Here is a 72,089-nt window from a genome sequence, read left to right on the forward strand (position 1 = left end):
CTACACTTGCTCCCCATTTTAAGCTAAGTACTACTATGTCGCCAGAAGATGAAGCTGAACAAGAGTATATGTCAAAGGTACCATACGCAAATGTTGTTGGTAGCTTGTTGTATGCAATGGTCTGTACGAGACCTGACATTTCACAAGCTGTTAGAGTTATTAGTAGATATATGCATAATCCAGGAAAGGAGCATTGGCAAGCTGTGAAGTGGATTCTATGGTGTATTCATAACACTGTAGATGTTGGGTTAGTTTTTGAGCAGGAAGGCAATCAGTCTGTAGTTGGATATTGTGACTCAGATTTTGCAGGTGATCTGGACAAACGAAGATCAACTACTGGTTATGTGTTTACTTTTGCAAAGGCACCAGTTAGTTGGAAGTCTACTTTGCAGTCAATAGTTGCTTTGTCTACAGCAGAGGCAGGGTACGTGGCTATTATAGAGGCTGTAAAGGAGGTAATTTGGCTTCAGGGGTTGCTAAAGGATCTTGGTATTGGATAAAAAAGTATCACATTTTTTGTGATAGTAAAATGCTATTCAATTAGAGAAGAACCAAGTTTATCATGCAAGGACAAAGCACATTGATGTTCGGTATCATTTTGTATGAGAAATCATAGAAGAAGGTGGAGTCACGGTGAAGAAAACTCATACTACAGAGAATCCTACTGATATGCTGACAAAAGTGGTGACTGCGGTCAAGTTTCAACATTGTTTGGATTTGATCAACATTGTTCAATACTGAAGATTGAAGATGAAGACACAACCAAAATTTGTGACCGAGAGAAAATTGAAGATGTGGAATTTTGCCAAGGTGGAGATTTGTTGAGTGCCAAAATTATCCCACATCGGTTGAGGAGTGAATTGGGTGGTAATTTCACTCTATAAAAGGAGGCCTAATGTTTAGGATTTAAACACACCTCTCATTTGCCTTCTTATCTTCTTAAGGCATTGTATCGTCTCTCTTTAGTATTATTTCACTTGTATTTTTAAAGTGGAATAAAATATTGGTTGTGTCCGAGGAAGTAGGCAAAATTGGCCGAACCTCGTTAATTCTGGTGTTCCTTTTATTGTTGTATTATTGTCTTATTTATTATTTAGTAGCTGTCATAATTTTTGGTATTAGTAGTTGTGACTCATTCACACTATATATATTTGGCTTCCGCAACACTACCACCATCGGATTGAAAATATGCAATAGATGACTTGAAAATGTTGAGACCATTTTATAGAATTCTTTGAATTTATCAAACGCCTCTGACTTGTTCCACATTAAATAAATCTAAGAGTACTTTGTGTAGTCATCAAGAAATAAAATATAATAACGAAAACCGAATTTGAACTAAATGGAGTTTGCCACACATGTGAATGAATTAAAACAAAAGGAGAGTGTGTTTATTATGAGAGGAATTAAATGGCAACTTAGATTGTTTGCCCAGGTGACAAATATTACAACCAGAAGTTTCAAAAGACGAATTACATGCAATAAAACCCCTACGAACTAAAGCTGCAAGAGAACGTTGCCCCGGATGGCCTAAATGTTGGTGCCAAAGAAAGGAAGGCGAGACAATACTTGAAAGAGAAACATGAGATGAGCAACTGGAGACTATGTGAACGGGATAGAGAGAGCCATCATTCTCACTACGGAGTAACACTTGCTTGGTCTTCTTGTCCTTAACAAAAAAACTAGAGTCAGTGAACTCAATGAGACAATTTTTGTTATCCGCACATAAACGTTGAACTGACATTAGATTTTTTTTGTAGAGAGGTAACATATAAAACATTCTTTAATTGAAGAGGCTTCGAAGACGTAATAATAGATGAAGAACCAGTAGATAAAATGGGAAGAAGCTTACAATTTCCAACCATCACCTGTGACGAACTAGCATAAGTAGAGGGAGATGATAACAAAGATTGATTGTTCGTCATATGCGCAGAAGCACTAGAATCAGGATACCATACAGAAGGTTGGACTTCCTCCAAATTCATAGCAGCAAATGATTTTGGAAGTGAATTGGGAACTTAAGAATGATTAAAACGGTTCCTACACTCGAGAGCAGTGTGATTAAAGTGAAAATAGATTTGACATTGTTTAGTCGACGTGAAAGGAGGTCGACCAAGAACTCCATCACCTGGAGAGGAAGGACGAAAATTTTGTTGAAAACCAGCCCATTGATTTGAGAAATTAGAGTGAGTAGAGTATTGACCTCGACCCCTGCCTTTGTTAGATCTACCACGACCACGTCCATTGTATGATACTTTTGAATATGTATTAGTATGAGATAAAGTAGAAGAATGGGGTTGAGAAACTGGTTGTGTTGGAGTGGAAGCAACTAAGGCAGTGTGAGAAGTGGGATCATCATTGTTTGTTGCACTAATATGTGCTTCTTCAGTGAGAAGTAATGGACGCAATGCTAGAAAAGTTGGAAGAGTTCCTGTAGCTTTTAATCCAGAGACAAAAGTTCGATAGGAAGATGGAAGTCCTTGCAATGCTTGGGTTACTAAATCATCATCAGAAACTGGTTTTCCAACTGCTCTAAGTGAACAAGCAAGAGAGTGGAGTTGTTGAAGATAATCCTTCATGGAAAGTGAGCCTTTCTTAAAATTCTGAAATTTTGATTTCAGATGAATTGACGAAGATGAAACCTGATCAAGGTAGAGAGAAGCAAGAACATCCCACGCCTCTTTGGAGGTTTCACAAGCATAGTTAAGAAGAGAATCAAGAATTGGAAGTGAAAGAGTGGAATTAATCCAATTGAGTGTTATAGTATCACATTGAATCCACAATTGATATTCACCATGGGTTGATGCTGGACATGGAATAGAGCCATCAACCAAAGAAAGAAGGTTGTGACTTTTTAGAACAGTAAGAAAAACCTTTTTCCATGTAAGATAATTAAGATATGTCAACTCAATAGGTACAAAACCTTTAATATTAGAAATAATTGGAGGAGGATTTGGAAGACCCAAATAGGATTGAGTGGAGATCGTCTGATTTGGAGAAGAAGTTTGAGTGGAAGAAGAAGTTTGGGAAGCCATGGTGCTCTGATACCAAGTTGAATTTTAAAATACAGAATAGTTTACAAAAGGCCTGCTTGAGTTTAAGAGGCCAGAAGTACTCTCATTTATATTAAGATACAAGAAACTGTCAATGAAATTAATTACAACATATGCGTACATCACTAATTACAATAATATCCTTGTCAAAATGGACTTGCTCTATTAGCAACCCAAACCGACTCTTTTCAGGTACTTGATGCTTATACCATATTCCAGCATACAAATTATTTGTGAAACTACCGGGAGAAAAAAATCCCATTTCAAAGCTTTCATCAGATGAAGTGATAGTCTTACCATCTGTTAGAAAGTCACTTGCAGTGATAGAGTGTCTTTTGAACTAGAAATTGAGCATAGAAAACCAAATAATAAAATCTGCAAGAACTGAAAGTACTCAAGCAGAAAATGTTCATTGGCACTATACTGCTTCTCTTTGGAGACTGAAGTAGTTTACAAGGAAAGTCAGGTTTTGTTCAACATATATAGTAACTAGTGATATCTCCCGAATCAAGATCCATGTATGACATTAAGACATTCTGTATCACACGCTACCTTATCCAAGAGTTATCATAGGCTAATAAACCAAGAATCTACCAAGTAATGGTCTCACTAGTACGAGTACTAGAATTGTATTGCGGAAGCCAAACCAAATAATAAATAAGACAACAATAAAAGAACACCAAAATTTACGAGGTTCGGCCAATTTTGCCTACTTCCTCGGACACAACCAATATTTTATTCCACTCCAAAAATACAAGTGAAATAATACTAAAGAGAGAAGATACAAATGTCTTAAGAAGATAAGCTGGCAAATGAGAGGTGTGTTTAAATCCTAAATATTAGGCCTCATTTTATAGGGTGAAATTATCACCTAATTCATTCCCCAACCGATGTGGGATGTTTTGACATATTCAACAAATTGAATAAAGATGGTTCTTTTCTTTGCACCAAAAGACTTATGCAGGTTTAGGTATTTGGAGGTAAATTGACCTTTTTCAATAGATATCCATCTAGTGCTCAAGCCTTAAAAACACATCAAACTTTTTACTATTACCACGTCTCTGTTGTAGGTACTCCAGTTTGAGAATACAAGTAAGTAAATAAAATGTACTTTCACATACTTTAACATGGTTTTAAAACACACAAAGATTCGCAGTTCTAATCACACTGCCGTCATTATCAAAAAGAATTTCCAATGTGCTTGGACCATGAAAAGAAATCAGACCGCACATGAGGGGTTGTGTTGAGAATATAATTAAGTAAATACAAGTGTGCTTTAACAATTTAAACATTTAAATGAGATGGTTATCTATTTAGATACTACGTAGAGCAAAATGCTGCAATGTATTAACCTCTGGTTCATATTATTTGTCTTTTTAACTTTTTGTACACCCTTAAGAAAGACATAATAATCTTAATTATAATAATATTTGTCTAAATTATCCTTTATCTCTCTAAAATATTTTCCTTGATCAACTTTACGCTTATTGTAGTGTAGCATGGGAGAATTTGGAAGAAAAATAATAATATTCCTTTCATCCCAATTTATTTGATATACATAATTCGAATTTCAAAAGTCAAACAAGTTTTTCTTTGACCAAGATTTTTTCACATGATCTTTAAACTTTTTGAAGTGTTAGTTATTGTGACTTATAGTAATTTTGTGTAGTTTCCAAACATATAAATTTTATTTAAGAAAAAACTAAAAATTTTATGTCCGAATTCGCGGTCAATATTGAAAAAGTTGACTCTCAAAATTTGAATTGTATCGAATAAATTGGGATGGAGGATTAATTTTTAATTTCTTAAATGTCTCAAAATAAATTTAGGTTACAAAAATGATAAAAATAATGTGGACAGGAGGTAGTATTAATCTTCTTCACACGAAGGCAGATATTTCTACGTTTGGAACATGGCATTGTCCATTATCGACTATTGTGTTTTCCTTGACATAAGAAGTGTATTGATTGTTTCAAGCTACTTCAGTTTGTTCGTCACCTTTCCAAATCTGCATTTTATTTTAGGCCACTGTTTGTTGACTTCATTTTTAAAGTGGAGGTTTCGAATTATGTTGAAAAGTTGGCTGATGATTATTTCTTTTTCCCACCGAATATGGCCTTGACATCTTTTTCATTGCTTGCTCTTGTGGTAAAATACCTGCTGCAAGTTTGCATGCAAAGAAATTAGATGTAGGTTTAATTGACGAATTCTTGAAAATAGAGTTTGTCAAAATCCTTGGCCTTGACGAATTCGTTACCATGGACAGGTGCGTTTTGTGTGCTAGACATGTTTCAGCCTGAAAATCAACAAATCTTGACAAGAAAAAGTGTAAAGATAACATGTGTAACGAAAATCAGCAAAGAAACAATCACTATTATCTTTAGCCCCACGGTGGACGCCAAACTGTTTACCTCAAAAATACGAGTAACAATTAAATACGATTTGTGATTTTAAAGATATGTGATTTATTCCAATACTAGTGAATATACAAGTAATATTAGGTTTAAGTAAGAAGAATTGATGAACCAAACCAGCATCGTTAGAGCAATAAGGACCTCGAGCTCGATTATCTCGGGGGCCTCGAGGTGAGTTAAGAGCAATAAAATATGAACAATAAAGTAAAAATAATAAAGTTGAAGAACAATTGTGGAGCACAGTAAACGAGAAAAGCATAGTAGAATATTCTATTGCAGTGAATGAGATGATCCCATTTATTGGGGTCCCATTTATTGTAGAAATGTAAAGAAACCAACGTTGAGAATTTTCTTTTTATATTGAATGAATGATCTGTTGTACAGAGATGATGTATAAATACAAGGAAGAAAGGAATCTAGGGTAAAAACAGAAAGGCCAAGTGGCATTCTATTACTCACTACTCTATAACTAATTTTTATTCTCTATAACTGAATAGAAGAAAAATGATTGGGGTCCCATTTATTGTAGAACTGTAAAGAAACCAACGTTGAGAATTTTTCTTTTGTATTGAATGAATGATCTGTTGTACAGAGATGATGTATAAATACAAGGAAGAAAGGAATCTAGGGTAAAAACAGAAAGGCCAAGTGGCATTCTATTACTGACTACTCTATAACTAATTTTTAGTCTCCCTAACTGAATAGAAGATAAATGCAAAAGATAAATAATTACAAGTATAAAGTGTAATTTATTCTGATCTTCTAGAAGAGTTGGCCTTCCAGCTGCTTCCGATGGTCCAGTAATAAGCCCAATAGAAATGGCCCAGTAGAAAATAAGGCCCAAGTCCAAGTCTTCTTTACAGATCAAAGCATAAGACATATTAACACATTTCGGATAAAACAAAGCTAACCTTAGAAACATCAAACTACTTCTTCATCTTCTCTAACTTTCTCAGAAATTAGGGTAACACCAACACCCCCCCCCCCAAGTTGGAGGGGGAGGAACGAACACCCAACTTTCCCAATAGATTCCGATGAAGAGGACCGGTGAGAGGTTTAGTGAAGGGATCTGCAAGCTGAGAATCAGATCTAACAAAAGAAAGAGAGATAAGCTGAGTAAGAAATTGCTGTCGCACGGAGTGACAGTCGATTTCGACATGCTTGGTGCGTTCATGGAACACGGGATTTTTTGAGATATGAAGTGCGGCTTGTCTATCAGAATGAAGAGGAACAGGTAAAGAAATGAGGATAGACAAATATTCAAAGAGGTGAACCAACCAAGTGAGCTCAGCTACTACCCGTCTTATGGAACGGTATTTTGCCTCAGCAGAACTAAGAGAGATGGAAGTTTATTTCTTGGACTTTCAAGAAATAGGAGAAGAGCCCAGGGAGATGTAAAAACCACTGACTGGCCGGCGGGATTCAAGACAAGTGCCCCAATCAGAGTCACAAAAAGCGAGGAGCTGAAATGAAGGTGAGGCAGACATAAAAAAACCAAGGCCTGGATCTTTTAAAAGATAACTAAGTACTCGATAAGCAGTATCAAGATGTGGTTGGCGTGGGTTTTGCATGTATTGACTGAGGTGTTGGACAGTGAAAGACAGGTCAGGCCTAGTGTGGGTAAGATAATTAAGCTTACCCAGAAGATGACGATATAAGGTCGGATCCTTCACAGGATCCCCTGTTTTGGCAAGCAATTTGATAGAAGAATCAAGAGGTGAAGAGGCAGCAGACAAATGCAAAGATGTAAATTCGTGCAAAAGATCCAGAGTAAACTTTCTCTAAGATAGAATCAATCCTTGATGTTCTCTAATGACCTCCATGTCAAGAAAAAATGTAAGAAACTAAGTTCCATAATTTTGAATTCCTGATTGAAAAACTCTTTTAAAGCATGTAGTTCAGCATCATCATTACCTATTAATAGAATGTCATCTACACATACCGCAACAATAGAGATAGAGGAACCTATCTTTTTGAAGAATAATGAATAATCATTCAAAGGGTGAGTGAAACCTTTAAAACTCAGGGCTGCAGTAAGCTTAGCATACCACTGACGAGAAGCTTGTCGGAGTCCATATAGAGATTTCTTTAATTTGCATACATGATTAGGAGAAGATGGTGTGATACCTGCTGAAAATTTCATGTAGACTTCTTCAATTAAATCCCCATGTAAAAATGCATTATTCACGTCTAATTGATAGTCCCCATCCCTTTTTAACAACTGTAGCAAGTATGTACCTTATTGTGGTCATCTTGACCACAGGGGAATACATTTCATTAAAATCAATGCCTTCTCTCTGAATGTCTCCCCTTACAACCAACCCAGCCTTCAATCTTTCCACAGAACCATCAGAATGTTGTTTAATTTTGTAAACCCACTTACATGTCAAAGTTTTCTTCCCTGGTGGTAACTCTATCATATCCCAGGTCTTATTGAGCTCAAGAGCCTCAATCTCCTTTGCCATAGCATCCTGCCACCATGGATGGTGTGGTTCCTGTGTAAAACTAATAGGTTCATGAAGATTAGAAAGAGAGTTGAGCATATGTTGGTTGGTAGAAGAGAGACCACTAAAAGAAACAAAATGAGGTGTCACAGGAGTGAGGAAACAGGAAGTGCTCACATTAGTGAGATGTAGGGAATTGAAAATGTAATCATTGAGATAGGCAAGAGGGATGTGTGGCCTGGAAGACTTTCTGATGAGATTTTCTAAGTGAGGTTCAATTTCAAAGGAAGGAAACATAGGAGTAGGACTACGTGATGGAGATTGAAGTTTCTGAGGTACAGTTAGAGGTATGATGTGTTGAAGGAAGAGGAGATGAGATAGGTGAGGCAATAAGAAGAGTAGAGACTAGTGAGGCGAGTGGTGTGTTAGAGGCATGAGAAGAGGGAGTAACTGGTGTAAGTTCTAAAATAGGCACATAAGTAGGATAGAAGTTAGCAGTAGGCAAAGTAGGATTAGAGGAAAGACTGGAATTAATTGTAGCAAAAGGAAAAAATTCCTCATGAAACACAACATCCCTTGAGATGAAAGTTCTCATAGTTTTGAAATTAAGCAATTTATAACTTTTCTTACCATGTGGATACCCTAATAAGACACAAGCAACAACCCTAGGTGCAAACTTGGTTTTGTGATATGGAGGAGTAGAAAAAAAAACATAAACAACCAACACACCTTAACATTGAGTAGTTTGGCTTGGTTTAGAAAAGTATCTCATAAAGTGTTTTAGATTGTAAAATTCTTGAAGAAAATCTGTTGATTAAAAAGGTAGCAGTGAGTAGACAATCCCCCCAATATGATATGGGTAAGTGTGACTGGTATGACAAAGCCTTAGAAGTTTCTAACAAATGCTTATGCTTTCTCTCCACAACTCAATTTTGTTGTGGAGTATGTACACAAGTGGTTTGGTTTATAATTCCTTGGGATTGAAACAATTTTGATTGTATTTTGCCATTGTCTAACTCAAAAGCATTGTCTGTTCTAACAATTTGTACCTTTGTGTGAAATTGCCTTTCTACCATAACTAAGTAGGACTTGAGAGCTGTAAAAGCATTAGATTTGGTACTTAATAAGTAAGTCCAAGTACCTCTAGTAAAATCATCCACAATGGTGAGGAAGTAGTTAAAACCATTAGAAGTAGGGGTGCTATAAGGTCCCTACGTATCCACATGTATCATTTCAAAAGTATTCTTGATTGATATAGAACTTGTGGGGAAAGGAAGCTTAGATTGTCTTGCCATAGGGCAAATAGCACAAGGACTAGAAAAACTAGAACAAGAATGAACATAATCTGATGAGATTTTCTTCATATTTCTCAAAGGTAAATGGCCTAATCTATAGTGCCATAACTTTTCTTTTACATTAGGATTAGAAAAAATAAAACAGGAATTAAAAACAACATTGGAATGTGCATTCCTTTTGGAAACAGAAAAACTACTAGAATTAGATAGATTCTTAGAGGCAGCTGCTGAATGACTAGTTCTGAGAATGTAAAGCCCTCCTTCTTCTTTACCAATCTCCATAGGGCTCTTCAGTGAAGGCCCTGCAATAGAATACAAGAATAAGGGGTGAATAAGACATACTTCTTGAGTTGTTTCCATAATTTATGTACAGATAAGAGGTTATATCTAAAAGATTGTATATACAAAACATCATGTAAAACCATATCAGGAAACAAAGAAACTGAACCTGAGTGTGTCACCTTAACTCTATAGAAATTTGGAAGCTTAACCATAGGGGGTTTAGGTAAGGCTTTATAGTGAATAAAGAATTTTTTGTTAAAATATATATGTTCTGTTGCTCCACTATCTAATATCCATGAATTGTTGTTAATTTGAATGAAACATGCATAAGAATCAAAGAATTTTGTCATACCAGCACATCTCACATTGGCTGAAGGTTCAGAGGTGCTTGTACTCTGTTGTCACAACTTCACCTGTTGAAGAAGCTGCATCAATTCTGCCATATTTTCTTGGGTGAGAGACTGAACATTTTTTGCAGTATTACTTGTTTGCACACTTTCTTCATTTGAGCTGAAAACATTACTTGCTTGCACCTGCCCTTTTCCTTGAAACTTTCTCTAATTTGTAAACTTAAAATCAGTTGGGAAATCATGAATTATGTAGCATTGATCAATGGTATGACCTGATTTTTTACAGTAGGTACAAATACCAGTAGCCTTCTTAGAGTTGAGGAAACCATTTTGACCTCTATTATTCTTGAACCTTTTGAAGTTTGCTGCCTGATTGTTATTTGCTGTCTGATTGTTAGAAATAAAAGAAGTTGATTCCCCAGGATAAGCTGGTGTAGCATGGATTTCTCTTTGTTTTTCATCTTGAATGACCAGAGAATAAGCTTGTCCTATAGAGGGTAAAAGGGAAGATAGGAGTATGTTTCTCCTTACCCCAATGAAAGTGTCATTTAGACCTATTAGGAATTGTAAAAGTCTTTCATCTTGATGTGCTTTGTGTGACTTAGCCTTAGCCCTACACTCACAATCACACACACAAGCAAAGAATGTATTAAGTGCATCAAGTTCATCCCAAAGGCTTTTTATCTTAGTGAAGAAAGTAGACACACTTGTGTTCCCTTGGACCACACCACTAAGTTCCTTTTGCAATTGAAACAGCTTTGCTCCATTTGTCTGACCAAATCTGTCCTCCAGGACACTCCACAAGTCTTTTGCACTCTGAGAGTAGAGCACACTTTCAGCTATTTCTTTTGACAATGAGTTCAACAACCAAGAGAGGACCATATCATTGCTACGAGCCCAAGCCTTTTGCAGTCCAGAATCTGCCTCAGGGACAACTAGGGATCCATCAATGAACCCTAGTTTGTTCTTGGCAGAGAAAGCAATCACAACAATTCTCATCCAACCTTCATAGTCTTTGCCATCAAAGACTTAAGAAACTAAGTTCATACCTGGATAATCTGAGGGATGAAGGTAATAAGGGTGAGCTAAGTCAACAATTCCTGTTGTGAGAGAAGCTGCAGGTGCAGTAACTTGCGTAGTGGAAGAAGTATTGTCAGGGGTTTCAGTAGAACCCATTACTGAGTGAATGAGGAAGGAAAATGATGAAGATTATGTGATAGATTTTGAAATGTTCAAGAGTATATTTAACTCTGATACCATGTAGAAATGTAAAGAAACCAACGTTGAGAATTTTCCTTTTGTATTGAATGAATGATTTGCTGTACAGAGATGATGTATAAATACAAGGAAGAAAGGAATCTAGGGTAAAAACAGAAAGGCGAAGTGGCATTCTATTACTGATTACTCTATAACTAATTTTTATTCTCTATAACTGAATAGAAGATAAATACAAAAGATAAATAATTACAAGTATAAAGTGTAATGTATTCTGATCTTCTAGAAGAGTTGGCCTTCCAGCTGCTTCCAATGATGGTCCAGTAATAAGCCCAATAGAAATGGCCCAGTAGAAAATAAGGCCCAAGTCCAAGTCTTCTTTACAGATCAAAGCATAAGACATATTAACACATTTCGGACAAAACAAAGCTAACCTTAGAAACATCAAAATACTTCTTCGTTTTCTCTAACTTTCTCAGAAATTAGGGTAACACCAATATTTATATAGTAGGGGAAAATCCTAATATGGTACATTTTTAATTATGGTAAAGAATTCTATTGGTACGACTGTTTAACAACCTAGTACGGACTCATACTATTTCGTACAAATCTTATCCCATAATTTATGCCTTGATCCATATGTCCTTGAGAAATTCCTGCTCTTTCTTGAGTGTCATCGAAATGGAATTCCCTCGAGGGAGGTCGTACCAGGCCTTCGATTTGCTCTCGAGGTATGCATTTTCCAGTCAGATCTGGTCTTTACTTTGTGTTGTCGAACTTGAGCCCGAGGTACTGTTAAGTCCTCGAAATCGAGTTCTCCGATTTGGACCGTATACAATGTGTTAGCTTTTAAGAGGAGGAAACTTGTCCCTCATTGAAAACATAAAGAAAGGAATGGGTTTGAATATTCCGAAAGATGTTTTGGAGGGAAATTAGAATTTCACTTGGGCACTAGAGCCGATTAAATAGTCGGAAGTTAACATTTTTAGTCATCTATTAATTTTGTTACTTGACAAATAACATTTTTAAATTATCAAAATGTTTTAACAGTTATTGGTTTTGAAAAGATGACTATTGATTTTGTCGGTAGACAAAGGTTGAGTCTGTTATTTTTTAAAGACACCTAAAATATTTATAAATACCCTATTTCTCTCTAAAACCAAATACATTATAAAAAGCATCTTCTTCTCTTTATGCTATCTACAATTCACAAAGTTTGTTCTAGTGATAAAACTAATACTCAAATTTTATAGGCTTTGTAGTATCGGAAAAGAATTCTGCCATAATCCTTGCAATGAAAGTAAAAGACTTAAATTCATTAAGGACAATAAATACACTATCAAAGGCCTAATTATTTCTGACACTACTTTAGGGAGGCAAACAGACATGGTCAACACATAAACTAGCTTCGTTGAGTCTCAGACATCGATCGTTAACACATCTTCTTCACAAGCTTGGAAGGTTTGCCGAGACAGATTGGAGAACTCATGCAACTGGACAAGTGGGAGATGGCTACTTCCAGTTCCAGAAATAAACACCTAAAGGCTGCGGAGATTCAATTCGACCCACCTTGAAGATGCATGGCCTGTTTTGTTTATTTCAGTAATTTTCTTTTGTTTTCACGTCTGAATTTTTTCACTTGATCAGTAGAGATTGGAATGCTAATCTGTCAAATTTCACAAAAAAAAAAAAAAGAAGTCATCACCACCTAACGTTTTCAATAATCTAAACCTCCATTTGAAAATGAAGTCATCAATAGTAAGCCTAAAATAAATGCAAACTTTGTGAATATCGAAAGCTCCAGTTTTTGAAAAGGTCAGCTAGCCAACAACAATCAATCCAAACTTCCAAACTTACACTGAATAATATCCACATTCATATGAAGAAGATCAATAGTACATTCCAGCACTTACTTTGCCCCATGTAGCACCTACAACATAGCAGCTAGCAGGTACAATTGTTTTATGCTTCTTAGTTAAGGCCTTGACCACTATATATATGTTTATTGAATCCAAATTCCAAAAGGGTCGATCGGTCAACTTCTTTCTTTTTTTCTTTTGTTTGTATTTATGAGACCAGTACTTGGTAGATAGCTTGGTTTAGTAGTTGCTGATAAACTTTGGATAAGGTTGCATGTGATAAAGCGCGCAGTTCTTTAATGTCTTAACACGGATATTTGATTTTGGCTGATACTATCACTTGTTTCTATGATCATTAATTGTCTTCACTTCTCTCCAAACGATATGATTCTGTACCTGAATAGGCTGAAGAGATGGCTTAAAAAAGAATAGGGTAATTAATATTGACAAAACTGGTCTCGACTTTCACTGGAAGGCAAGGACTAATTTTTCAGCAAGGCTGCAAATGGAAAGTTTTCTGCTTATGCTTCAGTTCTTATTGCAGATATTATTATGTGCCTTCCTATGCTCTATATCTAGTGCAAAAGATACTATCACGTCATCTGACTTTCTAACAGATGGTAAAACCATCACTTCATCTGATGGAAGCTTTGAAATGGGATTTTTTTCCCCTGGTAGTTTCACGAATAATTTGTATGTTGGAATATGGTATAAGCATGATTTACCTGACAAGTCTGTGGTATGGGTTGCCAATAGAGCAATTCCACTCAACAATACAACAGGTGTTATGTTGAAAATCATCGATCCAGGGCGACTTGCTCTTCTCGCTGCTTCAAATACAATCATGTGGTGTACTAATACGTCGAGACCTTTGGCTGTGAAGAATCCAGTTGCACAGTTGTTGAATTCGGGGAATCTTATTGTAAGAGATGCAAATGATAGTGAACCTGAGAACTTCATGTGGCAGAGTTTTGATTATCCTACAGATACACTCTTACCGGGCATGAAGCTTGGTAAGAACTTTGTGACTGGTCAAGAATTTTACCTCTCCTCGTGGAAGAATGAATATGATCCAGCTCCAGGAGAATATACATTTCATTGTGATCCTACTGGATATCCACAAGATGTCATGAGGAAAGGTAAAGTTAAGGTGTTCAGTGGCGGACCATGGAATGGTCTTCGCTGGAGTGGTGTACCAGGACTAACAAAAAATCCCATTTATACATTTAGGTTGGATTTCGATGAAAAGAAAGCATTTTACAGCTTCATGCTACAGGATAGTTATGTTATATCCAAATTAACCTTGAATAATCATGGTATGCTTAAGCGTTGGACGTGGGATGAGAAGAGACAGGAATGGCACGTTTACTTGGCATCACCAGCAGATACCTGTGACAATTACGGAACATGTGGTGCATATGGTAGTTGCAACATCATACTTTCTCCTGTATGTAGTTGCTTAGACAAGTTTGTGCCTAAACATCCAAGAAATTGGGCAAAGACAAACTGGTCCGGCGGGTGTGTTAGAAGGACACCCCTTAATTGCCAGAATGGAGATGGATTTCTCAAGTACTCTGGTATAAAACTTCCAGATACACAGTATTCTTGGTTTGATGTGAGTATGACACTCCAAGAGTGTAAACGAGCTTGCTTAAAGAACTGCTCTTGTGTGGCTTACTCAAATCTTGATATACGCAATGGTGGAAGTGGCTGTTTGCTTTGGTATGGTGATTTAATTGACATTCGAGAATTACCTGGAGGACAGGACATTTACATAAGGATGGCTACATCAGAGTTAGGTAAACTTTGTGTGACAAATTTTATGCTATTTTGATCAATAAGGAGTATTAGCTGAATCAACTAAACTTCCTAATAGTCAGCTTTAGTTGTTTTTTCGGTTAGCTATTTGTTAGAAATTCACATAGTATGTCCAGTAGGGAGCTTTGGTTACAATTGAGGAACCTTATTTTTCCATGTACATTTAGTTTATTTACCCTCCATGTTCTTTTTCCTTTTTCAGGCTCGAGGAAGAAAACGAAACTACTTGTGTTGAGTCTGTCGTTATTTATTGGAGTGGCTGTGGTTGGCTTGACTATAGGTTTGTATACTTGGACAAAGAAGAACAAGAGGAAGCTGAATTTGAAAGATGATGACCTAGACCTTCCACTGTTTGCCCTATCAACTATAACTAAAGCAACCTCTAATTTCTCAGCTGAGAACAAGCTTGGAGAAGGTGGATTTGGATCTGTTTACAAGGTAACATTGTAAGCTTATGAATCATTCTTTAAGCAAATAATATGTACTATAATTGAGAGTAAACAGATGACAGTTTTGAATTATTTAGCCATCTATATGTTATGGCATCATAGGGGATCCTGGAGGGAGGACAAGAAATAGCTATAAAGAGGCTCTCAAAGTCTTCCTCGCAAGGAGTTAATGAGTTCAAGAATGAAGTTATTTGCATTGCCAAACTTCAGCATCGAAATCTTGTGAAGCTTATAGGTTGCTGCGTTGGAGGAGAAGAAAAAATGCTGGTCTATGAATTCATGCCCAACAGAAGTCTAGATTTCTTCATATTTGGTCTGGTTACTTTCTCTTAACTCAAAGAACCTATATATTTTTTTCATTCAAAGAACCTATATTAGTACACATAACAAAGTTAATAGTTTGATCAAGTTTTAGCTGCACTTTCTTACAATATTATTCTCAGTTTTCTAACAGATGACCCTTTAACAGATGAAAAGAAGAGCACGATACTCAACTGGCCTAAGCGCTTCAACATCATCAATGGAATTGCTAGAGGACTTCTGTATCTCCATCAAGATTCTCGGCTAAGAATTATCCACAGAGATCTTAAAGCTAGTAACATTCTGCTAGATACTGACATGAATCCCAAGATATCAGATTTTGGCATAGCTAGAACTGTGATAGGGAATGAGACTAGTGCTAATACACACCATGTGGTTGGGACACAGTAAGAAATTTAATGCCACCACTTTTTAGCATTTATCTTATTTATTATATTCTCTGTCTAACACTATTACTGTTTAATATGTGATGCAGTGGCTACATGTCCCCAGAGTATGTGGTCGATGGTGTTTTCTCAATTAAATCAGATGTATTTAGCTTTGGTGTGTTAGTGCTAGAGATAATCAGTGGCAGGAGGAACAGAGGATTTTCCCATGGAAGTCGCAATATCAACCTTCTCGGACATGTAAGACCTGTATGTTAATTAAAGATGATTTAAGTTTTGTGCATTGAAAGGTGTAAACAAATACTTATATATGCAGACCATTTGTAAGTAATTGCAAGTGATAATGTAACTAATATGTTATCACAAGGTTAAGCTACACTGATAGTGCAAAAAATCTTAATTGTCAGTATATATAACTTGAATCCATTAAAGACGCATCAACTAGTTCCTTGATTCTGTACTGCTTGTGTTATTTAACAGGCGTGGAGACTTTACAAAGAAGGTAGAACATTGGAGCTAATTGATGTGCATCTAACAGATTCGTGTTATTTTTCTGAATTGCTACGGTTAATTCATGTCGCTCTGTTATGTGTACAACAACGTCCAGAAGACAGACCAGACATGTCTGCAGTTGTTATGATATTGGCTAATGACGCCGTTTTGCCTCAAGCTAAGGAACCTGGTTTTTTCACAGGAAGCAAATTTACTGATTCTGATTATTCTTCAACCAAATATACAACAAATGAAGTTACCATCACACAGTTAGATCCCCGGTAAATTAAGTTACAGATTTATACAGATTTTTACAGAAGGGTTTCCATATGTATCTTACTATTAAGATTGTACATTTTATGAGTTGTATCTAATTAGGAACGAACTTCGTGTATACATCAGGTTTGTTAGATTAAGTCTAGGATGAGCATTAGTTCCAAAATTAGGTGAGATGGACCCTTCTTCTTCTATTTCCTTGATTGTGAATCCTTGCTATGAATTTTAAAGTTCACTGATATTAAATGCTTGTTCATATATTGGGCCAGGACTAAATCAAAGCCCATCATTATACATTTACTATCATTTAAGTTGTACTCAAATACTATGGAATTGATTTCTCCGTCAGAAAATTTTGTGAATTTGCAATGATACCACAAAGTACCAACTTTTAACCCTAATGTTCTTGTTCCTCATCGTCATCCTCGAAGAAGCCGCCAAGCTAGAGCGAGGTAATGTCATTGAGTTTCTTTGTTTTTCTTATTCTTTATTTTCCTCTTTCCTATGGCTGAATTTTGGGCAGTTGAGGTTAGGGGCCTTAATTATGCTTACTATTAGCTATTTATTGCAGTAGGATCATGCAGATACTCAAGAGTTCCTTTGCTAGTAGCAACAGGTAACGCAATTTTCGGTTTACTTGTAATTGCTGCGCAATTTCATTTAGTTCCATGCTTGGAGCTGAGTATTTTCATGGCCTAGGGAAGTGGGAGTATTTTCATAGTTATTCCCGCTTAATTTGTTTTTTCCTCTAATTTTTTCCCCCATAGAAATACATAATGATATTAGATTTAGACGTTCTATAACAGAAACAAATAGACAATATACTAAAATTGCATAATTTTCTAAGTGGTGAGGAGTATTATAGGAAAAAAAAAAAAGATTGCCAACAAAGAAAATGTCGAATTGGTCGTATCGTGCACTTTGGGTTCAGCTCTTTCTTTTAAAAGGAGAAACAATAGTGGGTTACAAGTTACAACTTACAAGTTGTTCAATTTTGTTTCGTGTCCAAAGGTTCTGTCCTGTTTTACTTTGTAAATCCTAAGTAGAATAGATGATAAAATTGCATAACAGACAATATATTAAGTTGTTCCGCATTGAACCCGCATTGACGCGTATTAAACCCGCAACCCGTTCCGCCCCGCTTTAAAAAATTTAAAAATTATTTTAACTTGTCCTGCCTCGCCCCGTCCCGCACCCGCATAAGAGTAAACCCGCCCCGCCCCTGCCCCGCCCCATTGTTATCCCTAAGTGGGAGCTGATAATCAAGCAAAAAGAATGTAGTCTTTTGTTTCTCTTTTTATTTTTTCACGTGTTTGCTGACTAGGGCTTTTTTTGTTGCAAACTTCTAATATAGATTTGTGTTAACAACAACTACAATTCAAAGTTCGGGTCGGCGTTACGAATTCATTTATTTTATTCAGCACAACTCATCAAAATCAAAATAAAATAAAAGTACAAGTGAATATATATATATATATATATATATATATATATATATATATATATATAAAATAGAAATTTTCTATCAAGTCTAAAACTAAATGGATTTCCTCTTCCATTGAGTCCATTCTTTAGCTAAGTCGGTATTAGTTCCAAGGATTTGTAGTTATTTCAACACAACCTCCTTCCATGTGATTTTAGGTCTAGCCCGTCCCTCTTTTTACAACTGCCCCTACTATAGTTTCACACGTACAGACCGGTGCATCTACATATTGATGCAGAACATAAAACTTGTTATAGCTAGTAGTTTTGGAAAACATAAAGGTCCCTGGGGAGGTCCTTTGGAGATGCCTTTCCGATAGTGTATATTAGGGTGATTAAGGACATGTATGAGGGAGTTAAGACTCGGATTAGGACCGTGGGGGGGGGGGGGAGGCGATTCAGAGCATTTTTCGATTGTTATGGGGTTATACCAAGGATCTGTGCTCAGCCCGTTCTTATTAGCTCTAGCGATGGACGCACTGGCTCACCATATTCAAGGGGATGTGTCATGGTGTATGTTGTTCGCTGATGATATAGTTCTGATTGATGAAACGTGAAGTGGTGTTAACGAGAGGTTGGAGGTCTGGAGACGGACCCTCGAGACTAAAGGTTTCAAGTTGAGCAGGACTAAGACAGAGTACATGGAGTGCAAGTTTAGCGGCAGGTCAGGAGAAGCGGACATGGATATGAGGCTTGCCTTTCAAGTCATCCCAAGAAAGGGAGCTTACAGTACTGGAGGTTGGTTATCCAAGGAGATGGGGAGATTGACAAGGATGTCATACACCGTATAGGGGTGGGGTGTATGAAATGGAGATTTGGGTTTGGCATCTTGTGTGACAAGAAGGTGCCTCTGAAACTTAAAGGCAAATTTTATAGAGCGGTGGTTAGGCCAGCCATGTTGTATGGTGCAGAGTGTTGGCCAGTCAAGAATTCCCATATCCAGAAGATGAAAGTTGCATAAATGAGGATGTTGAGATGGATGTGCGGGTACTAGGCTGGATAAGATTAGGAATGAAGATATCCGGGTGAAGGTGGGTGTGGCTTCCATGGAAGATAAGATGTGGGAAGCTAGGCTTAGATGGTTCGGGCACGTGCGGAGGAGAAGCCTGGATGCCCCGGTAAGGAGGTGTAAACGGCTGGCCTTGACGGGTATAAGAAAAAATAGAGGGCAACCTAAGAAGTATTGGGGAGAGGTGATCAGGCAGGACATGGCTCTTGATAGGAAGTTGTGGAGGTCGAGCATTAGGATTGTAGGTTAGGTGATAGGAGGCTAGTTAGGAGATAGTGACTCTAGTTGTGTCCTTAGTACTTCATTAGAATTGTAGGTTAGGTTGTAGGAAGCTAGTCTGGTAGTGATTTCTCTTGGGATGTTAGTGGCGCTTGTTGTGTCCATATTACTTTTCTGTAGTACAGTGCCATTATTACTGCTTAGTGTTTTTGCTTTCCTGTCTATTTCTTGGTTATTGTGTTGCTGGTGTTATCTTTTCTGGTTTCTTTTGTTGTTATTGCTGCATAGCCTCGTTCTATCTTCTTATGCCGAGGGTCTATCGGAAACAGTCTCTCTACTTCTCCGGAGTAAAGGTAAGGTCTACGAATATACTACCTACCCTAGACCCCACTTGTAGGATTTCACTGAGTTGTTGTAGAAGTTTTGTTTTATAAGAAACATATATTAAGTTTGATCAAATTTACATCTTCAGAAGTTTTGTGTTATAAGAAACAAATTCAGTTTGATATTTGTAACAAAGAACAATAGAAATAGAATAATATTTCATCCATAAGTAGATAACATCTTCAAGGAAATACTCAGCTTGATCTTTTGTTTTAGATGCTACAGTATTTCTCAAGAATCAAAGCTCTAAGTTATTTCAGAAAATTACTATTCATGTGCACACAAGTCAAAATAGTTATCTTGTTCATACTCTATCGAAGATCTAATGATGTGTTTGTGACTTCATTATTTGAATTTCCTGCCTGCGGTCCTCAGTTTTCTGGACTAGGTACCTTTCTTTCTATGAAAAATACTGGTTCTTTAGCTTCTGACAGTACAATCTCATTACGCAACATCATAATTACAGAAGACATGTTTGGTCTATCTTCTCGACATAGTTGCACGCATAATAGACCCACTTGGATTGACCTTAAAACTTGAGATATATGGCAAGAATCAGCTAGCTGCTCATCAATTAATTCCAAGGACCTATCTTCTTTGTAAAGCTTCCACGCCCATTTGAATTTAGATCATGGATCATGATAAATTCCATATATGTATAATAGAGACTATGTATAGAGTGCCTACATGACCGAGAAGGTTAAGGTTGTGATCTTGATGGAGAAATTTCTCTTGCAGCTCACAATCTCTAACACCAAGATGCCAAAGCTAAATACATCTGATTTTAATTAGAAGATTCCATCTACTGCATATTCTGGGGGTATGTAGCCCCCCCCCCCCCCAAAAAAAAAAAAACACAATGTATACTAAAGAAGTGTGATGTCATATGAGAGTACTTTGTATGAAATTAGAGATTCTTACTGTGTCCCAACCACATGGCTTGTGTTTGCTCCCATCTCATTCCCTGCAACACTTCTAGCCATACCAAAGTCTGATATCTTTGGGTTCATTTCTGTATCTAGCAAAACATTGCTTGCTTTAAGGTCTATGTGGATAATCCGTAGTCGAGAATCTTGATGGAGATACACTAAGCCACGAGCAATTCCATTTATTATGCCAAAACGCTTTGGCCAATAAAGTAATTTGCTCTTTATTTGATCTAGAAAAAAGCTTTCTGATTAGTTGTTTTTGCGAACATGCTTCTGCCTCTGTCTTAATGTACATGTGATGACTAATAGAATAAAGCATTGTTATTAAATTAAGCTTTTGTAGTAGGTGATAAATCCAAACCAAATATGTAATAATTTGATGTACTTTCAAGGTTTTGCACCTCTCAAGTACAAAGAAGAGAGAAAAAAAGCATTCCACTAAAGTTTTTCACAAAACTAGCGAAAACGTTCTTCAAATTCACGTGAGAAGAATGTAATATGGAAAGAATGTATTTGGAAATCCTGAATGTCCTTAAGTGTAGGTTTATTAGGAGTCCAGTTTTGGGTAATAATGGAGGGAAATTCAGGGTGAGTGGTCCAAATGGTTTCAAAGCGAAATATTTTATCTTGAGGAGCTTTATACTTTTTTAAACTTAATAGTAAGGGACTATGGTCTGAGTGTGTTCTGGGCAAATGCTGCACTGAAGCCTCAAGATATAGTTTTAGCCATTCGTAATTAGCTAAGCATCTATCTAAACGTTCTAGAATTTTATTGACTAATTGACGATTATTAGACCAAGTGTAACGACTACCCATATACCCTAAGTCTACAAGGTTGCAATAATTTATGCATTTTATAAATTGGTCACTACGATTATTATTAATACTAAGGCCATTATATTTTTCATTAGATCTAGTAATTTCATTAAAATCACCTCCTATTAACCAAGGTAACCTAATTTGATCATGTATAGTACGTAAATTGTCCCACAGTATAGTGCGTGCATGTGTATCATTTTTTGTGTAAACAATGGATAGTAACCAAGCGTTAGGGTTAGGGTATACCTAAACAATGGAATGGACCTCCTGGTTTGTGGCTGCCACTTTATCAAGTTTGATGTCCTCCTCCTTCCATAATAGGGCGATTCCTCCAGAAATTCCTTCAGCAAGCGATTGTGCTAAATGTGAGAAGCCAAACTCAGGTTTAAGATATTCATGATCTTGCATGTGCATTTCCAGAAGAACCACAAGAGATGGTTTGTGGTAGTTAAACATCGAGCGACAATTTCTTTTAAACTCCGGTGATTGAGCTCTTCGGCAGTTCCATATGACAAACTACATGAATTGATCATTGAGTGGATTGAATGGAGTCTCCCTCTCCATTGTTGAAGATGTGTTCATCAGTGCTGGAATCAACATTATTGCAAACTTCCCCACCTCGGGGGTTTCTTGTTGGACGTATATTTAGTGATACACTTTGTAGCTCTGGTGGATAGGTTATGATCACTTTTCTTTTGTACTATTCTTTGAGGATGTATGTCTTATTTCCATTTAGGTAGCTCAGTATAGGAAATGTTTCTCTAATTTCTGTCATAGTTGTTGCTACTTCCGAGTAAGATATGGCGTCGAGTTCATTGTGAGATGGACTGGGAAGGGGAAGTGGGCTGGTTGGAGGTGTCAGGGGGGTGGTATGGGGATGTTTGTGCATGGAGTGGTATTATAGGTGATATTGCTGTGCGAGGTTGTATCCATGGAACAAATGTATGAGGTGGCTATTGGGGTGGGTAAAAGGGAAGATCTATGTTGTTCATTGGTGGATATGGTGGCACGAACATTGGCAGAGGAGTGGGGATTTGTGGTGTCATTGTTGGTTGTGGGTGAAGGACTGGGGGGGTGCATTACCCATAGGAATTGGTTGTAGAGAGTCACTCCCATGCGCATCCCCTTCGGTGACTATTTGAGCTATATTCGTCGGATTTTGGATCATCACTATTACATCTTGGTTGTCTATCTCCATGGTGAAGGTCAGTGCATGGTCTTGCATGCTCATTTCCAACCATGACTAGGGGTAAGCTTGAGTTGGTGGATATTGTATGATATAGATGGGTGTGGGTTGTGGTGGGTGTTCCTGTGATGGTTGCATTGTGATAGTGTTTAGAAAGATTGGGTGTTGGTAAAGGAAAGTATTCTCATGTGTTGAAATTGTAAGGTGAACGATTCATTTGGTGGTGATGTATCTTGTAAGGGAGGAGTATGTGTAGAAGTATTAGTTTGAGAGGGAAATGATGAGGTTTCAGTATTAGATTAATTTTTATTGGGTAAGTTGGCCGGTTGATTTGATATGGGTAATGTGTGTGTAGGCTCGTGTGAAATGTTTGAGCCGGTTGCTTGTGTTGGATATTGGACTTTGTCAGAAATTGTGTTAGGTAATTGGGTAGTGAGTGAGGGTGTTGGGCCGTGATTGTTATTTTCGGAGAGTTGGGTTGCCGTAATGTAGGCTTGCAATTGAGTGCCTATTGTTTGGGATGAGTTGTGGTTGCATGTGTCTTGATTTGCAGCTGGTGTATGCTCGTGTGCCACGTGGCTATTTCTTGTGCTTTGTGTGTTGGTAATTGCTGAATCAGCAGTTTGAGTAGCTGAGTGTAACGGGTGGTGAGGTTTTGATTGTGGGTTTAGTTTGTTAGGGCTAGTGGCTTGGGCTTCAAGACCTGGCCCATGAGAATTGGCTGTTTGGTCCATTGGTTCAGGGGTATTAAGTATTTTTAAATTAGTTTCATTAAAAAACTTCGGTTGAATTAAGGGATTAGTGTTAATTAGGATTCTTGAGGTGTAGGTGTTTACCAACATGGGAAATATTAGAATTAGAGTTAAAAAACATACTTGTGGGTCCCGCGCCGCCAATGTTGGAATTGTATGATTAGACATTAGTTGAGGTTGGTGATTTTGTTCGTGAACGATTTTTGGTGGGAAAAGTGACTATTTTCCAGTCGTGTTTTGGATTGTGGATGGATAGCTTGGGAAGTGTTAGGGTTGGAGCTGTGTGAGGTTGAAGGCATATTTATTAGTGGTGTGTGCATGGTAGTGGTGGTGGATTGTATCGGATTGAAGAGTGATGAACAAAGGTTCTTTGTGTGTCCAAGTTTACCACCAAGAGTACATAGCATATTGAACCCCTCATATACTAATTGTTGTTTATGGGATCCAATATAGACATGGGTTTTAAGAGGCATTTCTAAAGGGACTTCAATACATATTCTTGCATATCGACCCTGTGTAGTTGCTGACGTGCAGGTATCGACTTTGAGTAGTAGTCCAATCTTTTCCCCAACACGTTGAAGTATTTCTAGATCATAGAACTCTGTGGGTAATTCAGGTTGTCTTAACCAAATGGCTGTGTATGTTAGTTGTGTGTTGGAAGTTATGAATTTGGGTTCCTATTTGCTGACGGAAACAAAGTGATTAAGTACAAACCAAGGGCCATTATATAGAGAAGTGAACACATTTTCTTCCTTCTGGAATTTCACTAGGTAGAAATCACACCCTAGATCAATTAGGGGTAGTTCCTTTGTTGGTTTCCATAGAGCTGTGAGTTTTGTGCGTAGTGTTTGTTGGCCTACTTTCCTGTCATATACCTTAACGATAACTGAATATTTCCAAGGTAAATACGTGATTTATCGACGGAGGTAAGTGGTATGAATGTGTCATTGTGTAGATCATCTATTGTGGATTCATCCGTCAAATCTAGTTGGGAGTGTGTTTGTTGGCAAGTGTTGAAACGTTTCAAAATAAGTAGACAACTCTTTCATATCCTTCAAATATGCATTTTTTACATGTTAGATAAAATCATAATTACAGACAATTTATTAAATTTTAGATGTTTGTCTAAAAATAAGCACAAGCATGTAAGATACAACGTTTGAGAGAGAGAAAGTAGGAGTGACGAATTAGATTTGTAATTAATACCTAAAACCCTGATGATTGTAATTTATTAAAAAAATTCTCTATGATACATAATCATAGGGTAGTTATGGTCTTGTATTTGTTTTCAACGGAAGGAAAATAGGCGACAAAATCTGTTCGAGTTCTAATTGATGTCTAACTTCAAGGTCAATACCTTCGTATAGAAATTTTGTACTAATGTTCTAAATAATTGATTTTTTAATGATTTATATTAGGTAAAAATTTAATTGATTTTATATATAGACCTAAATATTACGATTTTCTATCTAATTTAAATAAGGAATAATTTAAGATTTAAATATGTTAGTGGATTTTAATCGCCAAAATATTAGGAAAATTATTATATAAAAGACGATTTTTTCCAATATGAAATGTATTTTAAAAGGGTTGTAATGACCCGACTGGTCGTTTTGCTTTCTAGAATCTCATTTCCCTAAATAAGACTTCCCGTACTTACTTTAACTGATTTATGACTTGCGAAAATGGTTGGTTCGGGATTTGGAAGAGTTTGGGTTGAAATCGAAACACTTGGTTCCTTAAGGTTGGCTTAAAATGCCAAGTTTGACTTCGGTCAACATTTTTAGTGAATGGATCCGGACTCGTATTTTGATGATCTCGGAGGATCCGTAGTAAAATAAGGGACTTGGGAGTATGCCTGGAATCGAATTTCGAGGTCCCTAGCTCGAGTAATGAATTTTTGTTAAAAATTATTAAACTGAAAATCTAAGGATTTAAAGAAATTGAATAATGTTTGATCATGTTGGTATCGGGCCCATATGTTAGTTTCCGAGCCCGGTACAGGTCCAATATAACATTTAAGTCATGTCTGTGAAATTTGATGAGAAACGAGACTGATTTGACGTGATTCGGACGTCCGGTTATAAAAATAGGAATTCCAAATGTTCTTAAAAATTTCATGTGTTTTGGTGTTAAATCCGTAGTTTTAGATGTTATTTCGGCGATTTGATCGCACGAGCAAGTTTGTATGATGTTGTTAGACTTGTGTGAGTATTCGGTGTGGAGCCCCGAGGGCTCGGGTGAGTTTCAGACGTGTGTTGGGAGTAAAACACTCCAGTTTTTCTGGTATTTCTTGGCAGTGTTGCAGGTCTCGCAAATGCGAGGAATTGTTTGCATTTGCGTTGACCGCATTTGCGAGGAAGGCTTCGCAATTATGAAGAAGCCTGAGTTGTGCAGTCATCGCAATTGCAACATTTTGTTCGCATTTGCGACCCTTTTGTCGCATTTGCTACCCTTGCAGTGGGAGCCCAGGTTCGTATTTGCGATGATTTTGTCGCAATTGCGACCTTCGCATTTGCGAACCTGATATCGCAAATGCGACATCAGAGGCCTGGACACAGCTTTTAAAAATGGGACTTAGGCCATTTATTTTATTTCACTTCTACACTTGGGCGATTTGGGAGCTTCCAAAGAGGGGATTTCAACCTAGCATTGTGAGGTAAGTTATTTCTACTTAATGTGAGTTTAATACTTGGGTTTTGGGTAGATTAACACATAAAGATTAGTAAAAATTATGGGATTAGAGTAAGATCTAACCACGAAATTTGTTATGGAATGGAGTAAAAATCATATATTCTTGATCCTTAGGTTATGGGTAACAACTTTCTACAAAAATTTCCTGAATTCGGACACGCGGGCCCGGGGTGAATTTTTGAAACTTTGCATTTAGGGTTGGAAAATTACTCTAATAGCTAGAATATGAATTTGTAAGCTTATAATAATGAACTTTTACACTATTTGAATAGTTTCGGATTGTGCAGCTCTGGTTTGAGAGTTTGGACGCATTCTTGAGTTGGAAGTAGGCTCGAAACGAGGTAAGTCTCTTTTCTAACCTTGTAGGGGGAAATGTCCCCATAGGTGAACTAATCAATATATGATTAAATGTGAGGGCTACGTATGCACAAAGTGACAAGAACGCGAGGCTTTGACCGCGTTCACGAAGAAGGATTTGAATGCCTGGCAGAATGTTTTAAAAGCTCATTTCCGCGATTTTGAGCACAAGTTCCTCCATTTTTGGGCGATTTTGAAGCTTTTTGAAGGGGATTTAAGAGGGAATCAAGGATAACACTTGGAGGTAAGATTTATGGACTTAATACTCAATCATAATGTGTTTTCTACCTAATTAATCATGGAATTTAAGCATAATATTGAAGAACTAGGGCTTGTAATTGGAGACCTAGAATTAGGGATTTGAGGGATCATTTGTGGTTGGATTTTGGTAATTTATATATGAATGAAATCGGGAAGTGATAAGGAGTCTATTGATATAATTTTTATCGAAATTTGAGATGTGGGCCCGGGAGTCGGGTTTGGCCAATTTCAGGATTTGTGTTGTAATTTGATTTCTTTCGAGTGGGATTTGTTCCCGTAGCATATTTTGATGGTTTTGCACTGATTTTGGTTATATTTGGAGCATTTGGAGGCCAATTCGAGAAGCAAAGGCATTGCGGGCTAGAGTTTGGACCGGATAGAGGTGAGTAATGATTGTAAATGTTGTCCTAAGGGTACGAAACCCCGGATTTCACACAGTTGTGCTATATTGAGATGACGCACACGCTAGATGACTAGTGTGGGGTCGTGCACCATTGGGAATTGTGACTTAGTCCATCCCAAATGACTATTTTACCGCGTATTTGATTGAAAACTGTTTGCTATCATCATGTTTTGGGCTGAATGCCATATTTGAGCCCCGTGCAAATTATTTGGACCTTTAGGGGATTTTTACTGCTATTTCCTTACTGTTTTGATTTTATATCTGTATGTAGTCATGCTATATTATATTATTTTCATAACTCAGCCATGTTTACTATATTTTAACACTTTAAATGATATTTTGGACTGAGCATCATATTTTACTGTGCTGAGTGGCTTTTTGAGATTTCCGACTGAGTAGGGCCGAGGGCCTGTGTTGTGAGGATTATTATGGGATCGGGCTGCACGCCGCAGTAGTGTTGTATTGATACAATTATGAGGCCGAGTTGTTGAGTTGTACGCCACGAGGTGGCTTGATATGAGGCCGAGAGCCTATTGATTATGCCACGAGGTGGCTTGATATTGCGTTTGGGCCGTAAGGGGCCCCTCCCAGAGTCTGTACACTCCCAGTGAGCACGGATACCCATTGTGATATGAGATATAGCCCGAGGGGCTGGTGTTGTTCCATGTTATTGCCCGAGTGGCTGATTTTGTTGACATTGTGCCCGAGGGGCGGATTTTATTTGTTTATCTTTTCTAGCTGCTTTTCATTTACTTGTTTAACTGTTGAAAAGGGTGTTTTAAAGAAGCTTATTCTAATCCAAGGTATTTTATAAGATTTCACTATTTTATTGCGTTTTTTGGTTTTACACTACTTCTTTATAGCATGATGTTATGTTTTTACGTGATTTCTTATCGCTCAGTCTTCATTTATTATTATTACTCACTGAGTTGAAGTACTCACTTTATCCCTGCACCCTGTGTGCAGATTCAGGAGCTTCAGGTCCTGCTAGCAAGGGTTGATAGCTTCCAGCTTATTTTTGGAGCCCACTAGGTAGCTGTTCGGCGTTCGCAACCCAGTGTTTCTCCATCTTATCATTATTTCTTTCCCTTGTACTGGATTTTGTAATAGACTCTATAGTCCCTTTTTCCATATTCCTAGACTTGTATTAGATGCTCATGACTGGTGATACCCCGATGTTGGGCTGTGTTGGTTTTTCTGCAAATTGTAATGTTTCACTGTTTATTTGAGATTTAATCATGTTAAAGACTTAAATTATGTTATTTTAATTTCTTAAAATGAATTGGGAGTTTGTGTCGGCTGGCCTTGTCTTCACGAGAGGCGCCATCACGACCGGGTCTTGGTTTAGGGTCTTGACAAGTTGGTATCAGGGCCTAGGTTACATAGGTCTCACGAGTCATGAGAAGGTTTAGTAGATCTCGTATATCGGTACGGAGACGTATGTATTTATCCTCGAGAGGCTGCAGAACCTTTAGGAAAAACTTCATATTCTTGAAATTCTTGTCGTGCTAATCTGCTGATCCGAGTACTAAACTTCTGATATTTTATTCTCTCACAGATGGTGAGGACACGTGCTACTGGTCAGGATGGACGACCACCAGTACCACCAGCTGTGGCCAGTAGAGGCCGAGGACGCGATCGTGGTAGTTGCAGGGGTGTGGCCCGCACAGCAGCTAGGGCAGCGCTTGCAGATCCACCAGCCGCCCCAGTGCAGGATCAAGTCCCAGTTGTGGACACCCCAGCAGCACCAGCTATGCCCATTGTGATTACGGGTCTTTAGGAAGCCTTGGCTTAGATTCTATTAGTATGCACTGGCCTAGCTCAGGAGGTTTCAGTTACTATAGCCGCAACTACTTCTCAGGCCGGGGGAGGCGCTCAAACTCCCACCGCTCGCACATCTGAGCAGGTCGTGCAGGGACTTCAGATACCGGGGGCACATCTATCCCAGTCGGTTGCAACTGCTCAAGACTATGTAGCTCCTGCCATGCCAGAGGACGAGCATCGCAGGTTGGATAGGTTTGGTAGACTTCAGCCTCCGACTTTCAGTGGTGCAGAGGGCGAGGATGCCTAGGTTTTCTTGGATAAGTGTTAGAGAATTCTTCATACAACGGGTGTTCTGGAGACCAGCGGGGCCGCTTTCACTACTTTTCAGTTTTTTGGAGCTGCCTTCACTTGATGGGAGGCTTATAAGAGGCGTAGGCATATTGGTGCAGCACCCCTTACTTGGCAGCAGTTCTCCTTTCTCTTTTTGGAGAAGTATGTTCCGTAGTCTCGTACAGAGAAGCTGCGCAGGCAGTTTGAGTGGTTGCGTCAGGGAGAGATGACTGTGTATCAGTATAAGATGAGGTTCTCAGAGTTATCTCATCATACTATTTGGTTGGTTCTGACAGATAGAGAGAGGATTAGGAGGTTTGTTGACGGCCTCACATATCATCTTCGTATTCTCATGACCAGGGAGAGGGTGTATGGTACTACTTTTGAGGAGGTTGTAGACATTGCTCGGGAGATTGAGTCAGTTCGTTGTCAAGAGCGAGATAAGAGGGAGATCAAGAGGCCTCGAGGACCTGGTAGTTACGGTGGTGCTCCTTCGAGAGGTCAGTTTCAGCACGGCAAAGGCCATCCATTCAGGCATGCTTAGCCAGCTCGCCCAGGTTATTGTGGGGCATCATCGGTTCATGGTTCTCACAGTTCTCATCAGGGTCAGTCATCACTCAGTGCCCTTCCAGCTCAAAGTTCATCCCGTGCTCCATCAGTTCAGGGCTCTTCTATGTCGGGTGCATCTGCTAGTCATTCTGGTGCTAGGGGTTCCCTTCAGTCCCTATCTCCAACACCCAGGAGTTGCTATGAGTGTGGAGAGATGGGTCATATGTGGAGGCAGTATCCTCATCGACTTGCGGGTTCATCTCAGCAGAGGAGTGAGCCATCGGCTTCAGCACCGGTTACTTCACCACCACCCACCCACCCAGCTAGGGGTGGAGGTCAGTCAGCTAGGGGTCACCCTAGAGGGGGAGGTCGATCAGGTGGCAGTCAGGCCCATTTTTATGCACTTCCAGCTAGATCCGATTCTATTGCTTCCAATGTTGTTATTACAGGTATTGTCTCAGTCTGCCACAGAGATACTTTTGTATTATTTGATCCTGGTTCCACTTATTCTTATGTGTCATCATACATATGCTCATTATTTGGATACGCCCCGTGAGTCTCTTGTTTTACCTGTTCATGTATCTACTCTGGTGGGCGATATTATTGTTGTTGACTGTATGTACCGGTCGTGTGTGGTGACTATTGGGGGTCTAGAGACCCGAGTGGATCTTTTGTTGTTATGTATGGTGGATTTCGATGTTATTTTGGGCATGGATTGGCTATCTCTGTGTCGTACTATTTTGGATTATCATGCTAAGACAGTGACATTGGCTATCCCGGGTGTGCCACGAATTAAGTGGCGAGGTTCGATTGATTATGTTCCCAGTAGGGTAATTTCGTTCTTGAAGGCCCAACATATGGTTGGGAAGGATTGTCTTTCGTATTTAGCCTTTGTGAGGGATGTTAGTGTAGAGACTTCCAGTATTGATTCTGTTTCAGTTGTGAGGGATTTTCCTGATGTGTTTCCTGCAGACTTGTCGGGCATGCCACCGGATAGGGATATTGATTTTGGTATTGACCTGGTGTCGGGCACTCAGCCCATTTCTATTCTATCATATCGTATGGCACCAACGGAGTTGAAGGAGCAACTTCAGGAACTTCTTGATAAGGGGTTCATTCGGCTAAGTGTTTCGCCTTGGGGTGTGCCAGTTCTATTTGTGAAGAAGAAGGATGGCACTATGAGGATGTGCATTGATTATAGGCAGTTGAACAAAGTAACAATTAAGAACAAGTATCCTCTGTCTCGCATTAATGAATGGTTTGACCAGCTTCAAGGAGCGAGAGTGTTCTCCCAGATTGATCTCCATTCAGGTTATCACCAGTTGAAGATCAGGGACTTGGATATTCTTAAGACAGCTTTCAGGACCGATATGGTCATTATGAGTTCTTGGTGATGTCTTTTGGGCTGACAAATGCCCCAACAACGTTCATGCATTTGATGAACAGCGTGTTTCAGCCGTATCTCGACTCATTTGTCATAGTTTTCATTGATGATATTCTGGTGTACTTGCGTAGTTAGGAGGAGCATTCAAAACATTTGAGAGTCGTGTTGCAGAGATTGATGGAGGAGAAGCTTTATGCAAAGTTCTCTAAGTGTGAGTTTTGGCTCAGTTTAGTGGCTTTCTTGGGGCATGTGGTGTCCACCGAGGGTACTCAGGTTGATCTGAAGAAGATAGAGGCGGTTCAGAGTTGGCCCAGACCGTCTTCATCCATAGATATTCACAGCTTTCTTGGTTTGGCGGGTTATTACCGCCGGTTTGTTCAGGGATTCTCATCGATCGCATCGCCCTTGACCAAGTTGACTCAAAAGGGTGCTCTATTCAGGTGGTCGGATGAGGGTGAGGAGAGCTTTCAGAAGCTTAAGACTGCCTTGACCACAGCTCTAGTGTTAGTTTTGCCATCAGCTTTAGGTTCATATACCGTGTATTGTGATGATTTGAGAGTTGGTATTGGGTGTGTGTTGATGCAGAATGGCAGAGTTATTATTTATGCTTCTCGTCAGTTGAAGCCCCATGAGAAGAACTACCCTGTTCATGATTTGGAGTTGGCTTCCATTGTTCACGCGTTGAAGATTTTGAGGCATTACTTGTATGGTGTGTCTTGTGAGGTGTTTACTAATCATCGTAGCCTCCAGCACTTGTTCAATCAGAACGATCTCAATTTGAGGCAGCGGAGATGGCTGGAGTTGCTAAAGGATTATGATATTACTATATTGTACCATCCGGGGAAGGCCAATGTGGTGGCCGATGCCTTGAGTAGGAAGGCGGTGAGTATGGGGAGTTTGGCATATATTCCAGTTGGGGAGAGACATTTTGTGGTTGATGTTCAGGCCTTGGCCAATCGGTTCGTGAGGTTAGATATTTTGGAGCCCAGTCAGGTATTGACTTGTGTGATTTCTTGGTCTTCCTTGTATGATCGCATTAGAGAGCGCCAATATGATGATCCCCATTTGCTTGTCCTTAAGGACAGAGTTCAACACGATGATGCCAGAGATTTGACCATTGGTGATGATGGGGTGTTGAGGATGCAGGGCCGAATATGTGTGCGCAATGTAGATGGGCTTTGGGAGTTGATTCTGGAGGAGGGTATTCCATTCATCCGGGTGCCGCGAAGATGTATCAGGATCTGAGACAGCATTACTGGTGAAGGAGAATGAAGAAGGACATTGTGGAATTTGTAGCTCGGTGTCTCAATTGTCAGCAGGTGAAATATGAGCATCAGAGACCAGGTGGCTAACTTCAGCGGATGGATATCCCAGATTGGAAGTGGGAGCGGATCACCATGGATTTTGTAGTTGGACTCCCACGGACTTTGAAGAAGTTTGATGCTATTTGGGTGATTGTGGATCGGCTGACCAAGTCCACACACTTCATTCCTGTGTGTACTACCTATTCTTTAGAGCGGTTAGCAGAGATCTATATTCGGGAGATTGTTCGTTTGCATGGTGTCCCAGTTTCCATCATTTCAGATAGGGGCACTCAGTTTACTTCACAGTTTTGGAGGTCTGTGCAGTGAGAGTTGGGTACTCAGGTTGATTTGAGCACAACGTTTCACCCTCAGACGGACGGGCAATCCGAGTGCACTATTCAGATATTGGAGGACATCTTGTATGCTTGTGTCATTGATTTCGGAGGTTCATGGGATCGGTTTCTACCGCTCTTAGAGTTTGCCTATAACAACAACTACTAGTTGAGTATTCATATGGCTCCATATGAGACTTTGTATGGGAGGCAGTGTAGATCTCTAGTTGGTTAGTTCGAGCCGGGTGAGGCTAGGCTATTGGGGATAGACTTGGTGCAGGATGCTTTAGAAAAGGTGAAGGTACTTCAGGAGAAGCTTCGTACAACACAGTTGAACAAAAGAGTTATGCTGACAGAAAGGTTCGGGATGTGTCCTACATGGTTGGTGAGAAGGTTATGTTGAAGGTTTCACCCATGAAGGGTATTATGAGATTTGGGAAGAAAGGTAAATTGAGTCCTCGGTTCATTGGGCCTTTTAAGGTGCTTCAGAGGATTGAGGAGGTGGCTTATGAGCTTGCTTTGCCACCCAGCTTATCGTGTGTGCATCCGGTATTTCATGTTTCTATGCTCCGAAAGTATATTGGGGATCCGTCTCATGTTCTGGATTTCAGCACAGTGCATTTAGATGGTGATTTGACTTATGATGTGGAGCCAACAACTATTTTAGAGCGTCAGGTTTGAAAGTTGAGGTCAAAGGATATAGCTTCAATGAAAGTGTAGTGGGGAGCTCGGCCCGTGGATGAGGCTACCTAGGAGACCGAGCGGGAGATGCGAAGCAGATATCCTCACCTATTTGAGGCTGCAGATATGTTTCTTGACTCGTTCAAGGGCGAACGTTTATTTAAGAGGGGGAGGATGTAACGACCCGACCGGTCATTTCATGAGTTACCACTCCATTTTCCCATTTCTACTTCTTAGTGCTTTGTTCAGTTGTATTTTTGTGTTACCGGGTTGGTTGGCTCGGGTTCGGAGAGACTTTGGTAAGGTTTGAGACACTTAGTCTCTTTTGAGGAAGCTTAAGTTGGAAATGTCAACTGGATGTTGACTTATGTGTTAAAGGGCTTGGATGTGAGTTCCGATGGTTCAGATAGCTTCGGGAGGTGATTTGGGACTTATGAGCGTGATCGGAATGTGTTTTGGAGGTCCAGAGTAGATTTAGGCTTGAATTGGCGAAATTGGAATTTTGGCATTTTCTGGTTGATAGGTGAGATTTTGATATAGGGGTCGGAATAGAATTACGGAAGTTTCAGTAGGTCCGATGTGTCATTTGGGATGTGTGTGCAAAATTGTAGGTCATTCGGACGTGGTTTGATAGACTTTTTGATATAAAGCGGAATTTAGAAGATTTTGGAATTTTTAGGCTTGAATTTGATGCGAATTTGGTGTTTTGATGTTGTTTTGAGCGTTCCAAAGGTTGGAACAAGTTTGGATGATGTTATGGGATATGTTAGCATGTTTGGTTGAGGTCCCGAGGGCCTCGGGTGAGTTTCGGGTGGTCAAATAGACTATTTCATGTTGTGGAAAGTTGCAAAAACTGTTGTGTGTGTTGACAATTGGCCTTCACGTTCTCGAGTAAGGGGCCCCTCCCGGAGTCTGCACACCCAGTGAGCGCGGGTACCCATTGTGATATGAGATATAGCCCGAGGGGCTGGTGTTGTTTCATGTTATTGCCCGAGGGGCTGATTCTGTTGACATTATGCCCGAGGGGTGGATTTTATGCGTTTATCTTTTCTAGCTGCTTTTCATTTACTTGTTTAACTGTTGAAAAGGGTGTTTTAAAGAAGCTTATTCTGAACCAAGGTGTTTTATAAGATTTCACTATTTTATTGCGTTTATGTGGTTTTACTCTGCTTCTTTATAACATATTGTTGTGTTTTTACGTGATTTCTTATCGCTCAGTCTTCATTTCTTTTATTACTCACTGAGTTGGAGTACTCACTTTACTCCCTGCACCCTGTGTGTAGATTCAGGAGCTTCATGTCTTGCTAGCGAGGATTGATAGCTTCTAGCATATTTTCAGAGTCCACTAGGTAGCTGCTCGACATTCGCAACCCAGTGTTTCTCCCTCTTATTTGTACTGGATTTTGTAATAGACTGTGTAGTCCCTTTTTCCATATTCCTAGACTTGTGTTAGACCCTCATGACTAATGACACCCTGATGTCAGGCTGTGTTGATTTTTCTGCAAATTGTACTGTTTCACTGTTTATTTGAGATTTAATCATGTTAAAGACTTAAATTGTGTTATTTTAATTGCTTAAAATGAATTGGGGGTTTGTGTCGGCTGGCCTTGTCTTCACGAGATGCGCCATCACGATCGGGTCTGGGTTTAGGATCGTGACAGAAAGTGCTTAGTTTTATTAATTAGATGAAAGGATTTTCAACAATTATTCTTGTCTGAGCTTGTTGTTATCTACAAACACTGTGATTTAAATATGTTGGACTCCATATTATTATATTTGCAGGCCTAGTAAGTGTCGAAGTCGACCCCTCGTCACTACTTCTACGAGGTTAGGCGAGATACTTACTGGGTACATATTTTTATGTACTCATGCTACGCTTTTGTACTTGATTGTACATGCTTTGAGGCAGATGCATCTGGCCATCAGTCCGGCGCATAGAGTGGGCATCTCACCTCGAGAATTTCCAGTGAGCTGCCCTTCCCGGCCGATTTGCAACAGCTGGAGTCTCTCTTTTGTCTCTATGTTCCTGTCTATTTATTTTTTTCAAATAGTAGGATAGTATGATTTTGTATATTCTACTAGATTGCCCATACACTTGTGACACCAGGTCTTGGCACACACATTAGTAAAATTTTGATGTTTTGGATTGTCTTCATAATTGAGATTCACATTGTCACGACCCCAAACCGGCCCGGTCATGATGGCGCCTCTCGTGAAGACAAGGCCAGCCGACGCAACACTCACCTTAACGCTTTAAGCATTAAGAGTCATTTTTAAGTCTTTAAATTAAACAATGTTTCATAATAAAATCCTGGAATAACAGTGCGGAATAAAATACCAGCCCGACATCGGGTTGTCACTAGTCATGAGCAACTATCAAGGTCTAAATACAACAAAAGTCTAAAAATGTACTAAATACAGTAACAACAATGAGGGGAAGGAAGCGGTGCTGCGAACGTCATGCAGCCACCTTGCTAACTCATATGACTCTGCGGCTGAGCTATCAACACCCGCTACCTGGTTCTGATATACCTGAATCTGCACACGAGGTGCAGGGAGTAATTTGAGTACTCCAACCCAGTAAGTAATAAGAGTAAATAAAGGCTGAGAAGTAGGAAACAACGAATCCACATTCACGTTAGGCTCAATAAACACAACAGGCCTTCAAATCATAATACGAGTCAAACTTCCCTTTTAAAATCCATCTTTTAGTAAAAATCATTTTGAAATACCTTCCAGTAGTTTCGGTAGGGGTTCAATACCATTTAAGATAATAATAGAGATTAAAGCCATAATCGGCCCCTCGGGAAAAACATAGTTTGTAAAACAGCCCCTCGGGCAAAACAATAATCATAAACACTTCATAACTTAAAAATCTCAGTGGAAATAACCAATGCCAAATCAGTGATTAATTTCTGAACATCTCATAAGCCCCAGTTTATATAAAAGTTGTTTTAAAACATTTGTTCAACTTTCCGACAGAGGCTCAATATAAAGATGAGTGAAAATAGTCGATAAATCAACATATTCGATAGAAATTCACTTTAAAGAGGAGTGAAATCAATAAGCCCATAAACAGGCCTCTCAGGCAAAAACATCACTCATATGCATGTATATATCTATCGCCCCTCGGGCTAGCCTCTCTGTCACTCGTGACTCAACTCTTACCAATTAGTACTCGCACTCAGCATTCACGCTCAATTGGTACCATATAGTAACCGCTGCGGCATGCAGCCCGATCCGTATATCTCTCACAATAACTGAAATCAAAGTAACCGCTGCGGCGCGCAACACGATCCATGCATCGCTGTGGCACACAGCCCGATCCGTATAAATAGTCGACTGCATCACTGGGAATGTGTAGACTCCAGAGGGGCTCCTACAGCCCAAGCGCTATATTGCTGCGGCGCGTAGCCCGATCCATATAAGTATCGCTGCGGCATGCAACCCGATCCATATACATATATATATACATTGTTGCGGCATGCAGCCCGATCTATAGATATATAATCCTCACAACTAGGTCCTCGACCTCTCTCAGTCATTAACCTCACCATCAGACTCTCAGTCTATCTCAGTCATCAATCTCACAATCAGACCCTCGGTCTATCTCAGTAACACAGGGAACTCAGCACAAAACAATTTCCACATTTTAAGAACATAGTGATAGAGCCAGATTTGAGCAGTAAACAGGTAAAACATGACTGAGAATATGCTTTCAAATAAATAGAGTGAGGAAAGATAGTAAAAATACCCCTAAGGGTCTCAACAAGTCGGCACAAGGCCCCAACATGGCATACAACCCAAAAATATAATAATGTCAAACAATTAACTATCAAATACGCATTAAAATATTCGTTCGGGATGGACTAGGTCACAATCCCCAGCGGTGCTCTACTCCACGCTCGTCATCCAGCGTGTAAGTCACCTCAGAGTAACACAACGACGTACAATCCGGGGTTTCAAACCCTCAGGACAGTATTTAGAATCATTACTTACTATGATCCGGTCCAAACTCTAGCCCGCGATGCCTCGCCCGTACGAATCGACCTCCAGATGCTCTAAATCTATCCACAATCAGTACATAATCATTAAAATATGCTAAGGGAGCGAAGCCCACCCGAAAATATCCAATTTAACATCAAAATCCCGAAATTGCTCAAACCTGGCCCACGCTTTGGAATTTGACGAAACTCACAAAATTTGACAACCCATTCAACCACGAGTCCAACCATACCAAAATTACTAAATTTCGATAACAATTCGGCCTTCAAATCTAGAATTTTCGTTTTTTAAAAGTTTAAAAATTTTCTCCAATTTCTTCCATTTGATTCACTAATTATTGATGAAAATAACCATGGAATCATTAAATATAATCACTTTTGGATATAGAACACTTACCCCAATCCATATGGTGAAAATCGCTTCGAAAATTGCCTCAATCCGAGCTCCATAGCTCCAAAAATGAGAAAACTCTCGGACTGCCCGAATCATACACTGTCCAGAAATTTTTGCGGTTACTGTTCACGCATTTTACTGTTCATGGGTACTGTTCATATGCGGTACAGTACACGGATACTGTTCATGTTTACTTTACACGGATACTGTACACGCAGGTGCGGTTACTGTTCACACGTGCGAAAAATGCAGAAATTGCCCAGAAAATTGCAGCAGCTTTTCTTTTCACTAAAAAGGCTCTAACTCCATCATACAAACTCGGAATTCGATGATTCTTGTTCGTATGAGTCACAAATAATAATATGAACATATCCCTTCAGTCGAAACTCAATTCGGAGCTCATGTGCTCAGTTCAATACCCATTTCGCTCGTTAAACAATTAACTCATGTTTCGTGTCAAAAACCCAATCGCGACTTGATGAAATTAGACCAAACTTTTCAGATCAGCCCTATAATTCATTATCAAAATTCTGGAAGTCTCAAAATCAAATTTCGTTCTCTAGAATTAAAAATGGACCTTTGGATCATTACATGCTTATGCTCAAAACGGCAAAAATCTTCCAAAAACTCTTCCAAAACTTATCCTAGCCTCATGGGACCCCGACCAAACATGCCAACATAATTCACAACATCATTCAAACCTGTTCCAATCATCAAAACATCTCAAACAACATCAAATTACCCAAAACTCATCGAATTCAAGCCTAAGTTTCCAAAAACTTCCGAAATACACTTTCGATCAAAAACCCGACCAAACGATGTCCAAATAACCTGAAATTTTGTACACACATTACAAATGACATAATGAAGCTACATCAACTATCGAAATTCCATTACGACCCTCGCATCAAAATCTCACCTATCAACCGGAATTCGCCAAAATACTAACTTTTCCAATTCAAGCCAAATCTTTCCATGGACTTCCAAAATGCATTCCGATCGCGCTTCTAAGTCATAAATCATCCAACGAAACTATCCAAATCATAAAATTTCCAATCCGAGCTCATATACAAATAAGTAAACTCTTAGTCAACCTTTCAAATTCAAAGCGTTCAACTAAAATTGTTTCTTCAAATTCATTCCGATTTTTCCTGAAAACCAAAACCAACGATCTACATCAGTCATAATACGTTACACGAGGCAAGTCATTCCCGAGAACTGGCGATCAAAGTACAAAAGCTCAAAACGACCGGTCGGGTCGTTACACACATTTATTCCTTTCACGTAAATATGCTTAAGTTTTTTTATTTTTAAAAAAAACTATAAATTTCTTAAATCTATAACGGAAGTTATCACGTACTAATTACATAAATGAGAATTTACTCTATGATCAGTGTTGTCTTGCCTAACAAGGGTGTTGGGCGCCATCACGGCCTAATATGGAATTTGGGTCGTGACAAGGATAAAAAAAAAGGCGAACGACATTTTGCTAAGGAGCTTCATGCTTTTAATATAATAGAGATTTTTAAAATATTTGTACTAATTATAACATTTATAAAATATTTATACTAATTAATATGGAATATACGTGCAACACACGTATCCAAAAACTAGTTCTAAGAATACGAAAATACTAGCATAACAATACTACTATCGGAATGAAAGGGAAGACGCTCAACTACCTGCTAATCTTTTACTTTAATTCTCGCTCCCTCCACCTTCCTATCTGTCTTTGCTAAAGGATTTGTCAAATTCTAGGCTTGGATCTTAACGGAGAGTTTTGCATAAAACTTAAACTTCCTAGATCTGTCAAAAAAGAATTACACTCTTAGTCGAGGAGTCAGTCATTTTTTCTTTAATTATATGAAAATCTGAGGTCTAATAGTACTCCACTTTTAAAATTTCCGAATATATAAATTATATTCAAAAATAGTAAAAATAATATTCGAATTTTCATCCTAATTAAATGAATAGTTTCCTCACATTTCGAATTTCATGAATAACTTTTGGGATGAACAAATAGAGTAGTATATAAATATTAATAAAGTAATTCAATTTTCTTTTTTGGTTTTTAATTTATATATCCGAATACGAACAGAAAGATTGTATTCTTCGTCCAAATTCCAAATTCCAAAACCAAACCAAATTATTTGATTCGTTTGACTTTCTCAATTTAAAACAAATAATGCACAGGCTTAGTTGGAAGAAGGTGAAACTTGACCTAGCTAGTGTGTTCGTTACTAATTCGATCGAATCCAATAACTTCTGCTTAAAGAAATTATTAATTTAGAATTTAATAACTTAAAAGGACTAGAATTATATACCCATAAGCTTCAACAGTTCTAGTCTTGATTATCAAACTCGGGAAAAACAACTATATACAACTAAAGATTCTAAGCTTGTTTATGTTTCTTAGAGTACTCTAAAGATGCAAAATCTTTTCAATTTCAAAAACAAAATTACATATTAGGAAAATTTTAGTAGCTTTGTTGGTTGACTACAATTTTTACTTTGTTGGTGAGGGTTCATTCCCCACATTGTATTCCCCTCCTTTATTTCCCCTTCCCGTACCCCCTATGTAATAAAAAAAATTGTTTTAAAAAAACCAACATATTATAGTGCGAATCGATTGGCATTTATTTTATTTTATTTATTAAAAAAATCGTAATATTCCTTTACCTTTTTAGAGATCTCTAAACAACATAAGCAGGATATTAAAGATCTTTCGTTAGCTGTTTTTCCTTGGTTTTATGTCACGACCTGATTTTCCACCATCGGGAGTCGTGATGGCGCCTACTATTGGAGCTAGGCCAGCCAAGGATTAAAACACTGCTGATAACATTCACAACAATATAAATAAAACGAGACAATTAAATAAAAGCGGAAGTCTTTAAACTTAGATAACGGAAATCAAATGTGGAAGTCTAAATACATCACTACCCAGAGTCTGGTGTCACTAACTCACAAACTACTAGAGAGTACTACAAACAAGGTTTTAATAAAAGATACAATGCTTTGTTCCGATACAAAAATGGAAACAATCTAAGTAAAATAGGGAGGGACTCCGGCCTGCGGACGTCAGCTAGGCTACCTCGAAAGTCCCTGGACTGAAGTCAGCTCCCGATCAAATCCTACTGCTGAGGTCCAAAAGCTGCTCCTAGATCTGTGCAAAAAGATGCACAAAGTGTAGCATCAGCACAACCGACCCCATGTGCTGGTAAGTGCCCGGCCTAACCCCGGCGAAGTAGTGACGAGGCTAGACAGAGCCTACCAAAAACAACCTGTGCAGATATATGCAATAAAAGGGAATACACAGAATTTAAACAGCTAAGAGGGAGGGGAAGCATGCTATGGGGGTGTAGCAGTTCAGATATAAAGTCAACAGATAGAGAAGTAAAACTGTACAATAGCAACAGTGAAGGAGAACAGGTTAATCGACAGTTGCACGGCATCAACCTTCGTGTTTTTACTCTCGTTCTCACCAAAACAATCATATAAGGTACATGGCATTAACCTTCGTGCTCTTCCTCACATAAACTCTCATATCAAGGCACGGAATGACCCTTCGTGCATAAATGTTCAAAACATGGCACGGAATGACCCTTCGTGCATAATTATTCAAAACATGGCACGGAATGACCCTTCGTGCTTTTACACTCTTCATGGCACAGAATGACCCTTCATGCATAATTATTCAAAACATGGCACGGAATGACCCTTCGTGTTTTATACTCTTTCCTCACAATAACAAACAATGCACGACATCACCCTTCGTGGTTTATCGCTCTTCCTCACCCAACACAATCACAAACAAAGGGGGCAAGGGAGTGAACAAATAATGATAGGAAATCCCGGTAAGGGAATACAATTAAATAGCTAAATCCCAGCAAGGGAGCACAATTAAACAATTAAAGCCCGGCAAGGGAACAATATCAATAATCTTAGCGTCCCGGCAAGGGAGATAATCAACAAAACGGCAAACATCCCGGCAAAGGAACAATTAGATAATTCTTTCTCTTTCTTTCACTTTTGCATCTTATCTCACTTTACCACCTGAGCCAACGCTCCAAAGGGGTTCAATCATTTCATATACTTTCACGCTTTATAATATACTCGAGCCAATGCTCCAAGAATGTACAAATCATAATTCTTCCTCAAACTCTTCACATTATATGAAATTTATCAATTTAACAAGGAAGAGATATCACAAAATCCGAAGAAACACAAATAAGACTCACGGTCATGCTAGACTCCGGTGTATAGATACTCGTCACCATGCCTATACACCGTAGTCAACAATTAGCAAATAGCAAACAACACTCTAATCCTATTCCCTCAAGCCAAAGTTAGAACAAACACTTACCTCGGTCCAAAGTATAGCAATCAACCCTCAAATACCGCCTTTCCATTATAATGCGACTCCGGAACAACGATATCTAGGCATAATTAATTCAATAATATCACTGAAGATTCGATAACAAAATCCCATAGCTTAGATATGAAGTTCCTAGCATTCTTCCAAAAATACCAAAATTCGACCCTGGGCCCAGACGGTCCAAACACGAGGCTCGGACCAAAACCCGATTGCCCATAACCCCACGAGTTCAAATATATAATTTATTTCAAGATCCGACCCCAAATTGAGGTTGAATCACTCAAAATTCCCAATAACCTAACTCCACCCAAAACCCCTAATTTCTACTCTAAATTACATGATTTAAGCTTAGGAACTCAATAGTTAATGATGGAAAATGAATAAAATAAGTGGGAATTTACTAACCCAAGTGGTCTTGAAGAATGGGGGCTTCAATGGACTCCTAAGTGCTTGGGGAAGAAGAAAGCTCGTGAGTCTTTGAATGAGTCTCGTAGCTACTGTTTCTGAAGTTTTAAAATTTAACTGGGCGAAATTTGCTCTATGCGATCGCGAAAGTGGGAATGCGATAGCATAGAGTAAATGGGGCTGGGATATGCGATCACAGGCAAGGTAATGCGATCGCATAGAGTAAAATAGTGAGGGCTGGGCTAACACACTATGCGATCGCAGGAGACACTATGCGATCGCATAGAACAAACTGAACCCCTGAAAATTTACACTATGCGATCGCGGATATAGCTATGCGATCGCATAGAACAAAGAACTGGGCAACAGTAGACAACATATTCTGCAACATCTCTAAGGCTAAAACCACTCCGAAACACTCTCGAGCCCTCGGGGCTCCTAACCAAACACACACACTAACTCAACAATATCCTCCAAACTTAACCATGCGATTAAATCGCCAAAATAACATCATAAACGAGGAATCAAACTTCAAAATCATCACTTTTCTTCAAACTTCATAAACTTTCAAATTTAGAGTTTTAAGTCCGAAACACGTCAAACGACGTCCGATTTCAACCAAATTTCACAGAAAGTGCTTAAACCACATATAAGACCTGTACCAGGCGCCGGAACCAAAATTCAGGCCCGATACCAATGCTTTCTAATCCATTTTCATTTCAAATTTCCAAATAAATTTCAGAAAGACAATTTCTTTTAAAAATTCATTTCTCGGGCTCGGGACCTCGGATTCCGATTCCGGGCATACGCCCGAGTCCCATATTTTTCTACGGACCATCCGAGACCGTCAAATCACGGGTCCGGGTCCGTTTACCTAAAATGTTGACCAAAGTCAACTTTAACCATTTTAAAGCCACAATTTACCAAATTTCACATAATTTAACACATAACGAGGCAACTAAAGGTGAGGTTTTCAAGGCCTCGGAAGCACGGAAAAAGGGAGAAAACCGGTGATGACCCTTTGGGTCGTCACACTCTCCACCTCTAAAACAACCGTTCTTCCTCGAACGGACATAAGAAGGAAGTACCTGAGTCGGGGAATAGATGAGGATAACGGCTCCGCATATCGAACTCGGACTCCCAGGTCGATGCCTCAGGAGGCTGACCTCTCCACTGAACACGAACCGAAGGAAAACTCTTCGACCTCAACTGGCGAACCTGCCGGTCTAGAATAGCCACCGGCTCCTCCTCATAAGATAAGTCCTTGTCCAACTGGACAGTGCTGAAATCTAACACGTGGGATGGATCGCCGTGATACTTCCGAAGCATGGACACATGAAACACTGGATGCACGACTGATAAGCTCGGTGGCAATGCAAGTCTATAAGCCACCTGTCCTACTCGATCGAGAATCTCAAATGGGCTAATGAACCTAGGGCTAAGCTTGCCCTCCTTCCCAAATCTCATCACGCCCTTCATAGGCGAACTCGAAGCAATACCCGCTTACCAATCATGAAAGCCACATCTCGAACCTTTCGATCTGCATAGCTCTTTTGCTTGGACTGAGCTGTACGAAGTCTATCCTGAATGATCCTGACCTTGTCCAAAGCCTCCTGGACCAAATCTGTACCCAACAACCGAGCCTCTCCCGGCTCAAACCATCCAACCGTAGATCGACATCGCCTACCATACAAAGCCTCATAAGGAGCCATCTGGATACTCGACTGGGAGCTGTTGTTGTAGGCAAACTCTGCTAAAGGAATAAACTGGTCCCACGAGCCTCCAAAATCAATAACACAGGCTCGGAGCATATCCTCTAGAATCTAAATAGTCCTCTCGGATTGACCGTCCGTCTGGGGTTGAAATGTTGTACTCAACTCAACCTGGGTGCCTAACTCTCGCTGGACTGCTTTCCAAAAATAAGAGGTAAACTGCGTACCGCGGTCCGAGATGATAGATACCAGCACACCATGAAGGCGAACAATCTCCCAGATATAGATCTCAGCTAACCTCTCGGATGAATAGGATACTACCATAGGAATGAAATACGCCGACTTGGTCAGCCTATCAACAATGACCCAAACTGCGTCGAACTTCCTCCGAGTCTGTGGGAGCCCAACAACGAAGTCCATGGTGATCCGCTCCCACTTCCACTCGGGAAGCTCAATCCTCTAAAATAAACCACCAGGCCTCTGATGCTCATACTTAAACTGCTGTCAATTCAAACACCGAGCCACGTAGGCAACGATATCCTTCTTCATTCTACGCCACCAATAATGTTGTCGCAAGTCCTGATACATCTTCGCGGCACCTGGGTGAATAGAATACTGGGAACTATGGGCCTCCGCTAAGATCAACTCTCGAACCCATCAACATTGGGCACACAAACTCGCCCCTGCAATCTCAAAACACCATCATCATCTAAGGTCACCTTCTTGGCACCTCCACGTTGTACCGTGTCCCTAAGGACACACAAATGGGGATCATCAAACTACCGAACACGAATATGCTCCCATAACGAAGAACGAGCGACCGTGCTAGCTAATACTCTACTAGGCTCAGAAATATCCAACCTCACCAACTGATTAGCCAAAGCTTGAACGTCCAAAGCAAGCGGCCTCTCACCGACCGGAATATAAGCAAGACTGCCCATACTGGCTGACTTCCTATTCAAGGCATCGACCACCACATTGGCCTTTACCAGGTGATATAGGATAGTGATGTCATAATCTTTCAACAACTCCAACCACCTCCTCTGCCTCAAATTCAACTCCTTTTGCTTGAACAAATACTGAAGACTCTTGTGATCCGTGAACACCTCACACGCCACGCCATACAGATAGTGCCTCCAAATCTTCAATGCGTGAACAATGGCTGCCAACTCCAAATCATGCACTGGATAGTTCTTCTCATGAACCTTCAACTGCCTCAAAGCATAGGCAATGACCTTGCCATCCTACATCAACACTGCACCAAGTCCAATACGAGATGCATCATAATAGACTGTATAAGGCCCTGAACCTGTGGGCAAAACCAATACCGGTGTCGTAGTCAGAGCTGTCTTGAGCTTCTGAAAGCTCACCTCACACTCGTCCGACCATCTGAACTGGGCTCCCTTCTGGGTCAACCTGGTCATCGGGATTGCAATAGATGAGAACCCCTCCATGAACTGACGATAGTAACCTGCTAACCCCAAGAAACTCCGAATCTCTGTAACTGAAGCTGGTCGAGGCCAGTTCTTGACTGCCTCTATCTTTTTCGGATCAACCTGAATACCCTCTGCTGATACAACATAACCCAGAAATGCAACCGAGCTCAACCAGAACTCACACTTCGAGAACTTAGCATATAACTGACTATCCTTCAGAGTTTGAAGAACCACTCTGAGGTGCTGCTCGTGTTCCTCCTGGCTGCGGGAGTATATCAGAATATCATCAATAAAGACTATCACGAACGAGTCCAAATAAGTCCTGAACACTTGGTTCATCAAATCCATAAAGGTTGTTGGGGCGTTGGTCAACCCAAATGACATAAGCAAGAACTCATAATGCCCGTACCGAGTGCGGAATGTTGTCTTGGGGACATCGGATTCCCTAATCCTCAACTGATGGTAGCCAGATCTCAAGTCAATCTTTGAAAATACCTTGGCACCATGAAGCTGATCGAACAAATCATCAATCCTCGGCAGTGGATACTTATTCTTAATTGTAACCTTGTTCAATTGCCGGTAATCAATGCACATTCTCATCGAGCCATCCTTTTTCTTTACAAACAGAACCGGCGCACCCCAAGGCGATACGCTGGGTGTAATGAAACCCTTCTCAAGCAAGTCTTGCAACTGCTCTTTCAACTCTTTCAACTTTGGCGGGGCCATGCGATATGGCGGAATAGAAATGGGCTGAGTGCTCGGAGCCAAATCGATGCAAAAATCAATATCCCTATCGGGTGGCATCCCTGGAAAGTCTGATGGGAAAACCTCAAGAAACTCACGAACCACGGGCACCGAATGAATAGAGGGAATCTCAGCACTGGAATCACGAACATAAGCCAAGTAGGCCAAACACCCCTTCTCAACCATATGCCGAGCCTTCACATACGAAATAACACTGCGGGTAGAACGACCAGGAGTCCCTCTCCACTCTAAAAGGGGCAAATCCGGTAAGGCTAAAGTCATAGTCTTAGCATGACAATCCAAGATCGCATGACACAGGGACAACCAATCCATCCCTAATATAACGTCGAAATCCATCATATCTAAGAGCAACAGATCAACACGGGTCTCAAGTCCCCTAAACACCATAACACAGGAATGATGAACCCGATCAACCACTATAGAATCACCCACTGGTGTAGATACATACACAGGAATACTCAAGGCCTCACTAGGCGTAACCAGGTAGGGTGCAAAATAGGACGACACATATGAATACGTAGATCCAGGGTCAAATAGCACTAAAGCATCTCTATCACAGACCAGAATAGTGCCTGTAATAACAGCATCAGATGACTCAGTCTCTGGCCTAGCTGACAAAGCATAACATCGGGGCTGGGCCCCACCTCCGTGAATCACATCCCTAGGATGATTGGCTGCTGGCTGACCCCTACCTCTGGAAGTCTGAGCTCCACCTCTATGACCTCTACCTCCACCTCTACGTCCTCTACCCCTGCCTTTAGCTGGCTGGGCAGGCTGTAGAGCAACTGGTGCCTGAATCATAGGACGAGGACCTTGCTGCTGAGAACTACCCGAAGCTTGAGGGCAAAATCTAACAATGTGACTCGGGTCACCACAACTGTAACAAGCCCTCGGCTGCGGAGACTACTGAACCTGTCGACCTGAATGTCCTCCCCTGAAGCTCTGAAGTGGTGGTGCACCGATGGACTGCTGCTCAGAATAATATGGCTGAGAACCACTACCACTTGGAGTACCATGAGAGACCTGGAGAGCTGACTGAAATGGCCTAGGAGGATGGCCTATACCGTACGAATCTCTACCTCCAGACGAGGTAGTACTGAATCTGCCTGAATGACGAGGCCTCTTATCCGACCCATGACCACCTCCCTGTGATTGGACCATCTCAACTCTGCGGGCCACATTGGTCGCCTCCTGAAATGTGATCTCGCTCCCAGTCTCCCTAGCCATCTAAAGACAAATCGGCTGAATCATACCATCAATAAACCTCCTCACCCTCTCCCTTTCGGTAGGAAGTATGACAAGAGCATGGCGAGCTAAGTCGATGAACCTGGTCTCATACTGGGTAACAGTCATGGAACCCTGCTGGAGGCACTCAAACTGCCTCCGATAGGCCTCTCTCTAAGTAACGGGGAGAAACTTCTCTAGAAACAACACTGTAAACTGCTCCCAAGTCAAAGATGGCGATCCGGCTGGTCTCGCTAAGTAATAATCCCTCCACCAAGTCTTGGCGGATCTAGACAGGTGAAATGTAGCAAAATCAACTCCATTGGTCTCAACAATACCCATGTTTCTGAGAACCTCGTGGCAGCTGTATAAGAAATCTTGGGGATCCTCTGAAGAAGCACCGCTGAATGTGGTAGTGAATAGTTTGGTGAATCGATCCAATCTCCACAGAGCATTGGCGGACATAGCCACACCATCGCCGGTCTGAGCCGTTGTACCCGGCTGAACAACCACTGTTGGCTGAACCACCGGAACCTAAACCTGGGGAGCTACCTGCTCTAGAGTACGTGTAGCAGGAGTCTGAACTCCTCCCCCAGCTTGAGAAGTGGCTGGTACTACTGGAAGCAAACCCGCTCGAGAGATGCTCTTTATGAGGCCTATCAATCGGACCAAAGCGTCCTGAAGCACTGGAGTGGCTATGAAACCCTCTGGGACCTGAGCTGGGCCCACCGAAGTTGCTGTAGCTGGAACCTCCTCATAATAATCAACATGAGGCTCCACCTCTGGAACTGCTGCTTGGGGCTGAGCTCTGCCCCGGCCTCGGCCTCTGGCACGGCCTCGCCCTCTGCCCCTACTAGGAGCTACTACTGGGGGCTCGGGCTGTTGCGTGGTCGATGAGGAAGCGCGTGTCCTCGCCATCTGTGAAAGAACGGAGTAGAAAGAAAATCAGTATTTGAGAAACAGAACCGCACGACAAGAAAGAACAAATGTGAAGTTTCCTAACTCTGTAGCCTCTGGAGGATAAATACAGACGTCTCTGTACCGATCCCTCAGTCTCTACCGAGCTTGTCCGTGAGTTGTGAGACCTAAGTAACCTAGTGCTCTGATACCAACTTGTCACGACCCGGATTTCCCACCATCGGGAGTCGTGATGGCGCCTACAATTGGAGCTAGGCCAGCCAAAGATTAAAACATCGTTGATAACATTCGCAACAATATAAATAAAACGAGACAATTAAATAAAAGCGGAAGTCTTTAAACTTAGATAACGAAAATCAAATGTGGAAGTCTAAATACATCTCTACCCAGAGTCTGGTGTCACTAACTCACGAACTACTAGAGAGTACTACAAACAAGGTTTTAATAAAAGATACAATGCTTTGTTCCGATACAAAAATGGAAACAATCTAAGTAAAATAGGGAGGGACTCCGGCCTGCGGACGTCAGCTAGGCTACCTCGAAAGTCCCTGGACTGAAGTCAGCTCCCGATCAAATCCTACTGCTGAGGTCCAAAAGCTGCTCCTAGATCTGTGCAAAAAGATGCACAAAGTGTAGCATCAGAACAACCGACCCCATGTGCTGGTAAGTGCCCGGCCTAACCCCGGCGAAGTAGTGACGAGGCTAAACAGAGCCTACCAAAAACAACCTGTGCAGATATATGAAATAAAAGGGAATACACATAATTTAAACAGCTAAGAGGGAAGGGGAAGCATGCTATGGGGGTGTAGCAGTTCAGATATAAAGTCAACAGATGGAGAAGTGAAACTGTACAATAGCAACAGTGAAGGAGAACAGGTTAATCGACAGTTGCACGGCATCAACCTTCGTGCTTTTACTCTCGTTCTCACCAAAACAATCATATAAGGTACATGGCATTAACCTTCGTGCTCTTCCTCACATAAACTCTCATATCAAGGCACAGAATGACCCTTCGTGCATAAATGTTCAAAACATGGCACGGAATGACCCTTCGTGCATAATTATTCAAAACATGGCACGGAATGACCCTTCGTGCATAATTATTCAAAACATGGCAAGGAATGACCCTTCGTGCTTTTACACTCTTTCCTCACAATAACAAACAATGCACTGCATCACCCTTCGTGCTTTATCGCTCTTCCTCACCCAACACAATCACAAACAAAGGGGGAAAGGGAGTGACCAAATAATGATAGGAAATTCCGGCAAGGGAATACAATTAAATAGCTAAATCCTGGCAAGGAAGCACAATTAAACAATTAAAGCCCGACAAGGGAACAATATCAATAATCTCAGCGTCCCAGCAAGGGAGATAATCAACAAAACGGCAAACATCCCGGCAAGGGAACAATTAGATAATTATTTCTCTTTCTTTCACTTTTGCATCTTATCTCACTTTACCACCTGAGCCAACGCTCCAAAGGGGTTCAATCATTTCATATACTTTCACGCTTTATAATATACTCGAGCCAATGCTCCAAGAATGTACAAATCATAATTCTTCCTCAAACTCTTCACATTATATGAAATTTATCAATTTAACAAGGAAGAGATATCACAAAATCCGAAGAAACACAAATAAGACTCACAATCATGCTAGACTCTGGTGTATAGATACTCATCACCATGCCTATACATTGTAGTCAACAATTAGCAAATAGCAAACAACACTCTAATCATATTCCCTCAAGCTAAAGTTAGAACAAACACTTACCTCGGTCCAAAGAATAGCAATCCACCCTCAAATACCGCCTTTCTTTTATAATCCGACTCCGGAACAACGATATCTAGGCATAATTAATTCAATAATATCACTGAAGACTCGATAACAAAATCTCATAGCTTAGATATGAAGTTCCTAGCATTCTTCCAAAAATACCAAAATTCGACCCCGGGCCCACACGGTCCAAACACGAGGCTCGGACCAAAACCCGATTACCCATAACCCCACGAGTTCAAATATATAATTTATTTCAAGATCCGACCCCAAATTGAGGTTGAATCACTCAAAATTCCCAAAAACCTAACTCCACCCAAAACCCCTAATTTCTACTCTAAATTACATGATTTAAGCTTAGGAACCCAATAGTTAATGATGGAAAATGAAGAAAATAAGTGGGAATTTACTAACCCAAGTGGTCTTGAAGAATGGGGGCTTCAATGGACTCCTAAGTGCTTGGGGAAGAAGAAAGCTCGTGAGTCTTTGAATGAGTCCCGTAGCTACTGTTTCTGAAGTTTTAAAAATTTAACTGGGCGAAATTTGCTCTATGCGATCGCGGAAGAGGGAATGCGATCGCATAGAGTAAATGGGGCTGGGATATGCGATCGCAGACAAGGCAATGCGATCGCATAGAGTAAAATAGTGAAGGCTGGGCTAACACACTATGCGATCGCGGGAGGCACTATGCGATCGCATAGAACAAACTGAACCCCTGAAAATTTACACTATGCGATCGCGGATATAGCTATGCGATCGCATAGAACAAAGAACTAGGCAACAACAGACAACAGATTCTGCAACATCTCTAAGGCTAAAACCACTCTGAAACACTCCCGAGCCTTCGGGGCTCCTAACCAAACACACACACTAACTCAACAATATCCTACAAACTTAACCATGCGATTAAATCGCCAAAATAACATCATAAACGAGGAATCAAACCTCAAAATCATCACTTTTCTTCAAACTTCATAAACTTTCAAATTTAGAGTTTTAAGTCCGAAACACGTCAAACGACGTCCGATTTTAACCAAATTTCACAGAAAGCACTTAAACCACATATAAGACCTGTACCGGGCGCCAGAACCAAAATTCGGGCCCGATACCAACGCTTTCTAATCCATTTTCATTTCAAATTTCCAAATAAATTTCAGAAAGATAATTTCTTTTAAAAATTCATTTCTCGGGCTCGGGACCTCGGATTCCGATTCCGGTCATACGCCCGAGTCCCATATTTTTCTACGGACCCTCCGGGACCGTCAAATTACGAGTCCGGGTCCGTTTACTTAAAATATTGACCAAAGTCAACTTTAACCATTTTAAAGCCACAATTTACCAAATTTCGCATAATTTAACACATAAGCTTTTCCGGCTACGCGCCCGGACTGCGCACGCAAATCGAGGCAACTAAAGGTGAGGTTTTCAAGGCCTCGGAAGCACAGAAAAAGGGAGAAAACTGGTGATGACCCTTTGGGTCGTCACATTTTACCGTCAAGGTTCACATGTCCCTGAAACAAAATGAATACTCCTTATGTCCCATATTATCATTCGTGAAACCCATGGTAATTAAAAATGGTTATTTTAAATTTTTTGTCACTTTTAAAATTCAAGAAGAAATTGATTATTTTTTTTCTTCTTTACCCTTAGTAATAATTATTCTTAAAAATTACAAATACCTCAACTATAAATAATTTTATTGAAATATCAATGAAGAAGTAGTAAATATTAAGACATGAATAAGGATAAAAGCAATCAAAATCCCATTTTAATTAATTTTTCTTAAGAAGCGTGTACAAGAGAATCATGACAGTTATTGACAGATAATATGAGACAGTGGGAGGAGCTTTCAAGTGAATAAACTTCTATATACTATTTGTTCATCCCAAATATTATTCTTGGAATTCGAAATTGAGATAAAATGCAATTAGTAAGGATTTACGTATTCATAAATTATAAAAAGTGGAGTACTATTAAACCTCAAATTTTCAATTAATATATTTGAATTGTTTAAAGATCTTAATTAAAGAAAATTGATTGGCTCAAATTAACAAGGGAAATTTTCGTTCTTATACCATATAGGAAACTATATTACCAAATATGCTCATAGTTTGTATATTATCCTTCATGCTAATAGTATTCCTATAAAATATAGACAATGCATCAAATAAGGAATCATTGTAGCTGCAGGATTCCTTATTTAGGCGCGCTAAAATTGGGGAATTAAATATTCTTCAAAATCTTCCACAACGCAGATCACGCACATTCATAATTATCGTCGGCTTCACTCTGCTCTTTCACAACGCAGATCAAGATTTTCCATACTTTGTTTTTGCGATACACTTTGTTTCCAGAATTCTCTCAATCTCTTAATCTCAAATTTCAGTAATATAAAGCAAAGGAAAAGAGAGAAGCAATTCCACCATTAAAAAGCTTGAAAGCTTTGAATTCAAATTTGAGTTTTCAAAAATCATTATTTGTTTGGATTGGGTGTTGTTGAAAATAATTGGGAATATGGTTTGGAGTTTATATCTCAATTTTGAGGGGTTTTGGTGAAGATTAGACTTGGTTTTGACTGAATTTCAGATTGAAACTCGAAGAAGAAGACGTATATTGCAGAAATTATAGAAAAATTGTAGATAAATTGAAGAAAAATTGTAGATTGTTGTTTATTTATTTTTCTTTTATTCATTTACCTATTGTATGAAAGTTGAACAACATTGTATAAAAATTATATTTAAGTGGATGATTTAGTACTATCTTGGATAAAAATATGTATCAAAAATGTGAAACATACATTTCAGGGGGAGCATGTCGAGTCCAAATATGTACCCAGTTTGTAGATATTTTATAGATAAATTGTAGATTATTTGTATCTAATTGTAGATGCTTTATTTTCTGTTTTCACAAATAAAAAACGACTAAAACTTCTACAAATCTTCTGAAAAAACGTAATTATGTCAAAAATCTCAATTATGCTACAATTGAATGAGAATTGGGATATTAAAATTCAATGTACCCAGTTTGTAGATATTTTGTAGATAAATTGTAGATTATTTGTATTCTGATTGTTTGTTTTCTGTTTTCACAAATCAAAAATGACCAAAACTTCTACAAATCTTCTGCAAAAAATGCAATTATGTCTAAAATCTCAATTATGCTACAATTGAATGGGAATTGGGATATTAAAATTTAATGTACCCAGTTTGTAGATATTTTGTAGATAAATTGTAGATTATTTGTATTCTGATTGTAGATGCTTTGTTTTCTGTTTTCACAAATCAAAAACGACTAAAACTTCTACAAATCTTCTGCAAAAACGCAATTATGTCGAAAATCCCGATTATGCTACAATTCTGTGATTCTCTTATATGTTCTTGTTACTCCTTACAAAACTGCTATGCTAAATATGGAATCCAAAAAAACATGCTGAAGGGATAGATCTTCCTAAGAAATTTTGTAGATAATTGAAATTCTGTATTTTCATATTAATTTTTCAAATGATATGTAGTTTTGTTGTAGATTAAATGTAGAAAATAAGCCATTGTGAGTCTTATTTGACTCATTCCTCACATTCAACCTATTCTACAAATTCACGCCTCTTTAAATACAATACAACCATACTTTCTTGAATTTAAAGGTATAACAATATATATAACTTAAAAAACTTCTTCTCATCTGCACAAGTTAGCTCCAAAACAGACAAAGTGGAATAACAAGCTCCCATCAAAACTTTTAGCACAAAAACACAAAGCTCAAAGATAAATAAACAACAGTCTATAATTTTTCTACAATTTATCTACAATTTCTGCAATATAATGTATGTCATGTCGTCTTCTTTTTCTTCTTCTTCTTCTTCTTCTTCTTCTTCTTCTTCTTCTTCTTCTTCTTCTTCTTCTTCTTCTTCTTCTTCTTCTTCTTCTTCTTCGATTTTCAATCTGATATTAAGTCAAAACCAAGTATAATCTTCACCAAAATCCCTCAAAATGTATATATAAATATAAAGTTGGGAATGACAAAGGTGATGTGGTATATCTCTAATTTCAGCAAATGCACTTTTCTTTTATCTCCTTTTTTTGGCTTTTTCTCCCTTTTCTTGTTTCATAAGAGGTAAAGAAGACATCTTTTGGATTGGATCGTTCTTTTCTTTTTAACTTCTCTATTCGTTACAATTTAAGTATTTATTGACCATTATTTGCCCATTAAGTTTAGAGTATTTACTTGCCCATTACTCTCACTAATTACTCCCTCAAATTTCTCATACATCTCCTCTAAACATATTCAATTATAAAGAGCGACGCAGAATTACACGGTCATTGTATCTATAAACAATAAGAAAAGCTTCGGGAGGACGACATAGTTTGAAGTCTTATAGTCAATAGACAGAGCAATATTCTGATAAGAAGACATATACGAGGAGATGAATTCCACTTTCTTTGTAAGAGTTTTTCTAAACTTACCTTATTTTTTCACTGCAAAAAGACAAAACGTACATGTTATTCTCCTGTACTTTGTAAGTTTGTTTAATTTCTCAAACCAGTGGTTTTTTTTATCTATATTGCATATTTTATTTTTCATTTATAACTGTGCGAAATACGGGTAAATTTAGTATATATATCAAAGAGAGTAATAGAAAAGTGAGGTGTCACCTTTCTTAAGCCAAAAATATATTTATCTTTTTTCTCCTTTATTGTATTTATAAAAATTCTAAATTCATAACTCACACATCTTTGTCTTCATAACTTATATTTCAATAATTTCAATATTTTCACGCCTTTTATATTCGTAACTCTCAATTGTTTAATGTGTAAGTTTATGACAATATAATTTATGATAGTGTTCACCAATATGTACCTATATCATATATAATCTAACATGAAAGGATTAAGCAACGCAGGTAGAGGTTTGGAAAATGGAGGCGGGATCAGTCCGAAGCTCATCTGAAATGCTTGACCTTGGCTGTAAGGCCAGGCAGCAATTCCTCCAATGAAGCGGCTACGCTCCATTGTTTTTAGATTCGATAAGATTCAAAACAACCTTAGATTCTTGATTCCTCTCTTGATACTCCATTCTATTACTACTAATATGACTTTAAATTGGACAGTATATGCATGCTCATACTGGCATACTGCATTGATATTTTATTTTGTCGATTTATATGTTTTTCTTCAACTCACATGTCAAACACTATTCTAATGCTACAATCATCGTATGGGTTAGTACTAAATGCAAACGAAGACTAAAAGGCAACTAAAAAATTAAAGAAAAGAAGGTATTATAATTTTTTGTGAATTAAGTAGTGCATGTAGTATTAAAGAAATAGATTGAACCAATATGATCTTACTTTATTTGGAGATTTAAATTCTAAAGTAGCACTATTTATTTATTTAGTTTTAACACATAAGAATAGTGCAGTTAAATATATAACACAACTTTTCCAAAGAGAATGAGTTGCCTTTGAATATCTCACTTCCAACAAAATTATGAAATACCACCGAAGATTGTGACGAAGCTCGGGTATATAGTTGCCTTTGAAGAATTGGATAGTTGAGTCATGAGGTTTCGACCTCGAACTTTGGGCATGAGTTGCCTTGGAAAGGGAGTATTTTTAATCATAAAGTGGAACTCCTTTAACGTAAATCCGGATTAGTCAAAACTCAATACGAATATTATACATTAGATGAGGAAACAAAAACAATAGAAATAGTAAACTTTGAGGTATCTTTACGTGTTCTGCCATTAAAGAAATCGAAATAAAGCAGTATCAAAATACCCAAAGAAACAAAGAATAGTGAAATCAATTAACATTACAAAAAGGATTCGGCCTTGCTTGCTAGAGGAGAAAACTGCTGGAAAAAAAAAAATTAATATTGATCATGGAATTTGTGGAGGAGTTGATAGTATTTTTGATATATTTTGGGAGATTATCATGAATAATTATTATTTTTGTTAAACAATTTTGTATGTTAAGTATTACAGATCTCGACCGTTTGTGTGAAGAGGTAAATGTCTATTGTTCAAAATTATAGGGAGTTTAAGTTATAAAGGAAAGTTGAAGGAGAAAATAATTTTCAACCCATGTTTTTTATATTACTCATAAATATTAGACAAAGATGAGAAAGTAGGTCTCTTTTATTGTCTTCACACTTGTACCAAAATACTACTAACAAAATAAATTACGAATACTTTTTTCAAAAGGAATAAATAAACTAGATATGATATAAAACTAGAAAATCAGAAGTAAGATATTTACAGCCTATTATTTGCTTTTTCAACCATTTAAATATTAGAAGAAATTTATTCTTTATAAGATTTTTATATTGCGCGAAGCGCAACAAGTTCACTAGTTGAGATATAAACTCCAAACCATATTCCCAATTATTTACAACGACACCCAATCCAAACAAATAATGATTTTTGAAAACCCAAATTAGAATTCAAAGCTTCAAAGTTTTTTAATGACTGTCAATGGTAGAATTGCTGCTCTCTTTTCCTTTCCTCTTATATTACTGAAATCTGGGATTGCGAGATAGAGAGAGACGTAGAGAGAATTCTTAATTCTTTGCAACAACATCCAATCCGAACAAACAATGCCTTGGCTATGGAAGAAATAATGGATTTTGGTACAGAAATCGTGGGTGTGGGAGGGAAACGTAGGTGAAGGTGTGGGAATTGAAGAGAGAAACGTTGAGGGAGTGGTATCAGAAGGAATATACGGTACCATTAAATTAGGAGTGTAATTAATACCCTTAAAAACCACTAATGGTATATAATTGGTAATTAGGTATACTAAATGTAACTAGTATTGGTACAAGCGCGGATGCGCGGACACTAATCATGTCAAATATTTAAGTTATTTGGATTGTATGTAAATAATCTTAAAATTTACACTTTTTCAGTAAATATAAATAATTATTGGATATTAACTACATGAAAAAAATTAATCATTTCTTCTATTTTTCTTTTTTGATACCATTCTTGCCGGTGTCATTGGATCCTAAAAATAGTCGGGAAGCAAAATAATAACTCATATTTATGACAAAACAATCAAATGTTAAAACAATGAATGACTCTTTGGATAAGACTTAACTCTTTTATTACTACTTGAAATCTTATTTGGTGTGTTGATATCTCTTAAAAAATATTTCTTTCTTAAAATTTCAGTTTCTAAAACATTATTTTTCAATAATAATGTAATTGAAAATATTATTTTTAATTCAAAACTCATTTTAGTTGGCTATCTAAAAATATAAAAATTCTTTAGCTAATGAATTTTTTTACTCCATTTTGATATTTGACATTAACCATGTTAAATATCTGAGTTATTTGAATTATATGTAAATAACCTTAACATTTAAACTTTCTAAATAATTATAGATAATTGTCAGATATTAATTAAGAAATACTACATGAAAAAAGACTAACATTTTCTCAATTCTCGTAGTGATAATTTTATTTTTGCAATATTCTCATATGTATCATTGGAACCTAAAAATAGCCATAAAGTGAAATAATAACTCATATTTATGGCAAAGCACAAAGGCTGATACGATATAAACGATTCTTTGATTACGACGTGACTCTTATACTACGACTTAAACTCTTATATGGTATGATTTTATCTTTCAAAAAATATTTCTGTTTTGAAATTTTAATTTCTAAAACTTTATATATATTATAATAATGATTATATTTATAATGATGCAAGTGAAGATATTATCCATAATTTAAAATCCACTTTAATCAGCTATCTAAAAATTTAAATAATTCTTTGGCCGGATTTATTTTAGTATGACTCTACTTTAAGTTTATCGATATCTCTAGCACCAGAATTTGAATTTTTAATACCCTATATGTACAAAAATTTTGTTCTTTGAATCATTAAATGTTAAATTAGTTTATTATTATTATAAAAGATTGCATATATTGTCTTAAAATTATCAAGTAATTTATTTTTCGACACCATACTTGGCTCAACCTCAATGAAAACTACTCAAATTGTATTCCAATTCAAATTCGAATATCATATGAGTTTGTTAGTAGTAATTTTTTTAAAACGACACATAATGTAAATTAAAAAACAATATTCGAAGATATTCTTATCTTATAATCTATGTATTTGAGTTGAAAAAAAATATTTGAAATCGATGAGATTAACTTTCAAATTTTTTATACTCAATAAAGATGAAACATAAGAAGAAATTTGTTGTCATCTTTTATTTCTCGTTTTTAGATCTTTCTAACATTTTTTCATTAATATTTATTTTATTTTATATTATTTTTTATGTCATTATTTCTTTTATTACAAAAAATTAATTTATTTCACTATAAAAGGATGAGTTTTAATAAAAGTTGTCTACATATGAACTTTAATTATATTTTTAGTCTTTGGTTGAGATTATTTCATATTTTTCTTTTGGTTTTATCTAATCAACCTAAATAGGTGCTTACCCGACCACTTAAATTAAAAAATTGAATGATGTATAATTTATATATAATATATGTATAATTGTGTTGGCGTATATCATCTATTTATATTAGCTATAAAAAGTAAATAATAAATATGGCCGAATATTATGTAAATATTCCGTAAGATTTCGATTTTTTCAGTTTATCCATGATATAACTTCTATTATAATAATTTTAAAACTCTCTACTAATGTTCAAAAATATCTTATCTTTTTATTATCTTTGAATTAAAAAAAGTAAAGAGTTTTTTTGAAAAAATTTGTTTACATTTAAAAAAAATATTTTACGTCATACCTATTTTTTCTTTATATATACTCTTTGTTACACTTAAAAGTCGCTATAGAAACTATCAATTAGAAATCAATTTATCTCTTGTTGAGTTTGAAAAAAATCCTTTCACATAATCTAATGATTCAAAACTAATATTCTTCAACGAAAAAAATATTATACCCTTACAATATTGGCTTGACTACAGCTAAATGAAGGGGTATGAAGCTTATACCCTTCAATTCCTTAAATGTGCTAAATTGAAATTAATGATAGCAATTCTATAACCAAAGCTTTGTTATTTGTTTGATGTCCATTTATACAAATTGACTCTTCAAACAAATATTCTTCAAGAAGAAAAAAGAAACAACTTTTATTTTAATATTGACTAATTTTGTGATGTTTCTTTCTCCAGTATGTATGTTTACTTGATTATATATGTAAGTAAACTTTTATTTGGTTTTGTAAACTATTTTTTATTATTTAGATAAATATAGACGTGTACCCTATATATTATATTTATTTAAAAGAATTTCGTTTTATTCAAATCTAGCTACAGTTTTTCAAAGAACTATACTTATAGGATTTTAAATGTGAAAGAGTTTTATAGTTATATGGAGTAGTTTTTTATTGCTAGAGGCGAAGTAGTATTTAAATAATTATAAATAAAAAAAAGTTCCTAACATGGTTGCATATGATCATTAAGTATGATAACATGATAAAAAAAGATAAATTTTATTTTTAATTCAAATTCAATTTTTAGAACTTTATCTATAAATTCAAAATTATCTTTTAATTCAAATTTCGTATATATATATATATATATATAGTATTTAACTAAAATAGTCAAATATAGAATAAAATTACCATATACTATTGATATTTATTAGCTTGCCACTTGGCTTAACCATAATGTCAATTATATATGGGAACTTTCTTGCTTTAATATATATATATAGATTATATCAAACCTTAAACATTGAGGGTAATATAGTTTCCTGTATGACATACGAATGTAAAATTTCCAATTAACAATGTCATATTTTTGACAGAGGGAAGTTAAACTTTTGTGTAAACATTCAGTTAGGGTCCAAGCCGAAGATTTTGACAAAGTTTACTTTCAAGAATACGTGAATTAGACGTAAAGTAATTTCTGAGTTCATTACGTAAATGGTCACTCAATTATCTCAAATTATCTATTAAAGTTACTTTTTTTTTGTTTGTAACAACAAAGTCATCACTTAACTATGCCTTGTACTCAGAAGGTCATTCAACTAGATTTTCCAAACTTTAGATTGCCATATACCTATTTTACCCTCTAAATTATAAACATTTCTCTCTTTTTATTCTAACTTTTTAATATTATGATTTTATATAATGGACTTATCTATAGAATAAATATTTTTTTTACAAATTAAAAAATAAAAAATATTTAAGCATATATAATGCTAGAATAATATAATATTGATCATAGTAAAAAAATTAATTAGAATAATTTGTTCATAATAATAATTTTACTATTAACAAAAAAATTCAAAAATTTATTTACACAATTGAGAATAAAAGAAATAAAGATAGAAAAATATATATTCCATACACGTAATATAAAAATAATTATTTAAATAAAGATTTTTTTATAATATACATTATAAATTCTTAAAAAATACGCTCAATTATATTATTATTACGACATTATATAAGCTGAAAACTAAGTTTTAATTTTTATTTTATAAATAAAATATATTTATTGTATAGGTAAGTCCACAATGTAGATTAAAAGGAGAAAAAAATGATAATATTTAAAAATAAAAAAAGAAAACAAAAATATTTATAATTTAGAGGGTAAAATAGGTATTTTGACAATCCAAAGTTTGGAAAATTTAGTTGAGTGACTTCTAAGTGCTTGTCACGACCCAAACTAAAGGTCCGCGACGGGCACTCGGTGCCTTACTCAACCGAGTAACAACATAACATATCTTTCTTATTATACTATCTTGAGTAAATGAGCCAGAAACCCGTCATGAGATAACAAGAATAAAACATAAGGGAGTACTCAACATATGACGACCCAACATGATATACAAACTTATACATGTGACATACGAGCCTATAAGGCCGACATGACCATTTGTAAACTCAACACATAGGCCAACAAGGTCATACAAGTATCCATAAACCTGACATCTGTATACAAGCCTCTAAGAGTACATAAAATCATAAAGGTCGGGACAGGGCCCCACCATACCAATCAATACATATCCAAAGCATACTGACTAAATAGGTACTTCGGAACAAGTGGAGTGCACCAACACCTCCGCTGAGATGATAGCCTACTAGAAGGAATGTCAACCTATCAATTGGGACCTGCGGGCATGAAACGCAGCGTCCCCAGGCAAAAGGGACGTCAGTACAAATAAAGTACCGAGTATATAAGGCAGAAAAACATAAACAAGAACAATAATATAAAGAGAGATAGAGGAGATACAACCTATAACATCTGCAGGCCTCTGGGGGCTACTGACATGAAATGCATAATACATATATATACATAAACTTTTAAAAACATATGCCTCTGTAATCATCATCATCATATCGTACCCGACCTCAAAGAGGACTTGGTAAAAACGTACCCGACCATCATAAGGCTCGGTAGAATCGTACCCGGCCACGTGGAGCTCGATAAATCCAACTGATCAGTGGTTGCACAATAAGTGTCGTACCCGGTCTACTATAGCGCGGCTCGGTAGAGTAAAATAGATACCATATATAATGCATGCTAGACTCATGGAATCACGTTCTAAACCTTTTGGAGTGACTTAAGGTCGTTGCACCTTCAATTAACATTATGGACATTCATACCCTCAATATGAACCTCAGCAGGATTCAAGGATCATACACACTTGCTTAGAATAATTTTATAAGGAAAGAACAACATGGACAACCTTAGTTGCTAGGAGTAGATCCGTTATGAAATAGCGTATTCATTTCACTTTAGATCATGCTAAAAGAAAGAAGGGATTTCCTTAACATACCTTAACCATGGTGAGTCCTTAATACCTCCCAAGTTACTCTTCAAACAACTCAACTCAATCTACCATTGCATAAGGAGATTCAAAATCAGTGTTGAATAAAGGCTAAGTCTGCAACTTAAACTTGTAGCTCGTTTATATAAATTCGGGCAGCATCTCCCTAGTAACAAGAGCCTCATCCAATATCATATACCAACAACAATTACCAGAGAAATCCAGCAATACATAATTATCAATAACAAGACACCATAAAACAACAACAAATCATAACTATTTTACGACGAGTGGCAAGCTCCAATTGGAATTCGCATACCCCATATCATCCATTATAGACTTTTTACTTTAACTTAATATTATCATTAACATGATAATGAAGTCATTCATCAATAATTCCAGCCTTATACCATATATCCATAACAAAGAAAATGATCCACAACTCCAATTATTCTTAATTATCAACTTTATTCACTAGCTCATCCATTTAACTTAACCAATGCCAAGATAACCTTAAGAACCTATAGGAACACAATATAATTACCTCATACAATAAATGCAAGTCGAAATCCATATTATATTTAGCTTACAACAGCCCAATACACCTCAATCAATTCATATCCAAAACGACGACTATAGTAGTGTCAAACATAATGACTAATCCATGATTTTTTCATTATGTGGTGTTTCTCCACACCATTTATCCTCCAAAACTCTATTTAACAACAACAAAATAGACAGCCCAAAAGCTACACGAAACAGCCCAAAAACAGTCCATTACAAATCAAATAACTCAAATTCACGGCTTCCGATCACCATCCGGTGAGTTCTAACTATTATGAAATCAATTAATCAAACTTCTTTGATATTTAAGAGCTTAAAACCAGAAATTAAGAATTTTCTCAACTATTAAATATCTTTACAAAACTCAAACTACAAATAAAAAGAGAGGCAATATAGCAATATTTACGTTGTGGGGATCGTTCTAGTGTTATTGCTTCTTGATTTCGTGCCCGGGATGATAGTATTGTTGGAAACCCTTGGAGAGAGCTTAAGGGTGATGTTAGGGATCTTATTTGATTGTGCTCTCTGGAAATATTGGAAATATACAGAAAGAGACGAGATAAAGGAGATAATCTCCATTTTGTTGAAAAGTCAAAAGGTGCTACTTGGCACCTTATAATTGGCTCGTCTTCCAACGCTTATAACTTTTTATCCGGGTGTTGTATGAGCAAACGGTTAAGAGCATTGGAAACTACATTCCAAGACCTTCAATTTGGTATATAATATGTCCCAAAAGACCTCATATAGCACACAAAATTTATTATTCAAAAAGCTTCATTACAACGCAAATCCTTAGTCGGTTTTTTTCCGCAACTTACATCTGATTTTTTTCAAACTTTATACTTCATATACAAACATCATATATAGTCATATCATGACTTTAAACTCATTTAAATCATGATTAACAAGTCCCATATTCATCTTAACTTGCTTAACACCGGCAAACCTTTCTTGTCCTTGTAGAAGGATTTCATCCTTTTTGAGCTTACATCAATTGACTCACGACGTACTTTCAGGTACAAAAACGTGGGTTGTAACAGTGATATAGGTATAGTTAAGTGATTTTATTGTTATAAAAAAATGACTTTAATAGATAATTTGAAATAATTGAGTAACCAGTGATTAACTCCTGGATTTATTATTGTTATATTATTGTTACTTTAGCAAAGGCTGTCCACTAAGACCTTTGTCCACAATTTCTTCGTATACTGCCTTGACTTTATAGCAGGCGTTTTTAGAATAAAAAGCAAACAAAGGAAAAAGATGTTTGGACATAAGCATCGTAAAATTTTAAAGAAAAGTGAAATTTGTTTTCAAGCGAAAATGGTATTTGAAAATTAGAGTTATGTTTGGACATGAATATAATTTTGGATTATTTTTGAATTTTAGTAAGTGATCTGAGTGAAAATTTTGAAAAACAGCTCTTTGGAGTGTTTCAAAATTTCGAATAATTCTAAAATTTATTTTCTAAGTGAAAATTTGAAATTTTATGTCCATTTCGAAAAAATGAATTTTTCTAAAAAAGAAAGAAATTCTTACGTCCAAACGGGCTCTAAACCTCCTTTTGAAAATGATGTCAGCAACAGTAAGAGCCTAAAATAAATGCAAATGTTGTGAATATCGAAAGCTCCATATTTGAAAAGGTCAATCAATAACACTCAATCTACTTCTCATATATTAAGGGGAAAAAATAGTCGTTTTTCCCTGCGTTCCACTGCAGTGACAATCGTAATACCATATTCCTATTTTATACTAAATAATATCCAAATTTATAGCATGAAGACGATCAAATAGTAGTACATTCCAGCACTTTGCCCTACGTAGCACCTACAACAGAGACGTTCTAGTTAGCTAGCAGGTAAATTGTTTTATGTGTTTTAATTAAGGCCTTGAGCAGTAGATATATGTTTATTGAACTCCAAATTCCCAAAGGGTTGTTTTGTGTGTGTGTGTGTGTATTTATGACACCAGTACTTGGTAGGTAGCATGTGATAAAGCAGTTCTTTAACGTCTTACACGGATCTTGATTTTGGCAGATATTGTCACTTGTTATTATGTTGACAAAATTGATCTCGACTATTGGATGATAGTCTCCAAATAGAAGCAGCAGAAGGCAAATGGAAAGTTTTCTGCTTGTGTTTCAGTTCTTGTTGCAGATATTATTATGCGGTTTTCTCTGTTCAATATCTAGTGTAAAAGATACTATTACTGCAACCGACTTTCTAAGAGATGGTAAGACTATTGCTTCATCTGATGGAAGCTTTGAAATGGGATTTTTTTCCCCTGCTAGTTTCATGAATAATTGGTATGTTGGAATATGGTACAAGCATGATGTACCTGACAAGTCTGTTGTATGGGTTGCCAATAGAGCAATTCCACTCAACAACACATCAGGTGTGGTGTTGAAAATCATCGATCCGGGACAACTTGCTCTTGTCACTGCTGATAATAGGATCACGTGGTCTACTAATATGTCGAGGCCTTTGGCTGTGAAGAATCCAATTGCACAGTTGTTGAATTCGGGGAATCTTATCGTGAGAGATGCAAATGATACTGAACCTGAGAACTTCCTGTGGCAGAGTTTTGATTATCCTACAGATACGCTCTTACCAGGCATGAAGCTAGGTAAGAACTTTGTGAATGGACAAGAATTTTACCTCTCCTCATGGAAGAACGAATACGATCCAGCATCAGGGGACTATACATTTCATTGTGATCCCACTGGATATCCTCAGGATGTCATTAGGAAAAGTAAAGTTAAGGTGTTCAGTAGCGGGACGTGGAATGGTCTCCGCTGGAGTGGTGTACCAGGACTGACAAAAAATCCAGTTTATACATTTACTCTGGATTTTGATGAAAGGAAAGCATTTTACAGCTACGCGCTCCTGGATAGTTCTGTTATATCCAAATTAACCTTGAACAGTAAAGGTATGCTTCAGCGTTGGACGTGGGATGACAAGAGAAAGGAATGGCACGTTTACTTGGCATCACCAGCAGATACCTGTGACAATTACGGAACATGTGGTGCATATGGTAGTTGCAACATCATACTTTCTCCTGTATGTAGTTGCTTAGACAAGTTTGTGCCTAAACATCCAAGAAATTGGGCAAAGACAAACTGGTCCGGCGGGTGTGTTAGAAGGACACCCCTTAATTGCCAGAATGGAGATGGATTTCTCAAGTACTCTGGTATAAAACTTCCAGATACACAGTATTCTTGGTTTGATGTGAGTATGACACTCCAAGAGTGTAAACGAGCTTGCTTAAAGAACTGCTCTTGTGTGGCTTACTCAAATCTTGATATACGCAATGGTGGAAGTGGCTGTTTGCTTTGGTATGGTGATTTAATTGACATTCGAGAATTACCTGGAGGACAGGACATTTACATAAGGATGGCTACATCAGAGTTAGGTAAACTTTGTGTGACAAATTTTATGCTATTTTGATCAATAAGGAGTATTAGCTGAATCAACTAAACTTCCTAATAGTCAGCTTTAGTTGTTTTTTCGGTTAGCTATTTGTTAGAAATTCACATAGTATGTCCAGTAGGGAGCTTTGGTTACAATTGAGAAACCTTATTTTTCCATGTACATTTAGTTTATTTACCCTCCATGTTCTTTTTCCTTTTTCAGGCTCGAGGAAGAAAACGAAACTACTTGTGTTGAGTCTGTCGTTATTTATTGGAGTGGCTGTGGTTGGCTTGACTATAGGTTTGTATACTTGGACAAAGAAGAACAAGAGGAAGCTGAATTTGAAAGATGATGACCTAGACCTTCCACTGTTTGCCCTATCAACTATAACTAAAGCAACCTCTAATTTCTCAGCTGAGAACAAGCTTGGAGAAGGTGGATTTGGATCTGTTTACAAGGTAACATTTTAAGCTTATGAATCATTCTTTAAGCAAATAATATGTACTATAATTGAGAGTAAACAGATGACAGTTTTGAATTATTTAGCCATCTATATGTTATGGCATCATAGGGGATCCTGGAGGGAGGACAAGAAATAGCTATAAAGAGGCTCTCAAAGTCTTCCTCGCAAGGAGTTAATGAGTTCAAGAATGAAGTTATTTGCATTGCCAAACTTCAGCATCGAAATCTTGTGAAGCTTATAGGTTGCTGCGTTGGAGGAGAAGAAAAAATGCTGGTCTATGAATTCATGCCCAACAGAAGTCTAGATTTCTTCATATTTGGTCTGGTTACTTTCGCTTAACTCAAAGAACCTATATATTTTTTTCATTCAAAGAACCTATATTAGTACACATAACAAAGTTAATAGTTTGATCAAGTTTTAGCTGCACTTTCTTACAATATTATTCTCAGTTTTCTAACAGATGACCCTTTAACAGATGAAAAGAAGAGCACGATACTCAACTGGCCTAAGCGCTTCAACATCATCAATGGAATTGCTAGAGGACTTCTGTATCTCCATCAAGATTCTCGGCTAAGAATTATCCACAGAGATCTTAAAGCTAGTAACATTCTGCTAGATACTGACATGAATCCCAAGATATCAGATTTTGGCATAGCTAGAACTGTGATAGGGAATGAGACTAGTGCTAATACACACCATGTGGTTGGGACACAGTAAGAAATTTAATGCCACCACTTTTTAGCATTTATCTTATTTATTATATTCTCTGTCTAACACTATTACTGTTTAATATGTGATGCAGTGGCTACATGTCCCCAGAGTATGTGGTCGATGGTGTTTTCTCAATTAAATCAGATGTATTTAGCTTTGGTGTGTTAGTGCTAGAGATAATCAGTGGCAGGAGGAACAGAGGATTTTCCCATGGAAGTCGCAATATCAACCTTCTCGGACATGTAAGACCTGTATGTTAATTAAAGATGATTTAAGTTTTGTGCATTGAAAGGTGTAAACAAATACTTATATATGCAGACCATTTGTAAGTAATTGCAAGTGATAATGTAACTAATATGTTATCACAAGGTTAAGCTACACTGATAGTGCAAAAAATCTTAATTGTCAGTATATATAACTTGAATCCATTAAAGACGCATCAACTAGTTCCTTGATTCTGTACTGCTTGTGTTATTTAACAGGCGTGGAGACTTTACAAAGAAGGTAGAACATTGGAGCTAATTGATGTGCATCTAATAGATTCGTTTTATTTTTCTGAATTGCTACGGTTAATTCATGTCGCTCTGTTATGTGTACAACAACGTCCAGAAGACAGACCAGTCATGTCTGCAGTTGTTATGATATTGGCTAATGACGCCGTTTTGCCTCAAGCTAAGGAACCTGGTTTTTTCACAGGAAGCAAATTTACTGATTCTGATTATTCTTCAACCAAATATACAACAAATGAAGTTACCATCACACAGTTAGATCCCCGGTAAATTAAGTTACAGATTCATACAGATTTTTACAGAAGGGTTTCCATATGTATCTTACTATTAAGATTGTACATTTTATGAGTTGTATCTAATTAGGAACGAACTTCGTGTATACATCAGGTTTGTTAGATTAAGTCTAGGATGAGCATTAGTTCCAAAATTAGGTGAGTTGGACCCTTCTTCTTCTATTTCCTTGATTGTGAATCCTTGCTATGAATTTTAAAGTTCACTAATATTAAATGATTGTTCATATATTGGGCCAGGACTAAATCAAAGCCCATCATTATACATTTACTATCATTTAAGTTGTACTCAAATACTATGGAATTGATTTCTCCGTCAGAAAATTTTGTGAATTTGCAATGATACCACAAAGTGCCAACTTTTAACCCTAATGTTCTTGTTCCTCATCGTCATCCTCGAAGAAGCCGCCAAGCTAGAGCTAGGTAATGTCATTGAGTTTCTTTGTTTGTCTTATTCTTTATTTTCCTCTTTCCTATGGCTAAATTTTGGGCAGTTGAGATTAGGGGCCTTAATTTATGCTTACGATTAGCTATTTATTGCAGTAGGATCATGCAGATACTCAAGAGTTCCTTTGCTAGTAGCAACAGGTAACGCAATTTTCGGTTTACTTGTAATTGCTGCGCAATTTCATTTTGTTCCATGCTTGGAGATGAGTATTTTCATGGCCGAGGGAAGTGGGAGCTGATGATCAAGCAAAAAGGATGTAGTCTTTTGTTTCTCCTTTTCTCTTTCTATTTTTCCACGTGTTTGCTGACAAGGTTTTTTTTTGTTGCAAACTTCTAAGGCAGAATACATAAATAGCTCCTAAACTAGTCCATATTTTTCATCTAGGCACTTCAACTAAGACAATGACCAATTGAATTCCTAAACTCCGGTGGAAGTGTACCTATTAGACACTCATTGCTTACATGTCATAGCACGTGTTTCACACCCAAAGTTAGGTGCATGAATAAATGAAAAATTTAACGTTCCCAAACAAATCAAATCTTTATGACTGTTAAAATCTGAAAAACTAAAGGAAAGTGAAGTGGTAAAATAGATGATAAATGAGAAAAGATTTTTGGCCGGAACCCAATCTATCCCGCAAGATCCGTTTTCCTGCAAGCCACAATCAATGCAAATAGAGAAATTAAAAAAAGAAAAGAAAGAACATGATAAACAACAAGAATCGGCCAAACACTCAGCCCCAGGTTCATAAGCATATTTCACCGCATAACTTGACCCCAACAACGAGTAATAAGTTCTTAGAAGATGCATATTATGTTCTTGCCATTCATTAGAAAATACTTTAAGCAATTGTTAAGAAAGACATCGATGGTGGATAAGTAATCAAATCTTTGGGAACTGTATATTTTAATAATTTAAATTTTTGCAGTCGAAAAAAAGTGTTCGCCGGCATGATAGTTTTTTTCCGGCCAAAATCTTCTTCTACTTTTCTTTAGCTCTTTGTCGTCCTAGCCAACATCTGATGGCCCTCCTCCCATATGGCTAATGGTTTTTTGAGATAAAAACGCGAAAAGGATAAAAGTTCAGAAGAATTAGAGAGGATGAACAATGATGTATTTTATCTTAGAAAGAGTAGGGAACAGATGAGGAGATAGAGAGAAAAGTGGGGATGTATTGATATGTCATTTTTTTAATGGTTGCATTTGCCACGTTAAATGCCTGTAATGCACACGCTCTTTTTTGTTCATAGAATGTTCAGCTTGTGTTTAATTGGCACATTTTAAATAGAGTTTAGGTATCCAATAGGTTATTGCCTTAGTTAAAGTGTCTAGATAAAAAAATATGGACTAGTTTAAGGGGCTTTCTATGTATTCAGCCAACTTCTAATATAGATTTGTGATTTCTAATGGCAGAATAGCCTGAAAGACACTTGTACTAGTTTGGTTTTGTTCTTCCTGTCCTTCTATTCCACAAAGTTTCAACCTGATACTTGAATTCTATCAAAACATAAATTTTAAACACCTCCGCTGCTCACTAGCTTGACATGAAAGACACATCATATCTAGGGGTGTCAATGGATATTCGAAAACCGACTAAAACGACCGAATCGTACCGTACCGAACCGATTTTTAGGCTTTTTTTTTTAAAGAAACCTTAGATTTTTATTTAAATCTATAACCACACCGATAATTAGGGTAGTTTTTTTATATTATAAAAGTAAACCGAAAAATACCGAAAAATACAGAATAAATTTTACATGTGGAAAATATTTTTATATAGTAAGTTTTAAAATAATAATACATTAAATTTTTCTTTGGGTCTTGGAATTATGAAAACTGTTACAAGCCAACAAGTAATTAAACTCAAAATACCAATTCCTAAAACCTATTATGCTACTTCTACTTAAACTAAGTTATTTCAAGTATCTTCATTAGCAAGACACAAAGTATTCTTGCGATTATGAGTAGCAAACTGCAATGTATTGAATATGTTTTCTTTCATATAATTTAGATTTATCTTTTTGAATATTTAATCTTCTATAGACTTTATTCTTGAGTCCCAACTTGGTTAATATCTTTCCACTCGTGTGATTTATATTTTCTTTGCTTTTGCTTGGTTTCTTTTAAGTTGTTGTAGAATAGCTGACGGACCTATACTCTAGCTATCTTTCATTTTTTTACTCATCACCCTTTAAACAGTAAAAGTGTCTAGAGAGTTTTGCTAAGTCCTATAAAAGAACGTATGTTACTACATATTACTTCTACTAATGAATTTTACATAATATTTAAAAAAATATCAAAAATTAATCGAACCGTACTGATATCGAAGAGAAACAAACATGATTGAGATGGTTTCGAAAAGTTTAATTTTGGTTATACATAATAGAATAACTGAAAAATTGGTATGATACAAATTTTATAAGATAATTGGCAGAATCGAACAATTGACACCCCTAATCATATCCACGCTAAATTAATGCCACATTATTATTTATTATAAAATACTTTTTTTTTTTATAAAAACTCCAAATCCATCCCCTTTTTCCCAAAAAATAAAATCCCAAACAGTCCTTTGTCTTCCAGTATTCCAGTTCTCAATCTTCTACCCACCATCACCGGATATCATCACCCCTTCCTCCGTCGTCTGCAAATACATAATCAAACCCACGTTTGGTTACAATTTTCAATCAGCCTCGTTATCCTCAATGTGTCACTGTTACCAGTGAATCTCTCCAAAACCATTAGTACACTCCTCTTCTTTTTACTTTTACTATCATTTCTCAAAATCCAAGCAGTCCCTTTGTCTATCGCCGGTTTAGCAGAATACTATGAAAAGTACAATGCTTAACCACCACAATTTAGAACATCTCATAAAGAATTGGAAAATTCAAAGAAAAATAAAAAAAAAACAAATGAAATTATGAGATTCTTTTACCAGCAGTTGCATCTTCCCTGACACCATTGTCAAAATCGAATTTTAGAAAGGGAACTAAAATTGAAGCTGTTTTAGTCTTTAATCCATAAATTTCAATTGATTATTTTGAGTCCACTTAATTAACATCAAAAAATAAACATACAAGTGATTGTTCATACTAGCCTGGGAAATCCATGAATTCAGGCCATCTCATCAGAAATTGAAGAAAAGAAAAACTCAAAATTAAATCAAATCATAGAGAAAAAAGTTTTTGATGGCAGAAACATCCACTTTCAATCAGGGATTGCTTTGGTTTTTTTTGTTGGGCGATGGGGGGTGGGGAGGGATTGGGGGAGAAGAAACAAACAAAAAAATGCAATGAGATGGAATGAGGTGCTGGGAAGAACGATAAGTCTCCTGTTTTGCTTTTGTTCATTGTTCTTTTTTTTCTTTTAACTTATTTGAGTTTATCTTTTTATTTATTTTTTCATCTTATTTTAATAATTTATTGTTCAAAAT

The 72,089-nt window shown here is 37.5% G+C and overlaps 2 protein-coding genes and 2 long non-coding RNA genes across 5 annotated transcripts; 3 read left to right on the forward strand and 1 right to left on the reverse strand.

Annotated features, from left to right (window-relative positions):
• Positions 1-4,843: 4,843 nt before the first annotated feature.
• On the reverse strand, positions 4,844-5,813 carry LOC107796450 (uncharacterized). The gene is made up of 2 exons (XR_001650402.2): positions 5,311-5,813; positions 4,844-5,213 (listed from the first exon to the last, which is right to left on the reverse strand). It is a non-coding gene; the product is annotated as an uncharacterized LOC107796450 (long non-coding RNA).
• A 6,616-nt stretch (positions 5,814-12,429) lies between these two features.
• LOC107772784 (G-type lectin S-receptor-like serine/threonine-protein kinase At4g27290) lies at positions 12,430-16,924 on the forward strand. 2 transcript variants are annotated; one of them, XM_075232657.1, is made up of 7 exons: positions 12,435-13,004; positions 13,669-14,711; positions 14,933-15,168; positions 15,282-15,492; positions 15,649-15,886; positions 15,976-16,126; positions 16,367-16,921. In XM_075232657.1, exons 2-7 carry the CDS (start codon positions 13,700-13,702, stop codon positions 16,661-16,663), a joined length of 2,145 nt encoding a protein of 714 aa, XP_075088758.1. In that variant the 5' UTR covers positions 12,435-13,004; positions 13,669-13,699; the 3' UTR covers positions 16,664-16,921. The 2 variants fall into 2 exon arrangements, with proteins under 2 accessions (XP_075088757.1, XP_075088758.1); XM_075232656.1 differs by having other exon boundaries at positions 12,430-14,711; positions 16,367-16,924.
• Positions 16,925-16,945: 21 nt separating this feature from the next.
• Positions 16,946-28,337, forward strand: LOC107796447 (uncharacterized). Its single transcript, XR_001650401.2, has 3 exons — positions 16,946-17,106; positions 17,226-17,270; positions 28,116-28,337. It is a non-coding gene; the product is annotated as an uncharacterized LOC107796447 (long non-coding RNA).
• A 36,157-nt stretch (positions 28,338-64,494) lies between these two features.
• LOC107802709 (G-type lectin S-receptor-like serine/threonine-protein kinase At4g27290) lies at positions 64,495-68,470 on the forward strand. The gene is made up of 7 exons (XM_075232658.1): positions 64,495-64,684; positions 64,863-66,237; positions 66,459-66,694; positions 66,808-67,018; positions 67,175-67,412; positions 67,502-67,652; positions 67,893-68,470. Exons 2-7 carry the CDS (start codon positions 64,944-64,946, stop codon positions 68,187-68,189), a joined length of 2,427 nt encoding a protein of 808 aa, XP_075088759.1. The 5' UTR covers positions 64,495-64,684; positions 64,863-64,943; the 3' UTR covers positions 68,190-68,470.
• Positions 68,471-72,089: the final 3,619 nt, after the last annotated feature.

This window comes from Nicotiana tabacum, chromosome 16 (genome assembly GCF_000715075.1).
Source record: "Nicotiana tabacum cultivar K326 chromosome 16, ASM71507v2, whole genome shotgun sequence".
NCBI classification, from domain to species: Eukaryota; Viridiplantae; Streptophyta; class Magnoliopsida; order Solanales; family Solanaceae; genus Nicotiana; species Nicotiana tabacum.

What these genes read in the sequence shown, in the direction of transcription:
- LOC107772784 (XM_075232656.1), top strand. Translation starts at nt 13,418, where the DNA reads ATGGAAAGTTTTCTGCTTATGCTTCAGTTCTTATTGCAGATATTATTA. An exon ending in GATTTGGATCTGTTTACAAG is followed by an intron (nt 15,169 to 15,281) that starts GTAACATTGTAA and finishes ATGGCATCATAG; the next exon opens with GGGATCCTGGAGGGAGGACA. An exon ending in CACCATGTGGTTGGGACACA is followed by an intron (nt 15,887 to 15,975) that starts GTAAGAAATTTA and finishes TATGTGATGCAG; the next exon opens with TGGCTACATGTCCCCAGAGT.
- LOC107802709 (XM_075232658.1), top strand. Translation starts at nt 64,944, where the DNA reads ATGGAAAGTTTTCTGCTTGTGTTTCAGTTCTTGTTGCAGATATTATTA. An exon ending in GATGGCTACATCAGAGTTAG is followed by an intron (nt 66,238 to 66,458) that starts GTAAACTTTGTG and finishes TTCCTTTTTCAG; the next exon opens with GCTCGAGGAAGAAAACGAAA. An exon ending in CACCATGTGGTTGGGACACA is followed by an intron (nt 67,413 to 67,501) that starts GTAAGAAATTTA and finishes TATGTGATGCAG; the next exon opens with TGGCTACATGTCCCCAGAGT.